This window comes from Procambarus clarkii, chromosome 5 (genome assembly GCF_040958095.1).
Source record: "Procambarus clarkii isolate CNS0578487 chromosome 5, FALCON_Pclarkii_2.0, whole genome shotgun sequence".
In the NCBI taxonomy this organism is placed as follows: Eukaryota; Metazoa; Arthropoda; class Malacostraca; order Decapoda; family Cambaridae; genus Procambarus; species Procambarus clarkii.
Window position 1 is genome coordinate 26,727,519 of NC_091154.1, and position 72,089 is coordinate 26,799,607.

Below are 72,089 nucleotides of genomic sequence, written 5' to 3' on the forward strand. Positions count from 1 at the left end.
TTTAAGAAGCGTCAAGCACCAAACTAATCCTGAGTGACATGTAACTTTCTCGATGAACGAGTAGGGACATCCTGTCTAAACACTGATTCAAATGACACGTTGCACTCTGCGGCTCCCAACACTGCTGCAAGTACAAAGGTAGTTCAGGAGTGCCAGTGGGGTGATGCTCGGCTATCAGTTTACATACACAGACCTTCATTATCTCCTACACCTCGTACAGGTACACGTGAGGGGTAATTATCCCCCCCAACAAGTCCCCTGTACCCGTGGTGAGACTCGCCACACAGTGCTGGACACACCAGATTGGAGTTTAGAACATCGCCAGTCTCTCAGATTCCTCCAGCACGTGTCCACGGGCTTCCAGGCACGGCAGACTGCGCTCTCCTCCTGGGCCAATCACGAGTGCGTAAGCGTGTACGTGTAAAATCAATATTACGTACTAAAGTCTATTATTGGCAACACACGACTTGCTCACCCTCACTTGCCTCCAACGTGGCCGAAGATGGCTGACCACTGTGGTAGTTAGCATCTCCTTTCGATTGCCTGAGGTTGTCGTACGACAAACAGGAGGAAATTAATGATCTTCTTGAGGTTATATTGAGATGATTTCGGGGCTTAGCGGCCCGGTCCTCGACCAGGCCTCCTTTTTGTTACACACACCCCTCCCCCGGGAAGCAGCCCGTAGCAGCTGACTAACTCCCTGGTACCTATTTACTGCTAGGTAACAGGGGCATCAGGGTGGAAGAAAGTCTACCCATTTGTTTCCGCCGCCTCCGGGGATTGAACCCGGAACCTCAGGACAACGACTGTCGACTCAGCTGGTGGTAGTGATGGACCTGATGAGGGTGTATGCGATCCAACAGTGAGATAGTGAGGCCGGGGACACAGTCGAGGGTGACGGGTTAGCGATGGTGACGGGTTGTGCAACGATGGCTACCGTCACAGTTGTCACGATTGACCTGCGTCCTTATTCTCTCCCGGTACGGGGGGTCAGGGGTTAGATATGACCCTGGCTTCCCACACAATTGTTCTCAATAATACGTCCTCGTATTATTAATTATTAACCCTATGAGTAATTATGAGTAGGTGGTGATATTAGTGATGACGCGGGCAGTGTTGCTCGAGTCAGTCAGCTCCACCACCAACCTGCTCCCTGTGTCCTGGCTGAGGTCAGCACACACCCACATCTCTCTCTCTGGCAGCTGACCTGCTCGGAGTGATGCTCATTCAGCATACCTTGCCATGATTTCGGGGCACGATGTCCCCTCGGCCCGGTCCACGGGGATCAGGCCTCCACATGAGTCATCCCCTAGAGTTTGCATGACATCACTAGGGATGAGTTGATCCTGAATTGCAGCAAAGTACAGATGTTCAAGTTAGGGTCATCTCATTCAAGTATCAGTAGTTGCATTCGTATCCTCCTGCACCTTAAGTGAACAGGTCACCTTGCATCTTGGGTGTGTACACTTTATTTGAGAAATACCCCCCCCCCCACAGTCTCAGTCATGGTGATGATGAGGGAGATAATGAGGGTGAAGGGTGTACTCTTCTACTTGTGCTACTGGGAGCTGAACGTGGGCTGTTTGGTCCCGCCTCTCAACTGTCAATCAACTACTGTAAAGATCCAGAGCCAATTCGGGGGTTCTATTAATCTACGGTTAAAGCTGTGCGCGTGGAGGCTGCCTCCACTGTGTCACTGTATCCAGTTTCCTCACTTCTGTAACTGATTATTTTTTTGCTAGTCTCTATGGCTCATTTGGGTACTTAGCTTCCACCTGTGTCCCCCCTTGTTCATGTGCCACCCATGCTATATAATGTGTCCTTGTCGGCCCCCGTCATTATCCTTGAGAATTGTTTATGTAGTAATCATGTCTCCCCCTAACTCTTCTGTCTTCTAATGAGTGTCTTCTAATTCCCGTAGCTTTTCTTCATAGCTTATACCTTTTAGTTCTGGGACTAGTCTGGTGATATACCTCTGAACTTTCTCCACCTTTGTGTTGTTTGACTAAATAAGAATTTTACGCCGGGGCTGCATATTCCAGGATTGGTCTGACGTATGTCGTATATGGCTTTCTGACGGTAGTACTTATAATAATTATTTTTCTCAGGAACAGGAAGCCTGTGTTTATATATACTTTAGGCATGTATCGAAGTGGCGCAGGTGTAGGAGACGAGGAGCACGACGCAGGTGTAGCAGGCGCAGGTGTAGCAGGTGCAGGTGTAGCAGGCGCAGGTGTAGAAGTAGAAAGTGTTGTTCAGCAGTAGGTGTAGACGGCAGCAGGCCAGTGACCCCGACATGAGAGGAGCGCCCCCAGCGGTGGGGGAAAGGGAGGGAGAGAGAGGGAGGCGGTGATGATTGGTGGGGGAGACTTTGGGGGAAGGGATGGAGGGGTACTTACCTGTCAATACAAGTGTGGTATAACTCTTTAGGCCTCCCCCCCCCTCCCACCCTCTCCTTCCGTTCACCGCCCACACGAGCCTTGTTATAGCGTAACTATGTTGACGTTCAAATTCTTTGTTGCATTTGGCCTTAAAGTTGTGGGTGGAGGTGGCTTCCATAACTTCATATTTCAGTGTATCTAACGTTTTAAGAACGCATTTTCCTGCGGGGGGGGGGGGGGGCTTCAAGCCACTGGCTGGCCCACTGAGTGTCACTCATTTCAGCGGTGGAAGAATGTCTGAATGTTGAGCTGAGTAAGATTATGTTGAACTTGTGTTCAGTAGAACTTCGGTTTCAACCCTTTTAACCCTGTCGTAGCTCAGTAGATTAAGGCTGTGTCTGGGATGCTCCCGGACGCAGGTTCGAATCCTCGTCACGGCCCTTGTGGATTTGTTCATTATGTTAAACTTGTGTTGTTAAATCTCAGCGGTGCGGCACGTGTTGACCAGCCGTACAAGGTACGAGTGTTTCCTCACAGTCCTGGTGGAATAGGAGGGGGAAGAGGTGGTGAGGGGAAGAGGGGGGGGGAGGGGGGAAGAGGTGGTGAGGGGAAGAGGGGGGGGGGAGGGGGGAAGAGGTGGTGAGGGGAAGAGGGGGGGGAGGGGGGAAGAGGTGGTGAGGGGAAGAGGGGGGAAGAGGTGGTGAGGGGAAGAGGGGGGGGAAGGGGGAAAGAGGCTCTGGGGAAGAGAGGATTGGTGGGGAATTGGGGAAGGATGGATGAGAGCTATGGGAGGGAAAGGTGATGTTTGGCAACCTTAGGGCAGGGTGTTCTTTGGTGGGGGGGGGGGGTGGGGAAGTGTGGGAGTTAGTAAGGAAAAGGGGTGTGGGAAAGGGGTGAGGTTGGTGAGAGAAGGGTTGGGGTTCTGTAGGAGTTGAGGCGATAGAAAAGGGGAGGGGGGAAACGACAGGGAGGAGTTGGGGGGTTAGTGAGGGGTAGGTGGGGAGGGGGGGAGGGTAAGGGAGGATGATAATAGGGTAAGCAACGTGTTGAAAGCGAGGATATACTCTACATCCCGCTGAGGGCGCCAGACACCCACTCCCCCCCCCCCCCCAAGTCTGGTATACTTTGGTATGCTGAAGGGTCCAGACCCCCCCCCCCCAACCTTTCCATAGTATGCTGACGGGTCCAGGCACTCCTCTCTCCTGCTGTCTGGGATGCTGCAGTATGCTGAATGAACCAGACACACCTTTTCCTATATGTGGTATACTCTGGTATACTGAATGATTAGAAACAATTAGATCAATGATTCTAGCACGAGAATCTTCTCACTATCTCTTATGTTCTTTTCCACTCGAGAAGAGCAAATTTAACTCTCCCAAGTCAGTTTTTACAATTAGTCCCGACGGTAAGAAAAAGTGTTTCGTTGAGCCTGTCAACATTTTCAAAGGCAGAGGTAGAGTGGATACAAGTTCGAACAACAGAATATGCGACCAAGATGGAGGAGTTCAGTAAGGTGTTACCCAGACTATGATGACTAGGGATTGATTGATTCATGAAGATTAAGCCACCCAAAAGGTGGCACGGGCATGAATAGCCCGTAAGTGGTGGCCCTTTTGAGCCATTACCAGTATCAAGAGCTGATACTGGAGATCTGTGGAGGCGCAACTGCACCCTGCGTGACGGGAGATGTCTCCCGGACCAAATGGTGACCAGATGGTGAAGACTGGGTTGTTGTTGTTATAGATTCAGCTACTCGGAACAAGTTCCAAGTAGCAGGGGCTAAGGTGAGCCCGTAACTTAACTGGCACAGGAGCGGGGCAAGTAGCACTGGCTATGGTGAGCCCGTAGTGAACTTACCTGGCACAGGAGCGGTGCTGAATGTGCTGTGTGAGCTTCTGGAAGACTGGGGCAGTGTGTGCTGCATATAGTCTTGATTGATAAAGATTAAGCCACCCAAGAGGTGGCACGGGCATGAATAGCCCGTAAATATATAGTCTTGGTATTGAGGATGTAGAATGCACCGAGTGTGAACTAGCGGCTGATGATAGGTTGAGATTGTTTGATGTGTAGTGCATTGATGATGTGTAGTGCATTGATGATGTGTAGTGAATTGATGATGTGTAGTGCATTGATGACGTGTAGTGCATTGATGATGTGTAGTGCATTGCGGATGTCTGGTCTTGGAATATAGTTGTATCTCTCGATTATTTCAGAGTTATTGGTCAGGATTTCTCTGGTAATGGTCCGGTTATGTATATAAATTGTGACCATGTCGTAGCTCAGTTGATTAAGGCAGCGTCTGGGATGCTCTCGGACGTAGGTTCGAATCTTCGTCACGGCCCTTGTGGATTTGTTCATTTATATAAATTGTGTTCTTTGATGGAGACCTTGTTTCTGCATTGTCAGGCGCCTCGAAAGAAATCGTTGGGGGTTGACAGTCCCCCAAGTGACTATTTAAAGGCATAGATGACATTAGTCTTTTCGACGGGAGACATCTCCCGTCACGCAGGGTGCAGTCGCACCTCCACAGATCTCCCGTATCATCTATTGATACTGGTAATGGCTCAAATGGGCCACCACTTACGGGCTATTCATGCCCGTGCCACCTTTTGGGTGGCTTAATCTTCATCAATCATTAGTCTTTTCAATGGCGTTTCACTAGTGGGGAGAGTTGTTCATGAGCAAATTGGATGTCTCCTTGTTCTTGTAGTTAACTGTAAGCTTTATTTATATTTTAGTGTTGGTAGAGGTCACATTCTTGTTAATGGTGTCTTTCAGGACTCTTTGATTTGTTTTGTGAGCGTGTTGAATAGTTTTATTGGTGGAACAGATTCTATAGTGTTGGCTGTTTGATCTGAAGTAGTATGGCAGACTTCAGCCTTAAGTCTCAGAAGAAATTTATCGACTTTCCGACTTGTCGCAGTCATCGGGATGATGATCTCAGGATGTCTTGCACCAACGTGATCGTGGATGAGACTACTGGAATGATGATGGACAGCAGTAGCGGGGTACAGTTTGTACGCCTCTTGACATCCCAAAATATACACAGTACTTAGGAAACTGTTCAAAACAGGTCCTTTTTCTAAGCCATGATGGTCTCAATGTACGAGCAAGCAAATGGTATCTCCATAGGTTCCTCCACCCGGTGTTCTACTTGCAGATTGTCACACGGGTGCTGTTGAGCAGAAAGTCCTTGTTGACCTGGACCTAAAAGCTTAAAGCGCACAGCATTTTTTCTTGAAATAGTTCATGACCAAAACACTTCTCGCCTCAGTATATATTACACATTCATTGAGGATGATAAATGATTAATATGGCCAAATCACTTTTGTGTCTACCGTTTGGGTGTTTTCAGAGTTCTCTGCAAGAGTTTACACTACGAAAGCTCTCCAGGCTTCTTGCCCCGCTGCTGCCTGGCTAAGCAAACCGTCCATTTACAAATTACGTCGCTTTCGCTCGTATGCGCACTCAGGTTAAAAAAAAAAGGACGTAATTTAAAATGGAATCGGCTCAAGAAAGTGATGTACTGTCCCGTTTTCTGTTTGGGTCCTGTGGCCTAGGCTGCTTTCATGACGTTTTGAAACCTTAGGAGAACTTCCTGCCTTCCTAACCTACCAGGGTTCCTTAACTTGCTGTTTTCGAAAAAAATCCACATTTTTTCAATTATTTTTCATTTTCAGATTACGGTCTATTTTTTGTTATAGTAATTTTACGTCGTTATAGTAATAACGACGTAATTTTTAAGAGGACGGATTGCGGTGAGAGGCAGCAGGCTTCAACAGTAACATGTATTTCGTTGCAGCTCCTTAAGGCTGCTTGATACTCACATCATTGCGGTAATTCCTCCCGTGTATAGTGACACCAAGTTCCACTAAGTGTATGTATTCTTTTGCCACCAAGGAGTGTATTTGTGGCGGCGCACTTTCAGTACAAGTGTAGACTGTGTTCTGTAGCTGCACAACACAGATCCTGATCCCAGTTCACCGTACTCACAAGAGCTGAATGACATGAAACACGGTAGAAATATTACAGATTACTCCACGTGACTTACCAGACACAAGTGATGATGACTCGTTGGTGAATCTAGGACGACAGTGTCTACATGATGACCACTGTCAAACAGGAAGTAACCAATTGTCAAGCACAAGCTTTCGACTGTCCATAGCACCAGTTACTTGTCATGGACAGAAACTTCTCGCCTGAGACCATCGCTGCTCAAAACTACGATTCAGAGCTGTGCACGGGTCTGACAGATGACTCGAAGTTGTGCTCCGGGAGTGAGTACCCTCACTGTGTCAGGGAACACAATGCTGATGTTCGGCTCAAGCAACAGTTGACATCAGAGGTCACCTCTTGGTAGCTATGACAGGTAACATAGCTTAGGGGGGGGAGGGGGAGGGGAAGGTAACAACTGAAATAACGTCAGAATGCTATTGAGTGCCATCATCTATATCCGTAAAAATACTTATGAAACACTGGGTGTTGGAGTTCTTGTGAGTAATGGCAGGTGACCAGATTCAGGATGTGTCTTCGGGGGACAGATCGAGTGCGGTAAGAGTCGAGTGTAGACCAGCGGACATATCAAGAGTAGTAGAATTTAAGTATAGGTTAGAGTAACATCCTGTACTTAACATCTCAGCTTATTAGTAAAGCACAATACGTCGTCGCGCCCTCTGTATGTGGACGCCTCGAACCAGAGGTTGGCGTGTGCGTAATGATATGGGATCATTTGATCTGTACCCGATGTGCTTATTGATTATAGTGAGGCTCTGTGTCTGTAGTGAGCCTGTGTGTGTACCCACCTAGTTGTGCTTGCGGGGGTTGAGTTCTGGTTCGTTGGTCCCGCCTCTCAACCGTCAATCAACTGGTGTACAGGTTCCTGAGCCTACTGGGCTCTGTCATATCTACATTTGAAACTGTGTATGGAGTCAGCCTCCACCACATCACTGCCTAGTGCATTTCATTTGTTAACTACTCTGACACTGAAAAAGTTCTTTTTAACGTCACTGTGGCTCATTTGGGTACTCAGCTTCCACCTGTGTCCCCTTGTTCGCGTACCATCCGTGTTAAACAGTTTATCTTTATCTACCCTGTCAATTCCTCTGTAGTATAGTGGGCTTGTGTACATGCTAGTATAGTGTAGTATTCCTCTATGTGTAGTGAGCCTCTGTGTTTGTAGAGAACCTGCATGTTTAATTGTAGTGAGCTAATGTTTATGTTTAGTGGGCCTGTACTTGTATTGAGATTGTGTTTGTGGTGAAAACGTCTTTGCCAGTTAAACAAATTCTCAAATATAAATTAATATTAAGGCATATTGTGTTAGGAGTTTTGTTTCTGTTGACAATAATTTGCATTTACAGTATGTGGGTGAAGCATTTGCAGACATGCGATTCGAACACAGGAACTGTGTGACGTTCAATAAACGTTCGAACGAAATAAGTTTTGAGTCGTGTGTAACAGCCCGTCCTCATCAACAAAGGCCAAATGCTCATTAATCCAGCCGCCAAAACTCTGTTTATGAATAAAAAACACACACGACTCAACTGATGATGTTCGAACATATATCGAACAGTGTTTCGCAGACGACCTCTGTTCGAAACGAACTCTGTAAATGCTTCACCCAAGTACTTCAAATACGAATAATCGTCAAATAAACATAAACACCTAACTTGACCGATGACTACCTATACCTATTTATTTATTTATTTTATTTATTTATTTATATATATACAAGAAGGTACATTGGGATTGTGAGGATACATAGTATAGTAATTACATTCTTGTAAAGCCTTGTAAAGCCATTCTTGTACGCGCAGCGTTTCGGGCAGGTCCTTAATCTAAGAAACTTATAAGTAGGTAAATACTTGCAAAATTTATAAAAATGATAACAGTTACATAGCATGAAAAAAAATAAAAGATGAGAGAAAAATTGTAGGTATATTAAAGCACATAGAACTTAACTTATAATAATATTATTTTGGCAATGAAAACAAACTTATTTTAATGCACAATACGTAAAAGAATGATAAGAGTCCTTGAGGGGGAGGGGGGACGCCCGCTGCTTTAACGAGCCTGGGCTGAGGACAGGGTGTGTATAAAGTGTTTTTCATTCATAAACCGGGGGTTTGATGGCTGGATTAACGCGCCTTTGGAGTTTAGTCAGCTCTTACAATCCTTAGTCTCTCACCTTGTCCCCCCCCCTGTTGGACGTCACCTCTTCCAGACACTCCTGGACCTAACGTTACCTCTCCAGGGGCGACATCTTCCTTTCAACAGGTTTTATACACCGAAAGACTTCACATTCACACCTTACAAAAAACAAAATTCGTTCCTCTGCCAATGTTTGTGTAGCTCCCCCATGTGGCCGAGGGGAGGGGAGGAGACGGGCTGGGAGAGGAGGGGTGTGGAGGGGACAGTGACCTCCACTTGGTGAAAGTTTCACCCCCTCCCATGCATCTCCACCATAAGTTGAGACATCCCCCCCTACCTACATCGTGCGGTGCCCCCACCTACCCAAACCCCACCCCCTTACCCTCTCGGTACCCCAAGGTCCCCATCACCAGAATACTCCCCGCCCCCCTCCCCATTATTTCAGTCACTCCTCTTTTCTCCTCCAGTCTCCTCTTTACCACCTTTACTTTCGGTCATTATATAATTCTCTTCCTTTTTTTTCTCCTTTGCCAGTTGAGAGGCGGGACCGAAGAGATGAAGCTCAACCCCCCACAAGCACATCTGAGTGAGTACCGCCACACTCCCACCTTACCAACACTCTCCCTCCCACCCTAATAACACCCACCTTACCAACACTCTCCCTCCCACCATAATAACACCCACCTTACCAACACTCTCCCTCCCACCATAATAACACCCACCTTACCAACACTCTCCCTCCCACCATAATAACACCCACCTTACCAACACTCTCCCTCCCACCCTAATAACACCCACCTTACCAACACTCTCCCTCCCACCATAATAACACCCACCTTACCAACACTCTCCCTCCCACCCTAATAACACCCACCTTACCAACACTCTCCCTCCCACCCTAATAACACCCACCTTACCAACACTCTCCCTCCCACCCTAATAACTCCCACCTTACCAACACTCTCCCTCCCACCCTAATAACACCCACCTTACCAACACTCTCCCTCCCACCCTAATAACTCCCACCTTACCAACACTCTCCCTCCCACCCTAATAACACCCACCTTACCAACACTCTCCCTTCCACCCTAATAACACCCACCTTACCAACACCCTCCCACCATAATAACACCCACCTTACCAACACTCTCCCTCCCACCCTAATAACACCCACCTTACCAACACTCTCCCTCCCACCATAATAACACCCACCTTACCAACACTCTCCCTCCCACCATAATAACACCCACCTTACCAACACTCTCCCTCCCACCCTAATAACACCCACCTTACCAACACTCTCCCTCCCACCATAATAACACCCACCTTACCAACACTCTCCCTCCCACCCTAATAACACCCACCTTACCAACACTCTCCCTCCCACCATAATAACACCCACCTTACCAACACTCTCCCTCCCACCATAATAACACCCACCTTACCAACACTCTCCCTCCCACCCTAATAACACCCACCTTACCAACACTCTCCCTCCCACCCTAATAACACCCACCTGACCAACACACTCCCACCCTAATAACACCCACCTTACCAACAATCTCCCACCCCAATAACACCCACCTTACCAACAATCTCCCACCCTAATAACACCCACCTTATCAACACACTCCCACCCTACTAACACCCACCTGACCAACACACTCCCACCCTAATAACACCCACCTTACCAACAATCTCCCACCCTAATAACACCCACCTTACCAACAATCTCCCACCCTAATAACACCCACCTTATCAACACACTCCCACCCTAATAACACCCACCTTACCAACAATCTCCCACCCTAATAACACCCACCTTATCAACACACTCCCACCCTACTAACACCCACCTTACCAACAATCTCCCACCCTAATAACACCCACCTTACCAACAATCTCCCACCCTAATAACACCCACCTTACCAACAATCTCCCACCATAATAACACCCACCTTACCAACACACGCCCACCCTAATAACACCCACCTTACCAACAATCTCCCACCCTAATAACACCCACCTTACCAACACCCTCCCACCCTACTAACACCCACCTTACCAACACCCTCCCACCCTAATAACACCCACCTGACCAACACTCTCCCACCCTAATAACACCCACCTTACCAACAATCTCCCACCCTAATAACACCCACCTTACCAACACACTCCCACCCTAATAACACCCACCTTACCAACACTCCCACCCACCCTAATAACACCCACCTGACCAACACTCTCCCACCCTAATAACACCCACCTTACCAACACCCTCCCACCCTAATAACACCCACCTGACCAACACCCTCCCACCCTACTAACACCCACCTTACCAACACCCTCCCACCCTAATAACACCCACCTGACCAACACCCTCCCACCCTAATAACACCCACCTTACCAACACCCTCCCACCCTAATAACACCCACCTGACCAACACCCTCCCACCCTAATAACACCCACCTGACCAACTCCCTCCCACCCTACTAACACCCACCTTACCAACACCCTCCCACCCTAATAACACCCACCTTTCCAGCCACCTGACCAACACTCTCCCACCCTAATAACACCCACCTGACCAACTCCCTCCCACCCTACTAACACCCACCTTACCAACACCCTCCCACCCTAATAACACCCACCTTTCCAGCCACCTGACCAACACTCTCCCACCCTAATAACACCCACCTGACCAACTCCCTCCCACCCTAATAACACCCACCTTACCAACACCCTCCCACCCTACTAACACCCACCTTACCAACACCCTCCCACCCTAATAACACCCACCTTACCAACACCCTCCCACCCTAATAACACCCACCTTACCAACACCCTCCCACCCTAATAACACCCACCTTACCAACACACGCCCACCCTAATAACACCCACCTTACCAACACTCTCCCACCCTGCTAACACCCACCTGACCAACACCCTCCCACCCTAATAACACCCACCTGACCAACACCCTCCCACCCTAATAACACCCACCTTACCAACACACTCCCACCCTAATAACACCCCTCCCACCCTAATAACACCCACCTTACCAACAATCTCCCACCCTAATAACACCCACCTTACCAACACCCTCCCACCCTACTAACACCCACCTTACCAACACCCTCCCACCCTACTAACACCCTCCCACCCTACTAACACCCACCTTACCAACACCCTCCCACCCTACTAACACCCACCTTACCAACACCCTCCCACCCTACTAACACCCACCTTACCAACACCCTCCCACCCTAATAACACCCACCTTACCAACACCCTCCCACCCTACTAACACCCACCTTTCCAACACCCTCCCACCCTACTAACACCCACCTTACCAACACACTCCCACCCTACTAACACACTCCCACCCTACTAACACCCACCTTACCAACACACTCCCACCCTACTAACACCCACCTTACCAACACACTCCCACCCTAATAACACCCACCTTACCAACAATCTCCCACCCTAATAACACCCTCCCACCCTACTAACACCCACCTTACCAACACCCTCCCACCCTAATAACACCCACCTTAATGCAAGGAGAAACTAGGAATGCAGTGGCCACAACTGTAGAACTAATCCTCTCCAGCTGTTTGAAGTGTACAATATGTAATTGAAAATCACATGAAGTTGAAATAAAATGCTTGTTCAAGGTTCAGTTGAACAAATTATGGAAATGTTCAATTGAACAAATTGTGAAAATGTTCAATTGAACAAATTCTGGAAGTGTTCAATTGAACAAATTCTGGAAAGGTTCAATTAAACAAATTCCGGAAAGGATCAATTGAAAAAATTCAAAGCTTAATTTGACAAATTATAGAAATGTTCAATTGAACAAATTATAGAAATGTCCAATTGAACAAATTCTGGAAATGTTCAATTGAACAAATTCCGAAAATGTTCAATTGAACAAATTATGAAAATGTTCAATTGAACAAACTTATGAAAATGTTCAATTGAACAAACTATGAAAATGTTCAATTGAACAAACTATGAAAATGTTCAATTGAACAAATTCCGAAAATGTTCAATTGAACAAATTCCGAAAATGTTCAATTGAACAAATTATGAAAATGTTCAATTGAACAAACTGTGAAAATGTTCAATTGAACAAACTATGAAAATATTCAATTGAACAAACTATGAAAATGTTCAATTGAACAAATTATGAAAATGTTCAATTGAACAAATTATGAAAATGTTCAATTGAACAAATTCTGGAAATGTTATATTCAAATTATGTAACCAATTATTAAATCAAATGCAATCTGTTGAAATGTTTTATTTATGCTATACATTACAATAACACCATAAACGTTTTATATATCCAAATTGCAGGAAAATGAAGAAAGTCGATACATAATCTAAATCTACATACGGTATCATCAATTAAGGAAATATTTCGGATGTTTATAATGAAAGCTTAAGTTTTTCTAATAACCCGCTTCCATTGGGGGGGGGGGGGGGGGGAAAGAGTGGAATCTTGATATTTTATTAACAGATTTTTCTCCCCTCGATACAATATCAGCAGGATTTTCCCCCCTTTCCCCCAGGAAGGTGTGTTCCTACAAAAATTTAAGCTTTCATTGAAAACATCCTAAATATTTCATTAATATTACTGACGATACAGTAACAACTTGCTTTTGAATGCATAACTAAATGGATATCTCTATGTACTTTATGACAAGTTCCTATCATTCTTAACCTTAGTATCAATGTATTCTGCATCTGTTAATAATTACCAGTCAACATCTAACCAAATGCATCTATACAATCTTAATTTTCTAGTAAAATACCTGTAATTTTGAAGTAATTACTGTCTGAATGCTTAAAATGGCACATTCTGTAGGGTATATACTAACAAGTACAAATAGTGTCTAGGTTTCACAACTCTCTCACACACACACAATGAGTAATTACAGCAAGTAATTATCAAAAGAAATCAAGTCAGGGAGGCTGTGTAGCACCGTCAAAACTGTGGGATATTCAAAAGTCGGGACATTCAGCAAGGATATGCACAACCGTAAGAGGGACAATGCAGTTCAGACAATAAAGAGCAGGGCGGCACTCCATTAAGTGCCCCGAATTAAACTGGACTATAACAAATTAAATGCCCTTTTTTGCAATTATTAACAATCATACTGTATTTTTGTTTCCAGGTTACTCTCGCTGACATGAGATGTCTCGCTCACCGATCACACCTCAAACACTGGTGTCGACATTCTCACAGGAAAATGTCGAATGACAACACTCTTGGAGTAATATGACAAGTTACCATAACTACAGGAGTTAAACATTTTCATCTAATCCAATCTCAGATAAAGTGAACAGCTCAACTGCATGCCCATTTTACTGATGTTTGAAGTAATTACACTCTCTAGAGTACTAGACCAGTACAAGAATACTAATTATTACTAACGTCACAAATCAAGCATTTAACCAATGAAATGCCCTATTTTGGTGGGGTACTTGGTAGCTCTCAAACTGCTGAAGAGGCCCTCCCAGAAAATAAAAAAAATCTTGCACATTACTGTACATAGAATGCCTATACATGAGCACAAAATTGCATCTATATTGAAGGATTAAGAATCAGACAGTATCTTTATCGTGATAATTGGGGGGGATACAGTTGTCTATCACAAATACAGTATACATGTAAGCACAATGAGTTAAGCCAATATGTAACTAGGACAAAAATTTTTTTTATATAGGGGTAAAAAAAAAAAAAGAAAATGAAAAAAGCCATGGAGATATACATACAATGTGATTGTTCTGGGGATCATATGTCTGCCAGTCATCTATCCAAAGTTAGCAGAGAACAATATAAAATACAATATCCAAATCAGAGATGGAACACAAATACTGTACCTGCCTTAGCTCTCCCAAGTGATAGGTTAATCTATTGCTGGAAGAAGACAGTTCTCATGACCAGATTAAAAACTGTTCTGTTTTGCCATCTAGAAATAAGCAATACACACAACAAAGACAGCATGTTTATGTTCATGGAAATTCAGGAATTACCAAAGAAGCCACACTTACATGTATACAAAAATGGACTCATCAGATTAATGATTATTAAAAATGATCATATAAAATTATTCAAAAAGCCCACCTTTCTTTCTGTGCAAGGAATTTTGTTTCTTTGCAGTTTGACATGCTAATTGCAGTCAAACTGCTGGTGTCATTTTGGAAACAAAGTTTGCTACTGTAAATTGAAAAATCCTATACCGTACTCTCACAAGGCATAACAAAAAGTATACAGTACTGTAGTTTACAAACTGACAATCTACCAAAAAGTTTAATTTTTTGAACAAATAAATCCATTTCTATAGTAGAGTTCTAATGAAAACTCTTCTACCCTTGCAACAAGTAATTATCCATACCTGCTCTTGGAATCTATCCAACATTCATTGGCTCCACAAATATATTCTATATTCTTGCTGCAATATCTTAAATCAATTTCAATAAAACCTTGATTTTATGGACCAATATACTGCACTTTGCTCATTAGTCAATCCCATTTATCTGACATATTTATTATCAGCGAACCTACATAGTGAATGGACAAAGACAGGGACACACAATAGGTGTGTCCCAAGTAAACACAACTGGGTAAAGTATGCCATTTAGAGATAAAGCTAAGCTCACACAGCATGAAATGGCAAACCATCCTATTACAAAATGATAATATATATGGATACAATGCAAGAATTTCAGATTTCACTTCAGTAAATACATAAATGCTGCAATGCAAAAGTTTATACTTAGCTGTCATTTTAATTACAAGGTGTGTTATATGTAATTGTTAATATAAAGAACTCTGTCAAGGTTTGATTAAGACTGTCCTAAGTAATTCTCTTCTGCACTACCGCCCACAGGATGAGTATGGGTGTGTAAAATAAAGTAGCTGCCTGCAGCAGCAACAATAAAAAATATTAGCATTCACTTTGCATTTAAATTGTCCTTGGTTGAAGCTCCAGTACCTCCATCTATACCAGTAAAATTCCATGTCATGACATGTATTTATACATCAGTATATCAGTACAGTAACTCCATATCTGTATTACATCAAAACAACCTTAATAACCTAACCTACTGTAGGTTTTACAATTGTACAAAAATATAAAATATAAATTATGGGAAAAACACATTTCAGGCGAGTATTTTACTGGTTCACCAGTTAAAAGATGCACATCGTGTAATAAGAAAAGGCACATTTATCATGTAGGAACTCTCCCATGCTGAGAAGTTTAAAGATAATACTCGGTCATCTCATAATTTCATAGCGCTAAATAATAGAATATTTAAGAAGGTTCGAACATACTGTACATTTTCCTACAGTACTGTAATCTGAATTAGTTCCAGTCCTGTTGTCACTGCTGTGTCTTCTTGGAACGAGGCTTGGGCTTGAACTGTGTCCTAATAGCGTCATTCAGTCCCTCCCTGTTGCGAGCAATTTCTATACAGAAAAACTGTATCCGAGTAACAAGGATTGTATTCGATTCAGAATATTCATCATTGGTGTCTATGCGCACAAGGGTGGCAAAACTATAGTCTTCAATTTCCTTCTCAAAGGCGATACAAAATGGTCTCCATTTCTGGAAAAAAAAAAAAACATATGACGTGAGATACCTTTACAAATACAGTAATAGCATATCAATGTTACATTGCCTACCTTTACAACTGAAGTTGATATTTCTTAGCACCAAAGACCAAGGTGATGCACCCACTTGGTATAATACAAGGCAAGACAAAGGCCAGCCTGATCTTCATGATACAGTACAGCCAGATCTTGATTCTACACGGAAATATTTTGTACTATCTAATTCTGAGCAGTAAAATGACAATATAGGATGGGAATAAATAATGTAAAGACATTTAGAATATCCAAAAATGTGTACAATTGAGTATGAGTTGACCTCTTACCTTACAATCTATTAGTTTTTTGTTTGTTTTTAAACTCTTGTAGCCTAGCCTGAGGTCAGGCTACCCTGGTAACTGATTAGTCTATGTGGCTGTTCGGCTTTGTAGCCCTCATCCCCACATAGCTATCAAGCAATTATAAAAAGAAGGTACCTAGCCAGGGAGACTATGTAGCACCATCATTGTTGCTGGATATTCAAAATGTGCTAAATACTGGTATCACTGAGGATGCCAATACAAGAACAAAAGCACGAGGTGATTAATATTGAATGTATCATTCAATAAGAATTCTATTGAGAAACAAATGGCCATGAGGGACATTTAGAAAGCAAGACACATGAAAGTCCTGAAAATTAAAACATTTTACAAGGAGGTAAACGACTAAGAGGGACTACAACAATTCGACAAGCTGTCACAATTTATATCTCCGCAAACCACTGCCACAATTTAAGTCCTTTAAAAACTAACTTAAAACCTTCTTGATACTGCCACCACCTTTGTCTCTGGTGAATCTTTGTACTTCTTAAGGTGACTGACGGCAAAGGATACATGTCACAGGAGAGTTAAAGATGTTTCCTCTTAGTGGTGGACACCATCTAGACCCGGCAAAACCGAGGGTCATATGGGTCACATTTGTGTTGTCATGAGGGCCACACACCACAACTTATTGAAAAAATAATAAAAATCATTACAGAATATTTGTACTATATAGAAACATACAATGTGCATACAAATGGTTTAGCAGCTGGCCACATTCATGAATGCAATGTAATGAAGTACAGGTACTGTAGTTTAATTTAACAAAAGAATTCTTTTTTTTAAACAGCAACATAGACTTCTATGCTATAGCAACAAATACATTATACAAAAATTACAACAGTTCAAAATGAACATTTATTTACAACTATTCAAAAAAATTTTTGTGTTTTGTCCTGAGGCTTGACACCTTTTTAATGAAATGTCTGGTGAAATGTCTGTGCAGTTCCCACTTTGATCAGAAATCACAAGTGTTGATCAGCCAGCCTTATTCTCCGAGAAGTTTTTGTTGATTTCACAAAGGAAAATAACTGTTCACACATAGGTAGAACAGAACATTGCCATAATCCTAGTGGCAAACTTTCTGAAGTTTTTAAACTTTTCAGATAGGTATGAAAAGAAACCAGCTAACCGCTGACAGCTGAGTGGACAACGCTCGGGATTCATAGTCCTAAGGTTCTGGGTTCGATCCCGGTGGAGGTGGAAACAAATGGGCAGTTTCTTTCACTCTGAAGCCCTTGTTACCTAGCAGTAAATAGATACCTGGGAGTTAGACAGCTGCTACGGGCTGCTTCCTGGGGGTGTGTAACAAAAAGGAGGCCTGGTCGAGGACTGAGCTGTGGGAGCACTAAGCCCCGAACTCGTCTTAAGATAACCTGGTTGATGGGGTTCTGAGAGTTCTTCTACTCCCCAAGCCTGCCATGAGGCCAGGTTTGACTCGTGAGAGCTTGGTCCACCAGGCTGTTGCTTGCAGCAGCCCACAGGCCTACATATCCACCACAGCCCGGTTGGTCCGGCACTCCTTGGAGAAAATGATTAGTTTCTCTTGAAGATGTCCACAGTCGTTCCAGCAATATTTCTTATGCTCGCTGAGAGGATGTTGAATAACCGTGGACTTCTGATCTTTATACAATGTTCTCTGATTGTGCCAATGGCACCCCTGCTCTTCATTGGTTCTATTCTGCATTTTCTTCCATATCGTTCACTCCAGTACAGTATGTTATTTTACCGTGTAGATTTGGTACTTGGCCCTCCGGTATCTTCCATGTGTATATTATTTGATCTCTCTCTCGTCTTCTTTCTAGCGAGTACATTTGGAGAGCTTTGAGACGATCCCAATAATTTAGGTGCTTTATTGCGTCTATGTATGCCGTATATGTTCTCTGTATTCCCTCTATTTCAGCAATCTCTCCTGCTCTGAAGGGGGCAGCAAGTACGGAGCAATACTCAAGACGCGACAGTACAAGTGATTTGTAAAATACAACCATTGTGATGGGATCCCTGGATTTGAAAGTTCTCATAATCCATCCGATCATTTTTCTGGCTGACGCAATATTTGCTTCGTTATGCTCCCTAAACGTTAGGTCGTCAGACCCCACTTCAAGACACTGTCCGACTAAATTTCTAATAGTTCTATCTGCAGGCTTTCGTCTGCCTTGGCAGAAGCATGCGAGTTTACTCAAATCCAAACCATAACCAAATGACCACATTACAGTATCCTTTATGCAGACTGTAGATGTGCTTGCAAAGGGTCGCATGTTTGACATGCCTGATCTAGACAGTCACTTTCTGTGACCTGTTCCAAAATACTGTAATCTACACTTTCACAGGGTAAAGCAGTACATTGGAATCTCACTATCACTGACATTCAGGCAATTCTTACCTTTCATTACATTAAACATTTCTGATAATTACATCTTACAGCTGGGAGGGAGACAGCCACAGCACACACCGAATCAATCAACTTTATCTCCGTCTTGTGTCACTCAATCCCTCCTGTTTTCGTGTGATTAACAGACCTGAAGCTGGTACATAACTTCTCAGGAAAGGGATTAGCCTGCCAACCTTTTAAACTATCCGAGCTGAGGTTTATGTAACCCTACATCACTCCCTGGGTCAGAGTGGTAGGTTAGGTCATCCTAACCTTACCTTTCCATCGCAAGATCAGCTGACAATGATACCGAGATTTGAGGAGAGGCAAGAACGAACACGGAAAAGGAAACTGTGGCAGGATAGACACCACCTTACTCGCAGGGGAGAAGAGGGAATGTAATTAGGTTTCCACTTCTGACAGAGACAGGAATGCCAGTAGGGATGTACAGTGTGTATATATATGTATACTGCATATCAGTACCTGTACATGCATAACACATTCAACAGTTCCTAGATGTCATGCCAGATGCCAGTATGAAAGCAGAAACCCAAGCATTGACTAATGAATTGCCTCTACCTTGTGGGTGACTTGGTAGCTCTTGTACCTGGACCTGGATGGGATTCTGAGAGTTCTTCTTCTCCCTTTGGACTTGCGAGACCTTTGTCCAGCAGGTTATTACTCGGAGCGGCTCGCAGGCCCACATATCTATTACAGTCCAGTTGGTCTGGCACTTCTTGAAGAAAACTATCTAGTTTTCTCTTGAAGGTGTCTATATTTGTTCCGGCAATGTTTCTTATACTCGCTGGGAGTATGTTGAACAACCGTGGACCTCTGATGTTCATACAGTGTTCTCCGATTGTTCCTATGGCTCCCTTGCTCTTCACGGGTTCTATTCTGCATTTTCTTCAATAGTGTTCACTCCAGTACTGTATGTTGTTATTATACTGTGTAGATTTGGGACTTGGCCCTCCAGTATTTTCCATGTGTATATTATTTGATATTTCTCTCATCTCCTTTCTACGGAGTACATTTGGAAGTGCTTTGAGGCGATCCCAATAATTTAGGTGCTTTATTGTGTCTATATATGCTGTATATGTTCTCTATATTCCCTCTATTTTAGCAACCTCTCCTGCTTTGAACGAGGAAGCGAGTATCAAGTCGTTCTCAAGATGGTACAACACAAGACGAGTACACACACACAGGCATGTTGAGGATTTCCCTGTTCTGGATGGATCTTTGAAGAAACCTAAATGTTAATTAGACCAGGCACAAATATCTTGGGATCTTCAACCCCCGACATTTGATGTACCTAACCTATTTACTTCGTGACCTGATGGGAAGTCACAGATAGATTGTCACAAGACGAATTCTGTAGCCAAATAATATCCATATACTGCTTTAGTATATGGATATTATTATCCATATACTAAATATATATCCATATATGGATATTATTATCCATATACTGCTTTAGCCCACGAAGTAAATAGGTTAGGTACATCAAATGTGGGGGTTGAAGATCCCAAGATATTTGTGCCTGGTCTAATCAACATTTAGGTTTCTTCAAAGATCCATTCAGAACAACAGGGAAATCCTCAACATGCCTGTGTGTGTACTCAAGGACTCTGCTTGGCCCTCTTTTAAGGGAAAGGGAACCAAAGAAATGGAACCGAATAACATTTCCTCCCTTCAGTTCACAAAGGACAGGTATCCCCAACCAAAATTAGGGCTCTGCCAAAGTTCTCATTGGTGGCTAATACTGTAAATCTTAAAACGGCAACCGAGATCGCTAACTCCTATAAGTGTTAGCACTTGCTATCTTTGTGGCTTTATAGGCAAATTACCTAGACAGAATTAAAAAGTATTAACACCCAATTGTCTACATATTTCACAAGCATTAGGGTGAAATCGACATTTGAACATGGTGAGTATGTAAGATAAATAAAATGCCCTTTTTATTAAGGTATGTCCTGTCAACACCCTTAGAAGTGACACAAAGAAAATTCTTATCCGTTAATGCTTTAATAAGTCCAGAGGTAACAGCTATAAGATCAAGGTCAAAATGACAGCAAGGGAGAAAACTACTGAACCCTGAACCAACCACTTCCTTCAGCCAGAGTGGCATAAATCTCTAAACTATTTCTGAAAACATAAGCAACAATGCTGTCCATACAAATGATGTCAGGAACAGACATGTGGGCCAACAAACACCAAAGTAACTATGAAAGGACATATAGACAGCAGCAATACAACCAGCACATCAGAGCAAGGTCCCAGCCTAACTATAAATTGTGATATGCCAAAGACCACTGGTGGAACAGGCTTGTACAGTACTTTGAGGACACGTTTGCTGAACCTAAGCCCTAAAGAGAAGTGAAGCAATTTGGGGTAAGACTGTACAATTGTACGTGTTGAACCACCCAAACACCACAGAAACCCATCAGACAACACTGCCAAGGAGCCTAGGCACCAGACTAAGTCTCAAGGTTGAAAACTGTCCACTAATGGCCACCTTTCACCATGATGCTCAGGTGATGAATTATAGATCTGCCCAAGAAAATTCAAGGACACTGAGCACAAACGACACGAATCCCACACACAAGCTCAGACCCCTAGACATTATCAGAACCACAAGCTCATTTGGTAAACCCTTAAGAGCACCAAAACTTCAAAATTAGAGAGAGCTTTCAGCTGTTCCATATGGGTACTGTCATTTACATCCACAAATTGTATACACTGTACAGTATTCCTATCGCTTCTCAGCCTTTTGGCCAAGATCAAAGCGATTGTGGATTTAAACAGGGAGATTGAAGAAATCGAACAGACTGAAGCATTCCTATCAGACTGAAGAAAGGCAACTAGAACAGAAAGCAATTCAAGAAAAAGAAAAACCCAAAATATTTCTTCACATATGCTAAATCAAAAGCGAAAACCACTGCCAGTATTGGACCTATTCGTATTAGTAAAGGTTCATACACTGAGGAAATTAATTAAAATTAATTAGTTTAAAAATTAATTTCACAAAGAAATTAGTGAAATCCTAAAAAAGCAGTATGAGGACATGTTTAGCTCTCCGATATTCAGCATGAAAGTGGAAGATTCGGACAATTTCTTTATGAATGATACTCAAACACCTGTAAATATAACTGATATCAGCACGAGCGTGGCAGATTTTGAAAAAGAAATTGACAATATGCCCATGCACTCAGCCCCGGGTCCAGACTCATGGAATTCAATATTTATAAAGAAATGCAAAGTGCCAGTAGCACAGGCACTCAGTATAGTGTGGAGGGAGAGCTTGGACACAGGGGAGATACCAGATGCAAGCGTGGTAGCAAAGCATTGGCAAAGAATTATAGACCAGTTGCACTAACGTCCCACATAATAAAAGTATTTGAGAAAGTGATCAGGAGTCAGGTAACTAGATTCATGGAAACCAATGACCTCCACAATCCAGGCCAACATGGATTTAGAGCAGGGAGATCATGCCTCTCACAGCTACTTGACCACTATGATAAAATAACTGAGGCATTAGAGGAAAAACATAATGCAGATGTCATATACTGTACACAGATTTTGCAAAGGCATTCGACAAATGTGACCATGGAGTGATTGCACACACAATGAGGTCAATGGGTATAACTGGTAAAGTAGGATGCTGTATATTCAATTTCCTGTCGAACAAAACACAAAGAGTAACAGTCAGTCAAGTAAAATCGAGTCCGAGCGCAGTTAAAAACTCTACCTCAAGGTACAGTCCTTGCACCACTGCTGTTCCTTATTCTCATATCAGACAGACAAAAACACAAGTCACAGCTTCGTGTCATCCTTTGCAGATGACACAAAAATCAGCATGAAAATTACCTCTGCTGAAGACATTGATAAACTACAAACAGATATTAACAAAGTTTTCGATTGGGCAGCAGAAAATAACATGATGTTTAACGGTGATAAATTCCAGGTACTCAAATACGGCAAAAATGAGGATCTTAAACATAATACAGGGTACAAAACACAATCGAATCTGCCCATAGTAGGAAAACAGCATGTCAAGGATTTGGGAATAATGATGTCCGACAACCTAACGTTTAGGGAGCATAACCAAGCAAATATTGCGTCAGCCAGAAAAATGATAGGATGGATTACGAGAACCTTCAAGTCCAGAGATCCCATCACAATGGTTGTAATCTTCAAATCACTTGTGTTGTCCCATCTTGAGTACTGCTCAGTACTCACTTCCCCCTTCAGAGCAGGAGAGATTGCTGAAATTGAGGGAATACAGAGAAATATACGGCACGCATAGACGAGATAAAGCACCTAAATTATTGGGATCGTCTCAAAGCTCTCCAAATGTACTCACTAGAAAGGAGACGAGAGAGATACCAAATAATATACACATGGAAAATACTGGAGGGACAGGTCCCAAATCTGCACAGTAAAATAACAACGTACTGGAGTACTGCGACATGGAAGAAAATGCAGAATAGAACCAGTGAAGAGCAGAGGTGCCATGGGCACAATCAGAGAACACTGTATGAACATCAGAGGTCCACGGTTGTTCAACGTCCTACTAGAAATATTACAGGAACAACCGTGGACATCTTCAAGAGGAAACTAGATTGTTTCCTTCAAGGAGTGCCGGACCAATCGGGCTGTGGTGGGTATGTGGGCCTGCGGGTCGCTCCAAGCAACAACCTGGTGGACCAAACTCTCACAAGTCAAGTCTGACCTCGGGCCGGGCTTGGGGAGTAGAACAACTCCCAGAACCCCATCAACCAGGTAGTGTACAGCATTCCACTTATTCCTATCATACAAAAGGATCAATACCTTTGCTGTTCTTAATGTGGTACATATACATTATTTATACGTATAGAGGAAAATAAATGATATGAATGAAATGATACACTGACCTCCTTTGCTTCTGAACTTTTGAGATCTTTTTCCTCCAACTTTGCAACATTAAAATCTGGAAATTCTTTTCTGAAGGCACTATAGATGACATCATCCTTTGGGGTAAGCCTCAGCAGTTTAGGATCAACTGCACACAGGAGCTATTGGAAAAAAAGTCAATTTTAATTATAATGGTCAATAAATTTTGGGTAAACTCACCACTCTTTGCGGTGCCAATGTTCAAAGAAAGTAATAGTGCCTATTAAAAGAAATCACAAAAATGCCAAGAATTGTTCAAGTACACTAAAAATGTAATGAAACATTAACAGCATTTAATAGAAACCAGGTAGAATAAATATTAAAACAATATTTTTTCAATTATTCAGTACATACTTCTTACAAAGATCAACATTTTTTCTATTGGCAAATTTAAGAGATTACATTAAAATTTTTTTTAAGACAGATGTACAGTCCTTAAAATGCAGGATGACCTGGGTAGATACCTAGAATGGTGCATTATGGGTAATAAATGGTGTTCAGAGATGGTACCAAAATCAGCCCACTTTCCAGTCTCTGGATATCAAAATTAAGTACTATATTGCATCTCTAAATAAATTTAAAATGCCACCAACGAATGCCAACACACCATATTATCTTGCACATTAATATCAAACCATAACGGCCAATGGTTCTTGTAGAACAAGTCATTGAACATGGGTGACCAGATCCTAGTGTCCGGACACATGGAAAGAAAATACCATTAAGAGTACTCAAACCCTGCTACCACATCTAATAATGTCAGATTGCAACACTCAGTGGTTCCCGAGAAATAAGCTACCGAACACCGAGATGCCTGGTGAATATCTGACTTTGGATTTTGACCCTCAGAATCCTAGTCTGCGGACACCCACAGGGCCAAGTATCAAGGAATTGGGTATGCTATACTGGTTGTTTTGGAAATGAGTGGAGGCTAGGGGCCTAACAGCTGAGTGGACAGTGCTTCGGATTCATAGTCCTGAGGTTCCGGGTTCGATCCCCAGTGGAGGCGGAAACAAAATGGGCAGCGTTTCTTTCACCCTGATGCCCGTTACCTAGCAGTAAATAGGTACCTGGGAGTTAGACAACTGCTACGGGCTGCTTCCTGGGGGTGTGCAACAAAAAGGAGGCCTGGTCGAGGACACTAAGCCCCGAAATCAATAATGCAAAGAAGGATATAACAGCTCTCTGTAGATGTAATGGAGCGTACCTTGACCCATGAAAAAATCCTGCTATCTTTTCATGGTTACATTATCATGTGAATGCAGTATTCATCATGAATTACTAAGTGAATGCAGTCATTGTTTAAAATTCGATCATAATTACACATGTATACCAATGATGTTCATATGGTTTTCAGAACTCCATATGGTTGCAATGAGGTATACCAGGTATACCAATCAAGTGAACCATTATCAGGCATTATGTGCACTAGGCGCCTGCTGTCATCTTCGGATGGCACACTGTTGGCTAATGCCTTTTGTTTCAATCTTATACTCTCACTTATATGGTGCCAATCAGACCATATGTCATCGCTCAGAGCCCAACACCATTGTTCATTATATATATGCTTTTCACTACTCTGAATGGTTGTAATGAAGAATACCAGGTAAACCAATCATCAATTGAAACATTATCATGTAATTACCTCAGTGTAGTCACAGGAAACATTAACTAAAAACATTAAAGCTATGCTAGTGGTGTCCCATCTTCCAAACACTCTGTCATATAACGCTTTGAAATTATTGATGGTTTTGGCCTCCACCACCTTATCACCTAACTTGTTCCAACTGTCTACCACTCTGTGAAAGTGAATTTTCTTATATTTCTTCAACAGCTTTGTTTAGTTAGTTTAAATATATGACCTCTTGTTCTTGAAGTTCCAAGTCTCAGGAATTCTTCCCTATCAATTTTTTCAATTCTTGTTACTATTTTGCTCAGTGATCATATCTCTTTCTTCTATCATTCATTTGTGCATTCTATCTTCTAGTTTTGGAATATTCAGTGCCTCTGACCTCTCTTCGTAGCCCTTGTCCTTCAGTTCTGGGAGCCATTTGGTTGCATGTCTTTGCACCTTTTTCAGTTTGTTTATGTGCTTAAGATATGGGCACCATACAACCCCTGCATATTCCAGCTTTGGTTTAACAAAAGTCGAGAACAATTTCTTTGTTATTTCATCATCTGTGTATTTAAAAGCAATTCTGAAGTTAGTAAGTGTAGCATAGGCTCCTCGCACAATGTTCTTTATGTGGTCCTTAGGTGATAGTTTTCTATCTAGAACCCCCTAGATCTCTCTCTATCAGAATTCTTTAAAGATTTCTCACATAATTTATAGGTTGTGTGGGGTCTATGTTCTCCTATTCCACATTCCATAACATTGCATTTATTCGCATTAATTCCATTTGCCAAGTGGTGCACCATACACTTTGTCCAGGTCTTCTTGAAGGGCATGACAATCGTCTAAGTTTCTTATCTTCCATATTATCTTAGCATCATCAGCAAACATGTTCATAATTCTGTTTGCCATCTGGTAGATCGTTTATGTAGACAACGAACATTAGCGGTGCAAGAACTGAACCCTGTGGTACTTCACTTGTGACATTTCTCCGATACATTGCCTCTGATTACTGCCCTCAATTTTCTGTCGGTTAGAAAATTTTTCATCCGTGTCAGAAGCCTACCTGTCACTCCTCCAATACGTTCCAGTTTCCACAACAACCTCACATATGGAACTCTGTCAAAAGCCTTTTTCAGATTCAGATAGATGTGTACACACTTTCAGAACCCATGGTGAAACTCCATCCAGGCTAACTGCTTTGTTCTTAACTAGTTCCTTGAGCATTTTTTCCCACTTCATCTCTAGATACCTCTATGTAGTTCTCTGAAATTCTTATGGTGTCTGGTTCTCCGAAGATTTCATTTTGTACATAAGTACCTGGTTGTTAAACGATTTGGCGGGGTCGTATTCCGGGGAACATAGGATTGAGGACTTGCCTGAAATGTTACGTGAGCAAGTGGCTGTACAAGAATGTAAGAACTCCTGTATATATTAAAAAAAAACATTTCCTTTCCATTTTCCATGACTCTGTTTCCCATTTTCAACCTCTGAATATTATCCTTTACCTGCAATTTTTTGTTATTGAATTTATTGAATAGACCTGGTTCTGTTTTACATTTGTCCGCTATTCCTTTCTCAAAATTTCTTTCCGCCTTTCCCCTCACTGCCGTGTAGTTGTTTCTTGCATCTTTGTATTGCTGGTATGTTTGGGGTTTGGCCTCTTCCTAGATTGATTCCATTTCCAACTCTTTTTGGTCTCGGGTCCTCTTGCAATTTCTGTTGAACCAATCCTGTTTCCTAGTTCTACATCTCTGCTTTGATGTAACAAAAATTTTTGCCTATATCATATATATAAAAAAACTTGACATACATCTCATTTACTTTTTTGCCTAACAATAAGTCTTTCCAGTCAAATTCCTTAAGAAAAATTCTAAGTACTGAGTACCCTATAATGTTACACACACAAATCACAATAGGGTGATGCATCAAATGAACAAATGATTAAAGCAGCGTCTGGGATCTTCTTGGACATAGGTTCGAACCCTTGTCACGGCCCGTGTGGATTTGTTCACCCCATAATGTCCTCTCCTGAAATCAGTTTTTTCAACTGTTCCAACTTCCTCATTTTCCTCCAGATTAAAACACATTCCATACTTTATTCCCAAAAAGTCATGGTCACTTTTACCCAAGGGAGGAAGGTACTGAATGTTAAATCTCTCTTCCTCTGTGTTATATATCTCTTCCTCTATGTGTTATGTGAATTATATGACTTATCAAGTTTTTCAACCAATACTCTAGTAAATAGAGAAACAAGTGATAAACAATCAGTGAAACATCCGAGAAGACGGATGACAAATTTTCACTCAACTTGCAGATATCGGAGCCAACTAGAAACAAAAATATTCTAGATCTGGTATTCACAAACAATGAAGACATAATCAGGAACATTAAGATTTCAGATACCACATACTCCAATCACAAGCTCATTGAAGTGCAAACTACCATCAATACTCAGAATAGACCTGAATCAATGATCAAGCATGAGGGGTTATTCAGTAAATTCAATTTCAATAATAAAAGAATAGACTGGGAGAAAATAAAAAGAACTTGAACATTCCATGGGAAACTGTTCTAAGTAATAAAAATCCTACAGAAGGAATAGAAAAACTGACTTCAGAAGCATATAAAGTTGTCTGAAACATGTTTCTTTGAGGACAGCCAAAAAGAGGTCCAACATAGGAAGAGAATGCAGAAGACACTATAAAAGAAGGAAAAAATAATGGAAATGCTTAGGCAGACACGACTTTCACAGTACAAAGAAGGAGTAATTTAAACAGGGAGGTTGAAGAAACAGAGCAGAAACTGAAACACTCATATCAGATTGAAGAAAGGCAACTAGAACAGAAAACAATTCAAGAAATTAAGAAAACCCCAAAATATTTCTTCACATATGCAAAATCAAACGCAAAAACCACTGCCAGTAACGGACCTATTTGAACGAGTGAAGATTCATACACTGTGGATGACAAAGAAATTAGTGAAATATTATGTTGTATATTTTCTCTTATACACATCAATACAACTTTCAACTACTCTACGTAAATCATTATCACTCTGTTAAAAGGACATCATCTGCATACCAAAAATCTGACTCAGGACTACTCCAGTTACTGCTTTCGTATGTTAGCTTCACAACATTTTCCACTTTGACCTCCCTCGTGACCACATCCATATACTGTACACTACTATATGTATTTATACACAGAAATTAACATAGCGTGATATATAAAATGAACAAATCCACAAGGGCCTTGGTGAGGGTAACTATCTTCTTGAGGTTATCTTGAGATGATTTCGGGGCTTAGCGTCCCCGCGGCCTGGTCCTCGACCAGGCCTCCTTTTTGTTACACACCCCCAGGAAGCAGCTACAGTAATCATAAGCAATGAAGGTAATTCACCCTCATCACGGTCCTTGTGGATTTGTTCATTTGATATATCACCTTATTGTAATTTCTGTGTACAGTATAGTAAAGTAGTCAATTGTATTGTATTGTATTCAAGTGTATTGAAGTAGTCAATGAAGCCCCCATCAGAGGTAGAACTATTTGGTTGACAGAGCCCAAGTGCATGGGGGAACTGTGTGAAACCCCAGTTAGGCTTCAGTGGAAGCCTCGGGACCCTTGTGGGGGCAGAAGCACTCAAGGTTGCAATTCTTATACCATGTCATGGCACAGTTGACTAGAGCGTGTCTGGGAACATCCAGCGCATAGGTTAGCACCCTCATCAAGGCCCTTGTGGATTTGTTCATTATGTGTATTTATCTACCAAGGGTACATGATAACCCTAGTAAGCACCTACATCAATATCAAACCATTCTCTCATTACACCAATATTAACAACACCTTTTAAAGCATGTTTACTTACATTAAAATGAATTTCTGAATGTTCCATTGCCTTCATGGCCCAGAGCTCCTCCATGGTGGACTGAAAGAAAGTTAAATATCAGATAACCACATGTTAAAGTTATCAAATATTGCTACTGTAGTAATATTCTTAAACATAAATATATATATTTAATATTTGTAACTTGTATGCTGGAAATCTTTAGCAGCTTTCTACATTTATTAAGAACTTCTGAATATTTCAATATTGTCAATAAATCTAGCTTCATATTTGTTTTAAATAAAAATAATTAGAAACATTATATACTTTTAATTTACAAAGAATAAATGAAAACAGGAATAACACTGAAAATGAGCTCTATCTCAACTCTGGTCAACGCCACATACAGTACCATACTTACATCATTTCCAAGCTCCTCGGCATTAATAGCTGCCCCTCCACCCACACCAGCCGAAGCCTCCACCCCTCCAGGGATACCCTGAGAAGAAAAAGATAAATATTAATGCTGCCTGCAATTTATAAATTGTATATGAAACTGTGATACATCTATTGAATAAATTCTTTGGTAGCTTGTCCAATCAATCAATCAGTCAATAAATAAATACGCACACACACAAACTGTACATACACTTCATGCAAGAAAAATTCTTATGATATAATTTTTAAGACATTACAGTTATTATCCATTGGTGTCAGTACATGTGGAAATCTTTTTGAACAGCTATAGAGTACTGGACTCGTTTACTTGTAAATCTGCCACTAAGGAGCTACATGACTACAGCATGAATTGTCTTACACTGCCATAGACATCCTGAATGTTTAAAACCGAAATACAAATGCTAAAAAAAAAAAAGTGAAAACTATAAAGTATTCGTATATGGAATACCCAGTAAAACTAAGCTAAAGTAATCTTACCAGCTCTGCAAAAATCTCTGCTTGGGTAGGCATCTTTTTGAGCAAAACCTCAGATGTCTGAAAAATAAATATGCATCAAATGAGTTAACATTAATTCATCTTGTCAGGGAGAGGACGTCTATGTACACAGTACATATATGTACTTTAGGCTTGTTTTGAGGTTCTCCCAAGGTTGAACTACTGTACTGATCTTCCCCAGGAAGCAACTCCCCATAACAGCTGCCCAAATCTCCAGAACCTACAGTATTTACTGCTAGTGTACAGGGGCATTTGGTGAAAGGAAACGTGATCAATCATTTATGTCCTCGGTTCAATTACTGACAGAAGTGTTTGGGCAGCAAGTCCTTTCACCTGTTGCCTCTATTCACCTAGCAGTAAATGGGTACAGTACCTGAGAGTTAGTTAACCATTACAAGTTGCATTCTTAAGGTCAGAGCCTGGTGGGAGCTCAAAAAGTCTTACAAGGTTCCTCTCTTAAGTTATACGACATTAGATATTGGCAACTTTTATAATTTGCTCAATAAACTCTTAAAATCCTCCACAAATTTCCATTATATTAGTGATGCCATATTCAAAATGTTTAACTTTTTTAACGTGATTATATATGTTACTGCCCTTCTTAAGACATGTCTAACACTACACAATTAACCAACACTACACCATATACTGCACATAAATAATATATATGGGTATGTTAGTGTATTATTACCTTCCCTAAGGAGTTTCTCGATTGATTCCTTTTTTCTGGTAAGGTTTTTTTTAGTGAAATTATATCACTTCAACTAAGTTTGCATCCTAATTGATAAAACCCATATAATATATATAAATATATTATATTATATTAATATACATATATTATATATATATTATATTAATATAAATATATTATATATTATATTAATATATTATATATATTATATTAATACAAATATATTATATATATTATATTAATACAATTATACATATTATATTACATTAATACAAATATATTATACATATTATATTATATTAATACAAATATATTATATATATTATATTATATTATACAAATATATTATATATATTATATTATATTAATATAAATATTAATATAAATATATTATATATATTATATTAATATAAATATTAATATAAATATATTATATTATAATATTATATATATATATATATATATATATGTCGTACCTAGTAGCCAGAACGCACTTCTCAGCCTACTATGCAAGGCCCGATTTGCCTAATAAGCCAAGTTTTCATGAATTAATTGTTTTTCAACTACCTAACCTACCTAATCAAACCTAACCTAACTTTTTTGGCTACCTAACCTATAAAGATAGGTTAGGTTAGGTAGGGTTGGTTAGGTTCGGTCCATTTGGCATAGCCATTTGGCATATGTGCCAAGTATTCCATTTGCACCTACTTTTGCACAAGTTTGTTGCAATTTAGATTTATACTATTTAATTTTCTGTGTGACCTCACTCACCAACTTATTACTTCTTTCCTTCCCTTGGTGTAATTCCTGGTCTTCCTTCCCACCCGAGGAACCCTCCACAGTCGACTCAACACTCACAAGTGTATCTGGTATAACCTGGGGGCATTGCTCACAACTCTTCACTTTACTCTCAACAAACTCGCTCTCCTCCTGTAAATCCCCAATATTCTTCCGCCGCTGCGACTGAATTAGTACCAACTTATTCAGTCTATCCATTAACTCCCTCAAATCGACAGAGTCCGAGGGAAAGCCTTCAAAGCTGGCGTCGGCCGAGTCATTCATGGAAACAGCAGCGCGCGCCTCTGCCATGTTCAAACCTCCCGCTCCTGCCTCGCCCAATTTGTCTCGCGAATGTCTTTCTAATTAAACCTTCTTGAATATTTTCGCTTCACTTGTACGACCTGAGACTTGGGGGGCCAGCTTGAGGTGTAGCCCGAAACGCTACGCGTGCTAAGTGGCTTTACAAGAATGTAAGAAACTCTAAGAACTCTTGGTTGATGTCTTTGTGATGATAGAGCACGCTCTGTCAGCAGGGGACGCCTGACGTCGGCTAATTTGTACAGGATATCACGCCAATTGGTCTCAATTCAGCGGTCTTTTCTTTATGTAACTGTTTCACGGAGCATTCGTGCATGTTGTGACAGACGAGGCTTACATCATCTGCTTTGCCATAGCCTTCGTCAGAATGAATAAACACAGTTGGTGGTGGTGGTGGTGTTGACCTCCATAGATAAAGTGTCAGATTCTACAATGTTCTGCGAATGCCGTCGCCCAATGATAATTTGTCTCTCGAAATGTCAGAGCATTTCATTGCTCTGGGTATTGACGTTTGCTGACCCACCACTCACTACACTGTCAAGGAGCCAACTACACCCTAAACAACCCCAGCAGCTGTTCCATGGGGAAGGGGAAGGGTTGGGTGATGGGGGGGGGTCTTGATGTGGAAGGGTTCTTTCTTCCTGGAGGGTGGAGGAAGGGGTAGTCATCCCTGGGTCCAATGGTTGTCTTCTGGGGGGGGGGGGGGAAGGGGTAGTCATCCCTGGGTCCAATGGTTGTCTTCTGGGGGGGGGGGGAGGGAGGGGAGGGGAAGTTGGCGTTTTTCGGAGGATGTCTTCGATGGACAATGGGAGGGGAGGGGCGAACTAGCGTTAGGGTTGCTTTCTAAGGGGGAAGTTGGAGGCTGTTGTCTAAGGGGGGAGTTGTGGCTGTTGTCTAGGGGGGAAGTTGGGGGCTGTTGTCTAGGGGGGAAGTTGGGGGCTGTTGTCTAGGGGGGAAGTTGGGGGCTGTTGTCTAAGGGGGGAGTTGGGGCTGTTGTCTAAGGGGGGGAGTTGGGGCTGTTGTCTAAGGGGGGGAGTTGGGGCTGTTGTCTAAGGGGGGAGTTGGGGCTGTTGTCTATGAGGAGAGTTGTGGCTGTTGTCTAAGGGGGGAGTTGTGGCTGTTGTCTAAGGGGGGGGAGTTGGGGGCTGTTGTCAAAGGGGGAGTTGAGGCTGTTGTCTAAGGGAGATGGGGCATTTATCTAAGGAGGGGAGTAGGTGCTGTGTCTTTGGGTAACTGCACCTTCGTGGGTGCTACATCTTCAAGGGTGGGGGAGGGGGTGTATCTTTAGGGAGGTTGCATCTTTGGGGGGGTGGGGGGTGGGAAGGGACATGCATGTTCCCGGGGTCTGGGAGGGCTGCGCGTTCCCGGGGTCTGGGAGGGCTGCGCGTTCCCGGGGTCTGGGAGGGCTGCGCGTTCCCGGGGTCTGGGAGGGCTGCGCGTTCCCGGGGTCTGGGAGGGCTGCGCGTTCCCGGGGTCTGGGAGGGCTGCGCGTTCCCGGGGTCTGGGAGGGCTGCGCGTTCCCGGGGTCTGGGAGGGCTGCGCGTTCCCGGGGTCTGGGAGGGCTGCGCGTTCCCGGGGTCTGGGAGGGCTGCGCGTTCCCGGGGTCAGGGAGGGCTGCGCGTTCCCGGGGTCAGGGAGGGCTGCGCGTTCCCGGGGTCTGGGAGGGCTGCGCGTTCCCGGGGTCAGGGAGGGCGGCGCGTTCCCGGGGTCTGGGAGGGCGGCGCGTTCCCGGGGTCTGGGAGGGCGGCGCGTTCCCGGGGTCTGGGAGAGCGGCGCGTTCCCGGGGTCTGGGAGGGCGGCGCGTTCCCGGGGTCTGGGAGGGCGGCGCGTTCCCGGGGTCTGGGAGGGCGGCGCGTTCCCGGGGTCTGGGAGGGCGGCGCGTTCCCGGGGTCTGGGAGGGCGGCGCGTTCCCGGGTCTGGGAGGGCGGCGCGTTCCCGGGGTCTGGGAGGGCGGCGCGTTCCCGGGGTCTGGGAGGGCGGCGCGTTCCCGGGGTCTGGGAGGGCGGCGCGTTCCCGGGGTCTGGGAGGGCGGCGCGTTCCCGGGGTCTGGGAGGGCGGCGCGTTCCCGGGGTCTGGGAGGGCGGCGCGTTCCCGGGGTCTGGGAGGGCGGCGCGTTCCCGGGGTCTGGGAGGGCGGCGCGTTCCCGGGGTCTGGGAGGGCGGCGCGTTCCCGGGGTCTGGGAGGGCGGCGCGTTCCCGGGGTCTGGGAGGGCGGCGCGTTCCCGGGGTCTGGGAGGGCGGCGCGTTCCCGGGGTCTGGGAGGGCGGCGCGTTCCCGGGGTCAGGGAGGGCGGCGCGTTCCCCGGGTCTGGGAGGGCGGCGCGTTCCCCGGGTCTGGGAGGGCGGCGCGTTCCCGGGGTCAGGGAGGGGCTGTGCGTTACCTAGGATAGAGAGAACTGTGTCTTCCCAGGGAGTGGGTGGGAGAGCATTTTTCCAGGTGGTTGGGAAGGCTGTGTTTTCCTGGGGCTTTGGGGGTGTGTGCCTGGGGAGAGGGGCGTCTCTGGAGAAGGGCACTGTGACTCCCTAGGGTGTGAGGGGCTATCTTTTCAGGTATTTGTAATCTGTTCCAAGGAACTGAGGAGCTGTCTCCCCTTGAAATTGGGGGCTGCCTCTTCCCCCAGGGGTTGGGAGGCCATTTCCACTAGGGGGTCATGAGATATTTATCTCCAAGAGGGTGGGGGTGGCAGGTTGTCATTCCTCAGGAGATGGGAGGGAGGTCGTGTCTTCATAACAGGTTGGGGGGGGTTACATCTCCCCAGGGTTATGGATTCTGCATGTTTACAATGTTTACATGAAAGACTGCTACCAAAATATACTAATTATAGAGTATATATATATTATATATATATATATTATTTATATATATATATATTAATTATATATATATTATTTATATATATATTATAATAATATTTATATATATATATATATTATTTATATATATTTATATATTTTATATATTTATATATTTATTATATAATTTATTATATATATTTAAAATTATTATATTTATATATTTTATATATATATATATATATATATATATATATATATATCATTGAATATGACTTGACTGCATATTCTGTGTAGATTATTTTCTTGTTAAAGTCTTCTACACCTCTGACTAATGCTCTTGCATCTTGGTTTAATTTAAATAAGATTTCTTTATATATCATTTTTGTTCAAGGTTGACTAAAAGAATAAGATTTAACTGTAGAATGTATTATACTTATTATAATTATAATAATAGAATACTGTATTATTATAATTATAAGAATGAAGCAACAGTCTCGCTTCATGCAGGTCACCGTTCAATCCCTCACCGTCCAAGTGGTTGGGCACCATTCCTTCCCCCATCCTATCCCAAATCCTTATCCTGCTCCTCTTCCAAGTTCTACATAGTTGTGATTGCTTGGCACTTTCTCCTGGTAGTTCTCTCTCTCTTGCATATTTTCCATGCCCAAGCCTCGAAATTTAATTTTCAAAGTCAAAAGGGCCCATAGCTTACTGAACAGAAACCTCTGCAACTTGAAAACAAAAGAACCATAAAATTTGGTTTTAAATGTGTTCAGTAGCTTTCCCAATATATATGCATATACTGTACTGTATAGGGCTTCTATATATGCATATATAGAAGCAAACTACTGCTAATTATGTTGCCTCCATCTGCAAACTCGCTCCCAATATCCTAAGCAAATCTACACATTTCCTGCTTCAGTGAACTCCTGTTCGACAATTTGTTAATTCAAGGTTTCACTGTACTTGCAATTAGGCATTTGTGATGGTGGTATTATTTCCCCACTGTTTACTACCGATAGTGCACCTTTCTAGTGTCTTTCACTGTCCTAACCTACAGTTTAAGGATTACATTAGCCTAGAAACAAAGAGAACAAAACAAGAAAAATTTAACTTGAATTTGATACAAAATTTATTATTACCATTTTTGTAAGAAACATGCACAGCGTTGTGCTACCAAAAGCGATTTTTTTAACACCTTCTATACAGTACACTGTATTTGCAAATATAACACAATACCTGTACAGTACTAATATATTTAATTTGGGATATTTTTTGGTGGCACCTAATTTTATACCACGTCTTAAGTGGTTTCATTTTGGAAGAGGGGGAGGGGAATTGGGGGTGGGGAGTAGCCAATTACCATCTTGAACTCATAAGTACTTACATAAAAGATAAAAGCAAAATATAACTACTGTATCACAAATAACTTGCACTTTCATGTCTTTACACATCCTCTAGAGCCCCCCAAAAAAGGCAGACAAAGTAAGGTTTATAACCCAGCCCCAAAACAAGCTGGCTCCTGGATTACCTGTACTTTAAGCCAATGTTATTGATAGGAATTCACAAAGATGCAATCCTTTATTTATTTAATTATTTATATACAAGAAGGTACATTGGGTTTGTGAGAATACATAGCATAGTATTTACAATCTTGTAAAGCCACTAGTACGTGCAGTTTTTCGGGCAGAATCCTAGACCTTACCCAACCTAAGGTTTGCAAGCTAGCTACGTTGAATACTAGGTCTGAAAGGAGTGACTCGCCCAGATAAAAATAAACATTTCCCTGCAGGTCATAAGTACACCAACACATGTTACAAGGCAGGATATATTTTGCTAGTCACTTTTGAAGCCTTTATTTCAGAATTTGCAATAATTTTTATATGAAGCCACATATGAATAAAATGACAAACCTGATTATTTCTTCTTCTTCTTCTTCTTTGTGATATGTGCAGTTGCATGAAGATTTTATAGTGGTGTTATAGGACTGCAGGATGTGACGGTAAGTAATTATCCAAAGAAAGCGCTAAGCCAGTATGGCTTTATACCACTTTGTCATTATGGTGTCACTGTTAACAGTTTGATACAAGTTTGGCATTGTTTCTTGAAGTTAGATGATACAAGAACTTTGATGATATGGATGGATGTTTTGTTAATGGTGTTAGTTGACTGCTCTGGTGTCATTGAACTGTTTAATATTTCTGTGGCTGGTTGGCTGGTAGTCTGGCAAACTTCATCAGCATGTATATTGAAGATAATTAGCAATACTTTATCATTGAAAACTTGTTTTATATGTAGGGTAAATTAGAAACTCACCGGACGGTCATCTAAAACAATTTAACGCATGCAGCAGTACATAGAACAAAACCAGAAAATTACCGGGAACTTGTCAAATATAGTCCACAAGTGTATTGAAATTACAATATAAGTAAATACAATGTATTATTGATGATAATGTGAAATATGGAATTCGAAAACTGTTTCAGTGTGCCTGCGAATTTTGTTTACAGAAAATCAAATTCTTCAAAGTTTTTCAGCATACACATTTTATATTGTAATCCAATGATTTCTATTACATTAAAATTATAACTTGAGAATAGTCTCTGCTTATGACAAAGGTTCCTTTGCCAGTTTACATGAAGACTATTACTGGAACCATAATATTCTTTCAGACCATCACAAATATCTAAATAATTTTCCAAATGGTTGGGGGGGGGGGGGATTCTCATGGTAATGGATTTGAACTGAGGACAGGCTGGATTCAATGCAAAGTTCTTATGAAAAAGTTTGAAGCTCTTTTCAATATTGTCTATTTGAAGTGTTTATATTAATTCATTTTTTTCTTTTTGTCCCTAAATATATAAAATCCCAAAACTGCAAGATGACACCAGGAAAGACACTTATAAGATGCAGTATGGGTAATAAAAGGTGTCCTAAGATTGGCCCTGGTTTCACTTTCTGGATACTAAAATTTTTAAATACTGTCTGTATACTGAAATAAATTGCAAATGCCACTGACATGCCAAACACACCATGCCACCTTGCATATGAATACCACACTAATATCAGACCTTAACATTAAGTGATTCCTGAGAAATGAGTCAGTGACTATGGGTGTCTGGTACAAGCCTCTAGATGTATGGGAGGGGGGGGGGGGAAGCAAAACCAAAAATATCACCAAACAATATGAAAATGCCACTAAAGAGTACTGACATACCCTGCAATTATGTCTCATAACATCCGATCATAATGCTCAGCGGTTCCCAAGGTGCTGCTACCAAAATATTGGGATACCAAGAGCCTGTCAACAACATCCCTGAGTACAGTATATGTACAATATACATAATTATACTAGCAAAATTCCCTAATAATTGGATGATATGTTTCACCATCTGAATACCAGTGTTAGGGTGTCCATGGAAAATGGACACCCTAAAATTTCATTATGAATCTCTGGATGCTACCTTTTTTTTTTTTGTTAATACCTCCAACGGTTATGCGTGTAATTTTATAGAACATCAACTCTTTCAAAATAAAAATATTGCAATAAACCTTATATGATTTGTTAGTCCACCAAGAGCATAAATAACTCTCTTAGTATCTGGAGATCAGCAACTTTGTAATATTGCGAGGTCTCATAATATGGGGTATGATCAAAATTATACAAGCATCTCATAATTAGAACATTTTCTAATTGTTAAAACTGTATACTGTACATTGTTAGTTTAGGCTAGATTATCTCATACTAGGTAAGATTGAGTTTAATTAGGTAAGGTAGGATTAGAAAAAAGCCATTGACTAACAACATGATTAGCAAATGTGTAACCGACTCACCACAGATGTAAATGGCTCGGGTTAAGAGACTGTTGTAACCAACTTCTTGAATCAATTGCGCTATATAAGACCATTGATATCGTACATTAAACTTTTTTTTATTTATTTTTATTTATTTATTTTTATTTATTTATATATACAAGAGTTCTTACATTCTTGTATAGCCACTAGTATGCGTAGCATTTCGGGCAGGTCCTTAATCCTATGTTTCCCGGAATACAACCCTGCGAAAATTGTTCAACAACCAGGTACCCATTTTACTATTGGGTTAAACAGAGGCAACAATTAAGGATTTGCACCCAGTAAATCCTCCCCGGCCAGGATACGAACCTAGGACAAAGTGCTCACGAAATGCCAGACGAGCATCTTAACCACTACACCACAGGGGGTGTAATTAGCTTATCAAGATTGTTACTTAGTTAGTTAAATAGTACTAGTGTTAAGTACTAAGTACTAGTACTAAGTACTAGTACTTAGTTAAATAGCCACTAGTACTTACTATTACTAAATAGTAAGTACTAGTGGCTTTACAAGACTGTAATTACCATATTATGTATCCTCACATTCCCAATGTACCTTCTTGTATATGCATAAATAAATAAATAAAATAAATAAATAAATGAACTTGAGGTTCAGCTCCTGAGCCCATTATATGCCTCTAACTTTTCCCACTATTGCCCATGAGATTGGTGTGGGGGTGTATAATAAATGAACAAAATGTAACAAAAAAAAAAAAAAATAAACAATCCTTAAACAGGAAAACTCAAAACCAAAGAACAATTTTGTGTAGTGTAGTCAAAATCAAAGAGCTTTTTTTTTCTTTTTTTTTTTTTTTTGAGATATATACAAGAGTTGTTACATTCTTGTACAGCCACTAGTACGCGTAGCGTTTCGGGCAAGTCCTTAATCCTATGGTCCCTGGAATACGATCCCCGCCGCGAAGAATCGTTTTTTCATCCAAGTACACATTTTACTGTTGCGTTAAACAGAGGCTACAGTTAAGGAATTGCGCCCATTAAATCCTCCCCGGCCAGGATACGAACCCATGACATAGCGCTCGCGGAACGCCAGGCGAGTGTCTTACCACTACACCACGGAGACTGCTAAAAGTTTTGTTATGTTCCAGCCCCAAGCAGGAAATGGACTGGATGACATTCCGTTTTAAAGATACTAGAGAATGAGGAGGCCTATCATCAAGTATTAGTGCTGGAAGAGTACAAATTATTTTGATTCCCGGTGAAGGAGGAAGTAGAGCCACAAGTCAACCCAGCTTCCAATCTTTTATTTGTGTGCTTTTCAAAAGTACACCATCAATTATTTTCGTAGATCTTGTTATTTACTTATTCCGGGCTATTCATATGCTTATTCCATGGGATTTGGGGTCAGTAGTTGCACAATCTTTGGCTGCCTCTGCCAGTGATAAATGGCGGAGCCTTACCTGCTGGAGCTTTGTACTGTTGAGGGAGTGTCTAGCTGGCCTTATCAGAGCGTGGCAGTGGTGTTATGAGCCCTATGGTTACTCCAGTATGGTTGACACCGGGGGACTGACACCCTGGGATGATACCTCGGGGGTTGTTGTTGTGGGTTGACACCGGAGGTTGACACACGTGCAGACCTAACAGCGTCCAGGGCTTAATTCAGGGTTATAAAACACACAACTTCTCTCTCTCTCTCACGCGCAAATACTTATTTATGTTCGTAATAGGAATTTAAATATAACTTATATATTAATAATTTCAGTGCATAGTAATAACATAAACATTAGCACGACATGTTTTTAAAATCATTCATAAAATTCAACGTTATGTAGTAATCACGGCATATTGACGTAAATATGTGACGTCACATGGTCGGTGCTTACCTAGTTGTGCTTAACTAATTCAAGTTAAATTTTAAATTTTTAAATTTTGCCCCGAGTTCAAGTACGTTTACTGGGACAATAATATACATCTCAGAGGGATAGAGTAGCTTAGGCTATTTCTACCCACCTCAACTTCGAGTTCCTCAAGGGGCGCACAAATCCAGTGAGTACAAATCCACAAATCACAGTACAAGAATCCCATTTAACATTTGCAGGTTAATATAGTAAGCACAGCACATAAGTGTTACACTCTTCGGGCAAAGTGCTTGTAGCTCCTAAGTATTCTGCCTATCATACCATTATCACACATCCAAACAATTTCATGTGGTACACTACATATTTCCATATTTCTATAGTTATCAATAAGTTGACACTCTAAGACATAATGATCTAAGGCGTTGGGCGTGCGGCATATTACATAATTTACACTCCTTATCTTTTTCACTGACATCAACACCGTATTTTAACAAATTGTGTCAACAAAGAGCGAGGTCCAGCTCTAGAGCCCTGCTTCATAGCTACTAAATGTTGTTGTTATAGATTCAGCTACTCGGAACAATTTCCTAGTAGCACGGGCTATGGTGAGCCCGTAGTGGACTTACCTGGCACAGGAGCGGTGCCGATGAGTTACTAAAGGTTTCCTGGGGGCATTCATAAGATCGCACAGCACCTTGACGCTGAAGCTCTAACCCCAATAACTAGCAGCAATACTCTAATTCCTCAAAAAGATCAACACTCCTGAATTCATACCTGAATTTACCTGAATTTTTATACCTGAAATGTAAGGCAGGCCTTACCTGCCCTTTACACTCTAGTGGCCTCGACGAGGACAGGATGCCGGCAGTTTGTCGAAGGTCCCCACCCCCCCCGCCCACCAATTGTTTTGGTGATTTTTCCAAGCTGGATATTAAAAAATCAACAGAGTTATGGCCTCTGGGGCTTCAGCAGGTAGGCGGTTCCATATTTTTAGAACCCTGTGGGTGAGAAAGCATCTCTTATTTTCAGTCTTACATTGGGCTTGTTGAGCCTGAAACCGTTGTTCCTTGTTTGTGTTACATCTGACCTATTGAAGAAGTTATCTGGATCAACATCCTCCAAATTGTTCAGTTACAGCCCCTCTCCAGTGCCAGGTAAGTCTACTACGGGCTCACCATAGCCCGTGCTATTTGGAACTTTTTGTTCCAAGTAGCGTATCTTAAACAACAACAACAACATCCAAATTGTTCCAGTGAAAGTTCCAAGTAGCACGGACTATAGTGAGCCCGTAGTGGACTTTCCCTGGCATAGGAGCGGGGCTGTAACTGCGAGATTATTCAATTGATTGACTGATGAAAATTAAGCCACCCAATAGGTGGCACGGGCAATAAGAGCCCGTAAAAGCTTATTAGCTAATCGAGTGATTATATAATTGGTCCACAGCTCACCATCCTCTAGCAGGAAGGGAAGAAGTGTTAAATGTAATTAGGGAAGAGGTATGAATTCGTAATTAGTGGACTAAGTAGAATTAATAAACCCATCTCATTATCTGTACATAAGCTAATGAGAGTTTGGAGCAAGTATATTACTGATATAATATGCTTGGTACAATCTCTTCACAGGCTATTCATGCCCGTGCCACCTCTTGGGTGGTAATCTTCATCAATCAATCAATCTTGCTACATCATTTTTGCAAAAGTCACAGCCTGGATCCAATTAGCTACTCATTTAGAACAAGGTAACAGACACCTCTTAGCTTGTATTCCCTACAAATCATTTCTCACAACGCGCTTCCAACCATCTTTCTTAGGATCAATCATAGCTTCACAAATGTTCAAATTCCTCCAGAATCATACTCCACCAAATAATCCATCCTCCACAGTTTACCCCGGAAAAACATGCTCGTACCGATCCAGCCAACACAGAAAACGCACATGAAATTCTGTTAACCCCAAACTACAACAAACAGCAAGTGGCTTGATTTCACCTCTACCTTGTCGCCTAAAAAACTACCCCCGAATAGCCCTAAGCCCTAAAAATTACCCCGAATAGCCCTAAGCAGGACTACGGGGTAGGGGTTTTTACGGGCTCACCATAACCCGTACTACATCATCTGGGTATCACCATCAGGTATCAGGTATCATCTGGGAGGGGAAATCCTACAATAGTCAAATAGAGAGAAGGATCTGGGGGTTGATATCACACCGAACTTAGTACCCAGATGAGCCACAGAGACGTTAGAAAGAATTTTTTCAGTGTCAGAGTAGTTAATAAATGGAATGCACTAGGAAGTGATGTGGTGGAGGCTGACTCCATACACAGTTTCAAATGTAGATATGATAGAGCCCAGTAGGCTCAGGAATCTGTACACCAGTTGATTGACAGTTGAGAGGCGGGACCAAAGAGCCAAAGCTCAACCCCCGCAAGCACAATTAGGTGAGTACATAGACATTTCGTTCTGAGTAGCTAAATCTAAAACAACAAGAGCCCTAACACTCCTCAGACAGCCACACAGTTAGCACACCCATGCACTCAGAGAGGCCTACGGCTTTCTAGAAAATCTACATCGCCTACATCAGCATCATCATTTGAGGGTCCCCGTAGTACAGTCGTTTTTTTTTTTTTTGCACGGATATTCATATGCCCCCCCCCCCCTAAACCTCTGCCTGGCCCACTGTTACTTTTTTCTTGTTTCTGTTTTACTTAGGAGCTAGATGTATGAGTATTTAACATAAGAACATAAGAACAAAGGTAACTGCAGAAGGCCTATTGGCCCATACGAGGCAGCTCCTATTCTATAACCACCCAATCCCACTCATATACTTGTCCAACCCGTGCTTGAAACAATCGAGGGACCCCACCTCCACAATGTTACGCGGCAATTGGTTCCACAAATCAACAACCCTGTTACTGAACCAGTATTTACCCAAGTCTTTCCTAAATCTAAACTTATCCAATTTATATCCATTGTTTCGTGTTCTGTCCTGTGTTGATACTTTTAATACCCTATTAATATCCCCCCGGTTATGTCCATTCATCCACTTGTAAACCTCTATCATGTCACCCCTAACTCTTCGCCTTTCCAGTGAATGCAACTTAAGCTTTGTTAATCTTTCTTCATATGAAAGATTTCTAATTTGGGGAATTAACTTAGTCATCCTACGCTGGACACGTTCAAGTGAATTTATATCCATTCTATAATATGGCGACCAAAACTGAACTGCATAATCTAAATGGGGCCTAACTAGAGCAAGATATAGCTTGAGAACCACACCAGGTGTCTTGTTACTAACGCTGCGATTAATAAATCCAAGTGTCCGATTTGCCTTATTACGAACATTTATGCATTGATCCTTTTGTTTTAAATTCTTACTAATCATAACTCCCAGATCCCTTTCGCAATCCGACTTCGCAATCACAACACCATCTAGCTCGTATCTTGTAACTCTATCATCATTACCTAACCTCAGAACTTTACATTTATCAGCATTAAACTGCATCTGCCAATCCTTTGACCATTTCAAAACCCTATCTAGATCAACTTGAAGTGATAGTGAGTCCTCCTCCGAATTAATTTCCCTACCGATTTTCGTATCATCGGCAAATTTGCAAATGTTGCTACTCAAACCTGAATCTAAATCATTTATATATATTATAAACAACAGAGGTCCCAGGACAGAGCCTTGAGGCACTCCACTTACAACATTTTCCCACTCTGACTTGATTCCATTTATACTAACTCTCTGTTTCCTTTGGTATAGCCATGCCCTAATCCAGCTTAATATAGCACCCCCAATACCATGAGACTCTATTTTTTTAATCAGTCTTTCATGTGGCACTGTATCAAAAGCTTTGCTAAAGTCAAGGTATACAACATCGCAATCCTTACCACTATCAACTGCCTCAACAATGCTAGAATAAAAAGATAACAAATTTGTTAAACATGAACGGCCATTTATAAAACCATGTTGCGACTCAATTATTAATTTATGTTTTTCAAGATGAAGACGAATTTTATTTGCTATTATAGATTCGAGTAACTTTCCCACAATAGACGTTAGGCTAATTGGTCGATAGTTAGACGCAAGTGATCTATCTCCTTTCTTAAAAACTGGTATCACATTAGCAACTTTCCAAAACTCTGGCACTCTGCCTGACTCTATTGATTTATTAAATATGGTTGACAGTGGGTCACAAAGCTCCTCTTTGCATTCTTTAAGCACCCTAGCAAACACTTCATCCGGCCCTGGGGATTTGTTTGGTTTGAGTTTTACTATTTGTTTAAGAACATCATCCCTGGTAACTGCTAAACTCGTCAACCTGTCCTCGTCCCCACCCACATAGACTTGTTCGGCTGAAGGCATATTGTTAAGTTCCTCTTTAGTAAATACAGATACAAAATATTTATTAAAAATACTACTCATCTCTTCATCACTATCTGTTATTTGACCTGTCTCAGTTTTTAATGGACCTATCCTTTCCCTAGTCTTAGTACGATATAACTGAAAAAACCCTTTAGGATTTGTCTTTGCTTGCCCTGCTATGCGAACTTCATAGTTTCTTTTTGCTTTCCTTATCTCTTTTTTAACATTTCTAACCAGTTGTACGAATTCCTGTTCTAAAGTGACCTCCCCATTTTTAATCCTTTTGTACCAAGCTCTCTTTTTACCTATAAGGTTCTTCAAATTCTTTGTTATCCACTTTGGGTCATTAGTATACGATCTATTCAATTTGTATGGTATACTACGTTCCTGTGCTTTGTTTAGAATATTCTTAAATAAGTTATATATTGAATCCACATCGAAATCCCCATTTAAGTCACCTATCGCTGGGTTCATGTCTCGCTCCAAGACCGGCCCACACCCCATACCCAAGCCTTTCCAATCAATTTGACCCAAAAAATTTCTTAGGCTATTAAAATCAGCTTTTCGAAAATCTGGCACTTTAACAGAATTTTCTCCTACTGGTCTATTCCATTCTATGCTAAATCTGATTTCTTTGTGATCACTGCTCCCTAGCTCACTCCCTATTTCGATGTCATTAATTTGCGTTTCCCTGTTAGTTAACACTAAATCTAAAATATTATTTTCCCGTGTTGGTTCCTTAATGTGTTGCGTAAGAAAGCAATCGTCAATTAATTCTAGAAAATCTTCTGCTTCACTATTCCCTGTTTTGTTCAACCAGTTTATTCCGCTAAAATTAAAGTCACCCATGACATAAATACTGTTAGATCTAGATGCTCTAGATATTTCATCCCATAGATGCTTTGCTTCCATTCTGTCTAAATTTGGTGGCCTATATATTACTCCTATTATAATATTATTAGCTTTTTCGTTTAATTCAATCCAAATAGTTTCTGTGTGTGGCTCTGTTTTGATTCCCTCTTTGAGACTACATTTCAAATTGTCCCTAACATATATGGCTACTCCACCTCCTCGTCTAATATATCTATCTGTGTGAAATAGTTTAAATCCATATATTTGATATTCAGCTAATAGTTCTCTATTTTCTACATTCATCCACGTTTCGGTAAGTGCAATAATATCTATTTTTTCTGTGCAGACAAGAGCATTTAATTCGTTAATTTTATTTCTTAGACTTCTGCTGTTAGTGTAATATACCCTAAGTGAATTGTTATTTTGCGGACCTTCTCTTTCCCTGATCGTTTTGCCAATTCCTTTCTCCCACAAACACATACTTTTATTACCTCCTTCCTCCAAATCAATTCCCATACCTCTATCTACTAACAGTTTAAACCCAAACAAACACCTCTAACCACTTCTTCTAGCGAGTTCGCAACAGCAACAACCCCAGCTCTCGATAGATGCACCCCATCACGAGCATACATTTCATTTCTTCCATAGAAGTGTTCCCAGTTGTCTATGAAAGATATTGCATTTGATTTGCAATATCTTTCCAGCCGGCAATTGACACCAAGTGCCCTCGATATCCATTCATTTCCCACTCCCTTTCTTGGAAGAATGCCACATATGATCGGGATTCCTCCCTTGCTCCTAACTAACTCTATGGCTGTTTTATACCTCAGAATCAGTTCCTCACTCCTGACTCGACCAACATCATTTCCTCCCACGCTAATGCAAATAATGGGATTGTTCCCATTACCAGCCATAATATCATTCATGTTGTTTATAATATCACCAATGCCAGCTCCGGGATAGCAAACCCTTAACCTGTTCCCCCTATCTCTAGCACAAAACGTTCTATCCAAATACCTTATCTGGGAATCTCCCACAACTAATGTTTGCTTAGGTACTTCCTTTACTTTCTGAGGGGCCTGCGCTTCCTTTCTCTTCGTTGCTTTCCCTTTTGCGCGATCCACAGTCTCTCCACAGCACTCGTCCTCCAAAACGTCAAATGAATTTGAAGTTGCTATGGCGTTTGAAGGCGGCTTTATCAAAGTCTTCTTAAGGCCCCTGTCTTTCGCAACTCTCCAAGACGAGGTCCCTTTACTGCTGGTCTCCTCCTTCGTTACTTCTCGTTGTTTTTTAAGCTGACGCACCTCCTCCCGCAGAGAGTCCAACTCTGTCCTCAGGGCTCCCACTAGAGTCACCAGGTCCTTCACTACAACTTCCATATTGCTATGATAATGAATATTTATGTTTGCTTCAGTAAGATTATGCCCAATGTGTTTAAAAAATTTTTTTGCTCTGTTCAATCTTAGTTGAATTTTTTTTTTGGTTTGTAACTCTACACTGTGTTAAATAATGTGTCAGTGGTCTGTCGGGCATTTCTCCATAATGCTGACATTTCCTCTCATCTTCGGTTCGTTATCGACTCACAATCCAGAATTCCGGGTTCGAATCCCGGGCGGGACATAAATGGTTGGGCGCATTTCTTATCACCTATAATGCCCTGTTCACCTAGCAGTAAACAGGTACCCAGGAGTTAGTGAGCTTGTTATGGGGTTGCATCCTGGGGGAGGGTCAGTAATTCCACCTTGGGGGAGGAGGGTGTGAATCTCGATATAAGCCTAACGTCTATGAATACACTCTGGCTGCCTGTCCCCCGACCCAATGAATTATTATCATCATCATCATCTAAGTCCTTTCTTTCAAAGGACAGGCCTTACACAGAATCAGTCCTTTCACAAAATTTACATTTCCCATCACACATAAACAAACTCATAAGCAAACAGGGCATTTTTTAAATTATACAGTTTAATATGAGACATACTTTACCATTGGGCACTTGTGGGATATTTTATTGACACCGAGAGACCTAAACAGCGCCTATCTTGAGGTTATCTTGAGATGATTTCGGGGATTTTTAGTGTCCCCGCGGCCCGGTCCTCGACCAGGCCTCCACCCCCAGGAAGCAGCCCGTGACAGCTGACTAACTCCCAGGTACCTATTTACTGCTAGGTAACAGGGGCATTCAGGGTGAAAGAAACTTTGCCCATTTGTTTCTGCCTCGTGCGGGAATCGAACCCGCGCCACAGAATTACGCGCTATCCATGTGACGTCCATATGTGACGTCGCCTACGTCACAAACTCACATACAATCAGATTTCAATCAGACATTATGGCTACACCTCATACCAATCACTTGATTGGATTGTAATGCCTTTATTGAATGCCTACCAAACAAAATCCACACTTAAATATTAACATTTACAAGCACCTTGGTATCACCAGCTCTCCATGGGCACTGAGTGTTTGTGATATGACACAGGATAACTAATGAATGAATTACCAGCAAGACGGCCGGGTATTTCAACGTGTCCTCAGGCTAGGCTCGCCCAAGCGGCGGCTGAGTCCAAGGACGTATTCATCAATGTTAACACACTGCGTATCTAAAAATTATATTTTCTGAAACATATGGTAATATTATTCCGTACTAGAATGTGATGAATAGTTAGGCCTGACTTAGGTGATTAGGTTCTGTTGGCAATTATTCGTATTTTCAGTACGTACATGAAGGATTTATTGAGGTTTGATTCGAACACAAGGCAGAAAGCGAACACTGTTCGAGAAAGATTCGAATGTAATCTTTTGTGTGTGAAGTGTTTTTGAATGATAAAAAAATGATTGATGATATTGAATGATTGAATGATTGAAAAAAAATGATACAAAATTGCTGATGCGTCCTTGGGGTCGGCCGCCGCCTGGACGACCCTAGCCTGAAGACAGGTAACATAAACAGGTTCGTCGGCTAGATTAATAATTAATTGCGTCGGGAAGAGGCAGCTTGCGTGTGTGTGTATATATATATATATACGTTAGACATATATGGAGGTTCCCCCCAAGGTCGAACTACTGAGCTTCCGCAGGATGCAACCCCCACAACAGTCGTCTAACTCCCGTTTACTGCTGGGTGAACAGGGGCATTACGTGATGGGGGGGAAACGACCCCAAACTTTTTTTCTATTCCGTCCAGGATTCAAACCCGGGATTCCCGACTACGAGTCGAGAACGAACCCGATAGTACTACCGAGACGAGCCTTTGACATTTTCAGGAAGATTTTCATGAGGATGTTTTGATGATGAACTGCAAGGTCAAAGCCTGGACCAGCCATAGCCATGGCTCTGAAAGTTCTCAACATTCTTAAATCAAGTCATCTAACATTTGATAGTAAGAGTAACTTGGTCTTAGATACAAACAGATGCAGTCCTCATTGATAATAGTGAAGGGACGACGACGTTTCGGTCCGTCCTGGACCATTCTCAAATCGATTCTCAAGTCACACAATCGACTTGAGAATAGTCCAGGACGGACCGAAACGTCGCCCTCCCTTCACTTTCTAGTGTGTGGTTTGGTCAACATATTTCAGCCACGTTATTGTGACTCCTCGTCTGCACATTGATAAAAGGTCTGCATAGACCTCCTGCATCATTTGCCTGGAGGAGAAGCTCCTTGTCCCACGGAGAGGAGGAGGAGGGTCGCCGGTGTTGCTGCGGGCCACTTACCCTCTCCTGGAGAGATGGCGGTAGCGGTGCCGTGATCTACATACACAACCTCTCCTCTGCACGAAGGGGTACAAATATAGGCGCCCTCCCTCCTGTGTACGAATGAGTGAAACATACCTGTAAACAGCGAGTTAAAATTAAAACGCACCAGGAACAACCACCATGGTAACTCTCTCTTGTTATATTGGTGCGACCTGACCTGTGAACGGGTTGGTTCATGGTGTGTGGCGCAGGAGGAGGAGGAGGGATCGAGCAGGTGTAAGAAACAAGGAGGAGAAAACAGAATGGGAGAGAAGGAAGAGGAGGGAAGAGGACGAAGATGAGGGAGGTGGAAGAATTAAAAGTTAGAAAGGGAAAGAAAATGAAGAGGAGGGAGGAGGAGGAGAAAAGAGGTACCAGTGGCACAAGCAGAGAACACTGTCTGAACATCAGAGGTCCACGGCTGTTCAATACTCTCCAAGCAAGTATTAGAAATATTGCCGGAACAAAGGTGGACTTTTTCCAGAACCAGTTAGATAAATTTTTGCAAGAAGTACCGGACCAACTAGGCTGTAGTGGATATGGGGGCCTGCGGGCCGCTCCGAGCAACAGTCTGTTAGACAAAGTTGTCACAAGTCGAGCCTGGCCTCAGGCCGGGCTCGGGGAGTAGGCGAACTCCCTTGACCTTCTACAGGTAAGATCCAGGTAAGAGGTAGAATAAGAAATATTGAAAAAGGAAAGAAGAAAAGGTAAGAAGACGAAGAAGCTAGAAGGAATAGAAGAGAGAGAGAGAGGACGAGAAAGCAGAGAGAGAGGGGACGAGAAAGAAGAGAAAGAGGACGAGGAAAAAGATAAAGATAAGCATTATTATTATTATTATTAGTAGTAGTAGTAGTAGTATTATATACGTAAAACTGTGGAGGTGTGAGAGGAGACTTGGCACCATCGCGGTTGTGCAGAGGCAAGACTTGACACCAGTGTGAGAGCGGGGCGAGGGTCATGGCCACCTCACAGGAGTGGCTCACCGCTGCCACTCTCCCACATAAATGTCCCCCTCTCCTCACTAATAAAGCATCACACACTCTCTAACACACTCAAACCCCAGTAACACGTTCCCCTAAACGATTAACTCCGGTCCAGATCTCCAAGAGGTTGAGAACCTCAGAGAAAACGGGAACTTGGTTCTGGGTTGTAAGCGACGGTCGGCAACTGCAATGAATGGAGGGTTGGGCAGGGGAGGGCTGGCTGTTGAATGGCGCAGTGTGGGAAAGTTGCAGCCCGCCTCCTCCATGGGGCTCAATGAATTCAAGAGGGACGTATACGCTGTGTGATGACCACAAATTATATGGCAAGGGTCAAGACGTGAGGGATCGCCGCTGGAGACACCAACCAGCAGCAGCAGCAGCGGGCTACCGAGGCGAGACGCTCAGGTTAATGCTATTTGGCAGGTACGCCAGAGGTACCCAGCGTACCTCACCTTATAGAGGTACAGGTTAATGCTTTGCAACTGCGACGCTCAACCTTACGATGGGGAGGGGAACATGAGGGTACATCACAAGCTCCTGCTGGGACAGAAGTAAATCTCTGCTTAATACGAACAATTAAAAACAATAAAACAAAAATAATGCAAGAACAATGGTTCAGTGAACAAATACTTTCCTGGGCGAATTTTTTGTTTGGCCGACAAGTCCGTCTCAAGAATGATCAATGTGGTTTACAGTCACCATGTCCATCAGTATCAGAAAGGTCTTAAGTCCCTCAGTATCAGTCAGGCACCAAGTCCCTCAGTATCAGTCAGGCACCAAGTCCCTCAGTATCAGTCAGGCACCAAGTCCCTCAGTATCAGTCAGGCACCAAGTCCCTCAGTATCAGTCAGGCACCAAGTCCCTCAGTATCAGTCAGGCACCAAGTCCCTCAGTATCAGTCAGGCACCAAGTCCCTCAGTATCAGTCAGGCACCAAGTCCCTCAGTATCAGTCAGGCACCAAGTCCCTCAGTATCAGTCAGGCACCAAGTCCCTCAGTATCAGTCAGGCACCAAGTCCCTCAGTATCAGTCAGGCACCAAGTCCCTCAGTATCAGTCAGGCACCAAGTCCCTCAGTATCAGTCAGGCACCAAGTCCCTCAGTATCAGTCAGGCACCAAGTCCCTCAGTATCAGTCAGGCACCAAGTCCCTCAGTATCAGTCAGGCACCAAGTCCCTCAGCATCAGTCAGGCACCAAGTCCCTCAGTATCAGTCAGGCACCAAGTCCCTCAGTATCAGTCAGGCACCAAGTCCCTCAGTATCAGTCAGGCACCAAGTCCCTCAGTATCAGTCAGGCACCAAGTCCCTCAGTATCAGTCAGGCACCAAGTCCCTCAGTATCAGTCAGGCACCAAGTCCCTCAGTATCAGTCAGGCACCAAGTCCCTCAGTATCAGTCAGGCACCAAGTCCCTCAGTATCAGTCAGGCACCAAGTCCCTCAGTATCAGTCAGGCACCAAGTCCCTCAGTATCAGTCAGGCACCAAGTCCCTCAGTATCAGTCAGGCACCAAGTCCCTCAGTATCAGTCAGGCACCAAGTCCCTCAGTATCAGTCAGGCACCAAGTCCCTCAGCATCAGTCAGGCACCAAGTCCCTCAGTATCAGTCAGGCACCAAGTCCCTCAGTATCAGTCAGGCACCAAGTCCCTCAGTATCATTTTAGCTTCGTGCTTATCACCATCTCACCAAGTCCGTCCCATCTCACCAATCTCTAAATGCAAGACCATCTGAGAGAATTATTCCAAGATCGTTGACTTAGTCATTCTTTTCAACACAGGACCCGACATTGGTTGCCCAATTTGATCGTGAAAACGCAATTCGTTGGCACAGCTGAGGTGTAGAGGCTACAGAGGTCCCAAGCAGCCAGCGGTGTGCATAGGCTACAAAGGTCCCAAGCAGCCAGCGGTGTGCATAGGCTACAAAGGCTACTGTATATTCAATACATTACCCATGGGGGAAGAGAGGGTATGCGGCACGATATGAATAAACTGTAAAGAGGAGGATTACGGGCTCACCATAGCCCGTGCTACATGGACACTTCGTTCTGAGTAGCTAAACATAAAACAACAAAAAAACATGTAAAGAGGAGGAATTCAAGTCGTCTTCTCCAGTAGTACGTCACATTTTGACCTATGAATCCCCCTTAAGCCGAAAAATTGATGTACTAAAAATCATAGCAAGTTGGTCAATTGACGTGTGATGTCCCGTTTTCCATGCGTGTGTCCTCGGTTAGGTTAGGTTCGGGTAACTTAAAGTCAATCGGTTTAGTGAATGCTTGAGAGGACGGGATACGTCATTCAAAGAAAATACGTCATTCAAAGAAAATACGTCATTCAAAGAAAATAAGTCATTCAAAGAAAATACGTCATTCAAAGAAAATACGTCATTCAAAGAAAATACGTCATTCAAAGAAAATACGTCATTCAAAGAAAATACGTCATTCAAAGAAAATACGTCATTCAAAGAAAATACGTCATTCAAAGAAAATACGTCATTCAAAGAAAATACGTCATTCAAAGAAAATACGTCATTCAAAGAAAATACGCCATTCAAAGAAAATACGTCATTCAAAGAAAATACGTCATTCAATACGTCATTCAAAGAAAATACGTCATTCAAAGAAAATACGTCATTCAATACGTCATTCAAAGAAAAATATGGCGTCACTTGGTAACCCATGTCCAGACAGGGCTTTGTTTGAGTTGGTTTGTGGTGTCCTGGTTTGTGTGAGGTTGTGTTAGTGAGTGTTGGGTGTACATAGGTGCCTGTTGTGGTCCGAGCAGTGTGCATCGTTTAAGTTTAACGTTTTGCCTCGAGGGACGAGTTTATTGGGCAGCGCCACTCATCTTGTGAGTGGACACACCGCCATAGTGACAGTATTGGGCAGCGTCACTCATCCTGTGAGTGGACACACCGCCATAGTGACAGTATTGGGCAGCGCCACTCATCTTGTGAGTGGACACACCGCCATAGTGACAGTATTGGGCAGCGCCACTCATCCTGTGAGTGGACACACCGCCATAGTGACAGTATTGGGCAGCGCCACTCATCCTGTGAGTGGACACACCGCCATAGTGACAGTATTGGGCAGCGCCACTCTTCTTGTGAGTGGACACACCGCCATAGTGACAGTATTGGGCAGCGCCACTCATCTTGTGAGTGGACACACCGCCATAGTGACAGCATTGGGCAGCGTCACTCATCCTGTGAGTGGACACACCGCCATAGTGACAGTATTGGGCAGCGTCACTCATCTTGTGAGTGGACACACCGCCATAGTGACAGTATTGGGCAGCGCTACTCATCCTGTGAGTGGACACACCGCCATAGTGACAGTATTGGGCAGCGTCACTCATCCTGCGAGTGGACACACCGCCATAGTGACAGTATTGGGCAGCGCTACTCATCCTGTGAGTGGACACACCACCATAGTGACAGTATTGGGCAGCGTCACTCATCCTGTGAGTGAACACACCGCCATAGTGACAGTATTGGGCAGCGCCACTCATCCTGTGAGTGGACACACCGCCATAGTGACAGTATTGGGCAGCGCTACTCATCCTGTGAGTGGACACACCACCATAGTGACAGTATTGGGCAGCGTCACTCATCCTGTGAGTGAACACACCGCCATAGTGACAGTATTGGGCAGCGCCACTCATCCTGTGAGTGGACACACCGCCATAGTGACAGTATTGGGCAGCGCCACTCATCCTGTGAATGAACACACCGCCATAGTGACAGTATTGGGCAGCGTCACTCATCCTGTGAGTGAACACACCGCCATAGTGACAGTATTGGGCAGCGCCACTCATCCTGTGAGTAGGCACACTGCCATAGTGACAGTATTGGGCAGCGTCACTCATCCTGTGAGTGGACACACCGCCATAGTGACAGTATTGGACAGCGTCACTCATCTTGTGAGTGGACACACCGCCGTAGTGACAGTATTGGGCAGCGCCACTCATCCTGTGAGTGGACACACCACCATAGTGACAGTATTGGGCAGCGTCACTCATCCTGTGAGTGGACACACCGCCATAGTGACAGTATTGAGCAGCGCCACTCATCCTGTGAGTGGACACACCACCATAGTGACAGTATTGGGCAGCGTCACTCATCTTGTGAGTGGACACACCGCCATAGTGACAGTATTGGGCAGCGTCACTCATCCTGTGAGTGGACACACCGCCATAGTGACAGTATTGGGCAGCGCCACTCATCCTGTGAGTGAACACACCGCCATAGTGATAGTATTGGGCAGCGCCACTCATCCTGTGAGTGGACACACCGCCATAGTGACAGTATTGGGCAGCGCCACTCATCCTGTGAGTGGACACACCGCCATAGTGACAGTATTGGGCAGCGTCACTCATCCTGTGAGTGAACACACCGCCATAGTGACAGTATTGGGCAGCGCCACTCATCCTGTGAGTGGACACACCGCCATAGTGACGGTATTGGGCAGCGCCACTCATCCTGTGAGTGAACACACCGCCATAGTGACAGTATTGGGCAGCGCCACTCATCCTGTGAGTGGACACACCGCCATAGCAGCATGGACAACACTCCCCAATAGGAAGAAAACCCGCTGGGTTGTATATCCTGTAGTAAACAGGATGAACAACCCAGCGGGTTTTCTTCCTATTGGGGAGTGTTGCACATGCTGTTATGGCGGTGCGTATGTTGTGTTTATGGGTTTGTTGTGTAGTATTGATGAGTGTGACGTGGGTGTCGTAGTGTACCATTCTGCTGTGTATTTGTTAGACAGCTGCTACGGGCTGCTGCCTGGGAGGTGTGTAAGAAAAAGGAGGCTTAGTCAAGGACCGGGCCGCGGGGATACTAAAAGCCCCGAAATCATCTCAAGATAACGTCTGGAGCGATACATACCCCGCAGGGTGCTTGGTTCTGGACTTGTTCAAACTTTATTTAGTTGGTCTTCACTACTTGAAAAGTTGTTCGTGGTGCATTTGTGGCGAGTGACGTGGTATTAGGATACTATGGTGCAACTGTGGGGACCTATGGCCTTGGAGAAAAGAATACGAGGCATTCAGATAAAATTTTGAATTATTCTTGAATATTTCGTATAGCACTTTCTTTTAACACTTTTTATTAGGATTTATTTAAAGTATAGCTTATAAAATGCATACAAACATGTCAGTCACCATTCAAAAACCTCTTCCAGCTTCTCAGACATGGAGTGACCACGATACAGCAAGCATTTCCTCTCTGAATCGCAACGCTGAGGCGCTGGAACAGGAAATTGGCTGCTCTTGGGTTTCTGGATTTCCTAACGAGTTCGTCTCTTTACTTATTGATTTTCGGGGTCTCCATTAAGGTGGCAGCCCCACCACCCGCTGAGATTAGTGTTAGACGATGTAGATGCACACGTGTAAACACAATCTGTTTACCAACCTGTTTACCTGAGAGGGAGCCGGTTGCCTGAGCGGACAGCACGCTGGACTTGTGATCCTGTGGTCCAGGGTTCGATCCCAGGAGCCGGCGAGAAACAATGGGCAGAGTTTCTTTCACCCTATGCCCCTGTTACCTAGCAGTAAAATAGGTATCTGGGTGTTAGTCATCTGTCACGGGCTGCTTCCTGGGGGTGGAGGCCTGGTCGATGACCGGGCCGCGGGGACACTAAAGCCCCGAAATCATCTCAAGATAACCTCAAGATCTCAAGATAACCATTCCTCCATGGTTACAGGGTGGCTCCATCTAGGCACTTGTGACCGTTGTCAGGTCAGCACATTTGAGGTTCTATTTGTGTTGGACACTTTACTAGCCAAATTTCTGTTAATAATGTCATCCATTGCTTCATGTCTAGCAATCTTTGCTTCAAACATACGACAGCTGAAATCATGGTACATGGCCGTATTGATCTGTCGATGCATTTCTGCATATATACGTGTGTTCAGCAGAGACAAGGGTGACAAGGCGAAGGGAAACATCAATACTAAGTGCCGAGCAGTTCAAGAGGAATTTGAAATAGCAAACAGGAGATCCCCAGCATGAGGAGCCTGCTCTCTCTCTCTCTCTCTCTCACCGTAAAAAATGCTGTGGTTTATAGTAACCAAAATCGTCAGAGCCTAGGCTACCCACCTACCTTACTAGAGTCAATAATCAGTAAATCCCACGGAGCGTCGATATTGCAGTAATTTTAATTTCCCTTAACCACCGCATTTTTTCCCACCGGGGTCGATTGCATAAAAAAAATGTAGAGCGTTCAGTAAGCGGACAGGTTGGCATGAGGGGCTTGCACAGTGAGAAGGCTTGCTTTCTCTTCCCGAGAGGCTGCCTTCAGCGTTGTTTAGTGTGTTCTAATATATAATAATTCACAAATTGAAAAGATATAATGTTATAACACCTGTTCATAACATTCTATGTTTCAACATAAAGTTTACTTTAATATATGCATGCCTGTTGAAACAAAGTGGAGTGAGTGTACGACTAGTGAGTAGTGGATGGTGTAGCGAGGGTGTAGTTGAGTAGCGGCGCTGCCAGAGGTCGCGAGGGTCGACGCGGTCACCCGGCACACCCACTTCCTGACTGTCGTGGGGGTGGTCGCTGCCCGCCCCGCCTGGAATGTTGACGTCGGTTACACCTCTAATTCGAAAAAAAAGGAAGGCGCGAAACCTGTTTACTCCGTGGAATCTTGTTTCTGCACATTCAAGTTCTTTCTTAAAATACACACAAAAAAACACCTAATATTTAAAACTAAATTTTGGTGATGCAAAAGACAGCCGTAGCTAATTTCTCACCATCAGTAATGAGATATTCAAAAATGTGTGTGTGGGTATGGCATGGTCGAGTGCGCAGCTTGGGGCGCGCGGGAAAGTGTAGAAATATCCGGTACACCCACTGGAACCTTCACAGGGGGATTTGATACTCAATCTTCTTTCGTTTCAGCGGACAGGAATGTCTCAGGGTACTTGTCTCAGCCTCGAGAACTATCGAGGTCTGCTTAACCGAACTGTTCAAATCTTTAAATACGTTTTTGAATATCAATATTTTTTAAATATAAAATACAAAAAAGTAACAAACACAAATGCTTCGTTGTATACAGTTTTTTTTAGATAATACCATAATTAAGACCTAATGATCTGTTATTAATTTTTACTCTGAATAATATTGACGCTAATGTTACACACAGGCCATACATACACAAATATACATATATATATACTATTCTTTGATGTATATTTACACTGGGTATATATTAGTTCTGAACTAAAGTATATGTATACTGGTTGGTCAGTTGATAGACCTTATGCCCAACACCAATATTACTGTTTCATTTGGAGGATGAGTTGGCAGGTGTGTGTAGGGAGAGGGGGGAGGAGGGGAGCACAGATGCTAGAGTACGTGGATAGGGAACCTAATCCTTGGGGCCGTGGGAACACCTCTCCAAACCTTCTTTATTGAAGGTCAGCACCCTTCAAAACGTGCCCCCTCCTAACACAACAACAGAACCCGTAGTGCATCAGAAACACACACAAGTCTTTACCAAGCGAGACAACAGTGGCACACGTCTTTGCACCGTAGGAGATTATCCTCCTCCTTACCACCCACGAAACAAGCAAGAGATGAGCCCAAACTTCGTCTGGAGACAAAGCACATTTTAGTAGTGTGTTACCTCACAGAGCGCTTCCTCCCCCGAACCTTACACACCGATGGGTCATCAGTGTATAAGGTTACCACCACTCAACTGTGGTGCTGAAAGTGTGTTAGAGTGGAAGGTCCGTGTTAACAGCTATATATATATACCCTTAAGGCTGTATTATTTGGAATACATTTTGCACTCAAATGTATGTATGTGTATGTCTCCGTCTTGTGATTCTTCAACATTCTTAATTTCGCTCAAATCTTTAAGATACAACTGTAATGTTTTCGTATCTGAAGCAAGACGTGAATACATGAAAATAGAAAACCTCTTATAATACCTCACAAACCCTGCCACAAACATCATCTTGCTTGGTGATTTCAACTTAAAGAGATCAGTCCACGGGAACAATACAAGTCCTTTCCCGTACCCCTGTAATACACAAAAGAATAAAATACAATATGGGTACCGTAAGGCTGTATTGGCAACCATAATACACAGTATGATGAAGGTGTATATATATACACGGCTCCTGAAGTTGTGGCAGAGCTCTCAAGGTGTGCACCCGAGGAGGGACAACGGAGAGAGAGAGAGAGAGAGAGAGAGAGAGAGAGAGAGAGAGAGAGAGAGAGAGAGAGAGAGAGAGAGAGAGAGAGAGAGAGAGAGAGAGAGACAGACAGACAGACAGACAGACAGACAGATCACACTCACACCCTTGCGAAAGCTCGGGGAGGATTGACTGGACACCAATCCCTACTTGTTCACCCAACACCAACCCGGGACCAGCGTGTAAACCAAATGACTGGTCGCATTTCAGGAGAATCTTGCCAGGCAAGACTTGCCATGAGTTATGGGAAGGAAACGCTCTAAGCCTGCAGACAGGTGTCGCAGCGTGTCTACTCCTCTACCCATCTAGACAACATTTTGGTTTATTAACATCCTTGGTGGGACCGGGCCGGGGGGACACTAAAGCCCCGAAATCATCTCAAGATAACCTCAAGATTGGTACATCTGCATGTATTCATCTAGCGCTAGACTTTGTCAAGGGTTGCATAGTTTGTGTCAAGAGCAAGTTACGCGATGCTAGGAAGGTCCCCATCTCACAGGATGATTAATCATACAGATGTGAAAAGGTAGTCTGCACTGGCAGACTCTGAGTGCATTATGAGGATATCATCGTGAACACAGGAGTGAATAAGAAAGCAGTACAAATTCTGGGGGCATAAGAGTGGGCGCACACTCTACGGTTTGAGCACTCCCAATTTCACTTTATCCTTCGCTTGAAAATAGTTATTCCTTACCACATATTCTAAGTGGTTTAGAGCACAGAACGACCAGTCTTAGTGAATGGTTAGACCAAACAAGAATGTGTCTCACTATCTCCTGCCGTCTCCCATCAAGGGATATCCTTAACCTGCTATCTTCAGCAAGAGATATCCTCCCTCTACTACCCCAGCAAGAGACATCCTCACTCTCCTACCCCAGTGGAACATATCTTCGGTTTCTTATCCTACTAACAGGTGCTGCAGGGCTCCTGGCGGTAGGCCGGGAGGTAGGCTGGGTTTCCCGTTTCTGCAACATAGCCCAACATACATGCCCAAACGTTGCAGTATTTAAATCCTTTGGGAGAGCCTCCCCAAACGCAGCTCTGCTTTCAGAACATGCGCTTCGTACGTCACCTGAATCCCGTAGAATTAGTAACATATGATAAATATTTACATAAGGCAACCCACTTATTTGATAAAAATGCATTTCTTGCATGCGAACTACTTCCCACACACTTAGAAACAAAATGTCACAACCAGATTAATCCCCCAAGCCAGGTAAATCACCAACACATGCAGGAAATTACAGGATTTCACTCGAGATTCCAGGTAAAACATATGAAAAACATCGTCGACCAGGTAAAACACATGAAAAACACCGTCGACCACAGACCTGGTGTGAAGTACATGGAATAGAAACAAGAGTATGACACCAGACAACATGGATTCAGAAACCACAGTGAAACCCGTGCACCTGAAGCCCTGACCGGGGGTGGAGGCCTGGTCAAGGACCGGGCCGCGGGGACACTAAGCCCCGAAATCATCTCAAGATAACCTCTCAAGATATATAGTCAATGCCGTAACGAAGAGAGAGAGAGAGAGAGAGAGAGAGAGAGAGAGAGAGAGAGAGAGAGAGAGAGAGAGAGAGAGAGAGAGAGAGAGAGAGAGAGAGAGAGAGAGAGAGAGCAGTGCAAGATTCCGAGACGTCTCGAAAGCTTTCGACAAAGTCTGGCACACACAGGTCTAAATTGCAAAGATATCCGGACACAAAGATTTACTGCCACACTCAGCAGCTTCATTCGCAACAGAACAGCTTAGCGGTTCTGTTATTTATGTTCTGTTGAGGTTATCTTGAGATGATTTCGGGGCGTAGTGTCCCCGCTGTATTGGCAGCCACTTGGGTGACGTAAATGAGCTGAAAAGTGGAGCACCGCAGGGAAAGTGCATGTCACTCGCTCTGTTTTTAATATATATATACTGCTAACCTGCCACATTCAGTGGATGATTCAAATCATACACCAGCCAGAGTCGCGTCAAATCTTCGTAAATCCAAATCACAGGTATCCTGACCCCCCCCCCCTGGATTATTGGCCTATTATACTTAATTAAAGCTGATGAACAGTATTCAATTATATAGTCAGAGGGAGACGGAGTCCCACCTGATGTCTTACAATGTAATATGTGTTGGGCTTAACATGATTCAAAACATTAATCATGTGAGGTGTACAAAAAAAACGAACATTAATCTCATTTAATGTTTTGAATACAGACTGTACAGAGTATAGAACACTAAACAGTCTTGTGTAGAGACTGTACACTCTCTTGTTGAATCACTTGTATAATAATAAAGCATAAGAAAGTGCATAATAAAGAAATAAAATAAAAATATAAAAATAATGAGGTAGAGATGCATACTTTCCTCAGGTGTTAGCCCCAATTCCAACATGGCGGCGTCAGCACCCCTCTTCAGGAGCACTCGATCTCTGACTCCTGTTAGCAGGCCTAGAGTTTCTCCTTCCGTAAGTATTATCTCCGTAGGTGGTACATCTTAAATATTATCTCCGTAGGTAGTACATCTTAAGTACTTTCTCCGTAGGTAGTACATCTTAAGTATTATCTCCGTAGGTAGTACATCTTAAGTATTATCTTTGTAGGTAGTACATCTTATCTCCGTAGGTAGTACATCTTATGTATTATCTCCGCAGGTAGTACATCTTAAGTATTATCACCATAGGTAGTACATCTTATATATTATATCCGTAGGTAGTACATCTTAAGGATTGCTCTATTTGTTTTTAATTCTTCCTGGTTAACAACCTGATCCTCAATAAATGCCGGGCAAACAGGTGGCGAGCAGCTAAAGATCGGTGCCCAGTCGACTGAGTCGAGTCTCCCAAGCGAAGGCTCGAACCCAGCTGAAATCGCAAAGCGCGTGGGGGGGCAAGCATGCTACCCTGGAGCCATAGAGACTCGTTCTCTCCTGTCCGGTACCTCACCTCCCTCCCATACCATGGAGACACACGCTGGAAAAGAAACATTTGAAAATAAATCACACGAAAAGGTAAAAAACGAGACAATCGCCCTTGCAGGGGAAACAGGCTCTGCCTTGCGTCTCTGGGCGGGAAGGCGCCATGGTACTTGCAGCGGTGCTTCAAGTTACTAGAGTCATCCTTTAAAATTTAATTCTACAGAAAATGTAACTGTATATTTGGTAGTTACAGAAGATGGGAAATTTCATGGCCAAAATGCTATCAGTATTGGCGCTGTTAATGTATTATTTTATTAACATTGACTAACATTAGCTAGCAATACTGTAATGTTAGTCAATCCGGAGAGCCTTGAAGGTGTCCTCCTCATTGCCTAAGTGCATCGTTTTCCGCCTCCAAGTTCCCTTTCTTGACACCAGATGACACTGGCGGTCAGGGGTCGCCCGCGAATGGCGCTAAAATGTCCGCTTCCTCACTGTCGGGGTAAAATAATTGGCCAACTGTATCCCAGCAGGTCGAGTCCGGGGTCTGAACCGCTGGAAAATCATTCACATTCATCATCACTAACACAGGGCCACAGTTAAACAGGCCGCGACGAAGGGCTCAACGCCCCCTGCCCTACCCGAACACCGGCACCGCCTTCTCCTCGGCGGCCCCCACTACTGAACCACGGGTCCTAGGGTTGCCAATGTCTGGGATGCTCTCGGACGCTGGTTCGAATCCTCGTCACGGCCCTTGTGGATTTGTTCGTTGCCAAACCTAAATTGCTGAAAGTAGCGAGCTGAAGGACTAAAAGTAGCGAATTTGTAATAAAAGTAGCCCAATATTTTGTTTAGTGACTGATATGGTTTTCCAAGGTAATATATTTTAATACATAGAGTAACACTACACGATTTGATTGGTTTTATTAATATTTTCACTGCATGTATTTAATACAAAAATGCGATAATGGGATAACTTAGCAATATTGGCCACATGAAACAGTTAATTATGGGTGTGAAGTCCGTCTAAGTCTTCACAGTTTGGACAATGTTTATCATTATTATTATCAAGAAGTTATCCTTCATCCACAACCTCATTCTTGTATACTGCAGAATCATATTTTAGCAAAGACAAAAGTGGTTGAAGTGACGAGCAACCATGTTGACCAGACCACACACTAGAAGGTGAAGGGACGACAACGTTTAGGTCCGTCCTGGACTATTCTCAAGTCGATTGTGAATGGTCCAGGACGGACCGAAACGTCGTCGTCCCTTCACCTTCTAATGTGTGGTCTGGTCAGCATTCTTCAGCCACGTTATTGTGACTCCTCGCCTGCAGATGAGCAACAAGTACCGTTTGTGTATTGATGTATATGTTCTTGTTCTCAGGATTGACGTCAAAAGGTCCATTCGATTTCTCAGTTTAGTTTTCACAGACGTTGTTCTCGAAAACCTCCCACATTAAGATCAGTAGCCCGAACACAAGTTCCCAAATGGAACATGAAATTCCTTAAGAATGGGGATAGAGATCGATCTGGAGTTTGATATTACACGGAATCTGTCTCACAAGGCCCACATCGAATATAGCATCAGCTACATATGCAAGTTTCATCATCTCGAAGATACCCGTTCAACCAGGGCAGTACTGATTGGTAAGCTGTATATTTTCAGTACAAACTCAGCGAGTTCAGTCAGCCAGCTGGGCTCCAGTCAGTTATTTTTGCTCTGGTCCAAAATGACGATCCAGATGCTTGAATTGTTTCCCTCACAAATGTTGTATCAGTCAGTGGGTTAACAGTAGACGCCACTGGTTCTCAATTTCACTAAGCTTAGAGTGGTCAGCTAGAAGCAATGGAAGTTCTGAAAATGGTGGCCGTGTGTCAAAATCAGCAACCAGATTCACGAAGCAGTTACGCAAGCACTTAAGAACCTGTACATCTTTTCTCAATCTTTGGCGGCGTTGTTTACAATTATTAAACAGTTAATGAGCTCCGAAGCACCAGGAGGCTGTTTATAACAATAACAACAGTCGATTGGCAAGTTTTCATGCTTGTAAACTGTTAAATAAATGCAACCAAAGGCGTCAAAGATTGAGGAAAGATGTACACGCTCGTAAGTACTTGCGTAACTGCTTCGTGAATCTGGCCCCAGGTCCGTATCGAGCCTGGCCTCAGGCCGGGCTCAGGGAGTAGGAGAACTCCTGAAACCCTCTCCAGGTATGCTCGATACGGACCTGGGGCCAGATTCACGAAGCAGTTACGCAAGTACTTACGAGCGTGTACATCTTTCCTCAATCTTTGACGCCTATGGTTGCATTTATTTAACAGTTTACAAGCATGAAAACTTGCCAATCGACTGTTGTTATTGTTATAAACAGCCTCCTGGTGCTTCGGAGCTCATTACCTGTTTAATAATTGTAAACAAAGCCGCCAAAGATTGAGAAAAGATGTACAGGTTGGTAAGTGCTTGCGTAGCCAAGGCTGCGTATACTAATGACCAGTTCTTCACCCGTTTGAAAGTTTCTGCAGTTCTTCACCCGTTTGAAAGTTTCTGCAGTTCTTCACCCGTTTGAAAGTTTCTGCAGTTCTTCACCCGTTTGAAAGTTTCTGCAGTTCTTCACCCGTTTGAAAGTTTCTGCAGTTCTTCACCCGTTTGAAAGTTTCTGCAGTTCTTCACCCGTTTGAAAGTTTCTGCAGTTCTTCACCCGTTTGAAAGTTTCTGCAGTTCTTCACCCGTTTGAAAGTTTCTGCAGTTCTTCACCCGTTTGAAAGTTTCTGCAGTTCTTCACCCGTTTGAAAGTTTCTGCAGTTCTTCACCCGTTTGAAAGTTTCTGCAGTTCTTCACCCGTTTGAAAGTTTCTGCAGTTCTTCACCCGTTTGAAAGTTTCTGCAGTTCTTCACCCGTTTGAAAGTTTCTGCAGTTCTTCACCCGTTTGAAAGTTTCTGCAGTTCTTCACCCGTTTGAAAGTTTCTGCAATACTAGGAATGCAATATAGAAGCGCCTTGCAAACTACTAAACATTTATAACATCTCTATAGGCCACTTTCAAGGTTGAGAAGTCAATCGTCCCCGGGGGAGGATTACCTTACCTTGTGGGTTACTTTGTTTTTCTAAGGTTTCGAGGATCAACGTCCCCAGGGGGCCCAGTCTCTGACCAGTTCTTGTATTTACCCAGGACGTTTTCTGTATCTAAAGTTAATTTATATTAGTTTATTCCGTATTGTATGTTGTGTTGATACATATTAAACCTTATTGTTGGATGAGGGAAGGTGTTGGCTCTCCTCCACGGACACGCCCCCCTCACCACTACTACAGACACGCCCCCTCACCACTACTACAGACACGCCCCCTCACCACTACTACAGACACGCCCCCTCACCACTACTACAGACACGCCCCCTCACCACTACTACAGACACGCCCCCTCACCACTACAGACACGCCCCCTCACCACTACTACAGACACGCCCCCTCACCACTACTACAGACACGCCCCCTCACCACTACTACAGACACGCCCCCTCACCACTACAGACACGCCCCCTCCTCACTACTACAGACACGCCCCCTCACCACTACTACAGACACGCCCCCTCACCACTACAGACACGCCCCCCCATCACCACTTCAGACACGCCCCCCCATCACCACTACAGACACGCCCCCCCCATCACCACTTCAGACACGCCCCCCCATCACCACTTCAGACACGCCCCCTCACCACTACAGACACGCCCCCTCACCACTTCAGACACGCCCCCTCACCACTACAGACACGCCCCCTCACCACTACAGACACGCCCCCTCACCACTACAGACACGCCCCCTCACCACTACAGACACGCCCCCTCACCACTACAGACACGCCCCCTCACCACTACAGACACGCCCCATCACCACTACAGACACGCCCCCTCACCACTACAGACACGCCCCCTCACCACTACAGACACGCCCCCTCGCCACTACAGACACGCCCCCTCACCACTACAGACACGCCCCCTCACCACTACAGACACGCCCCCTCACCACTACAGACACGCCCCCTCACCACTACAGACACGCCCCCTCACCACTACTACAGACACGCCCCCTCACCACTACAGACACGCCCCCCCATCACCACTTCAGACACGCCCCCCCATCACCACTACAGACACGCCCCCCCCATCACCACTTCAGACACGCCCCCCCATCACCACTTCAGACACGCCCCCTCACCACTACAGACACGCCCCCTCACCACTTCAGACACGCCCCCTCACCACTACAGACACGCCCCCTCACCACTACAGACACGCCCCCATCACCACTACAGACACGCCCCCCCATCACCACTACAGACACGCCCCATCACCACTACAGACACGCCCCCTCATCACCACTACAGACACGCCCCGTCACCACTACAGACACGCCCCCATCACCACTACAGACACGCCCCCATCACCACTACAGACACGCCCCCCATCACCACTTCAGACACGCCCCCCCATCACCACTACAGACACGCCCCCATCACCACTACAGACACGCCCCCTCACCACTACAGACACGCCCCCTCACCACTACAGACACGCCCCCCTCACCACTACAGACACGCCCCCTCACCACTACAGACACGCCCCCATCACCACTACAGACACGCCCCCTCACCACTACAGACACGCCCCCCCATCACAACTACAGACACGCCCCATCACCACTACAGACACGCCCCATCACCACTACAGACACGCCCCCATCACCACTACAGACACGCCCCCTCACCACTACAGACACGCCCCCCCATCACAACTACAGACACGCCCCATCACCACTACAGACACGCCCCCCATCACCACAACGATACCTTCCACCCGATCTATTATTTGTATAAAATAGGAACTGTGATGGTACAATGCTGGAAACCAGGTAATGGGGGGCTCTGCCTCACCAAACTATGAAGGGTGACTGATGGGTGTATGGGTAATGGTCATAGGGAGGTCAATGGGTCGACCTTCCCCCCCCCCCCCCCGGCCCAACCACTAGGGCTGGACGGTAGAGGGACGGTCTCGCTTCATGCAGGTCGGTGTTCAATCCCCGACCGTCCAAGTGGTTGGGTACCATTCCTTTCCCCCGTTCCATCCCCAAATCCTTATCCTGACCCTTTCCCAGTGCTATATAGTCGTAATGGCTTGGCGCTTCCTCCTCATAGTTCCCTTCCCTCCCCCCCCCAACCCCGAACTTGATACCATATTCCAGCCTCGCTAAATACCAGATCCTCCATCCTCACCAGATTCATCCACTGTGAAAACGACGTAGAAGCGAGTGTCAGTGGCGCTCTCTCATACACAACTACGGGCTCACCATAGCCCGTGCTACTTGGAACATTTTGTTCTGGGTAGCGAATCTTAAGCAACAACATCTCTCACACAACTGAAGCCAGCGACGTGTTGATAGTGTATAGTGATGGGGGGGGGGAGGGGACAGTGTAGTGAAGGTGCTCACAGTAGCGAGGATACCGTGGGGGGGGGGGTGAGCCTTGGGGTTACAGTGACGAAGATGTTGTGTGAAAATGAAAATGGTTACAGTGATGAAGGAGAAGGGGAGAAAATGGTGAAGGATGATGATGATGATGCTGGAGATAATGAAAGATGAAAGAGAGGGATGGATAGTGACGTAGATAGTTGTAGATGAGGGGTCACCCAGCGGGTGACAGCGAAGCTAGTTGTTTCAGTGATGAAGATTGTGTGTGTGTACTCACCTAGTTGTACTCACCTAGTTGTGTTTGCGGGGGTTGAGCTCTGGCTCTTTGGTCCCGCCTCTCAACCGTCAATCAACAGGTGTACAGATTCCTGAGCTTATCGGGCTCTGTCATATCTACACTTGAAACTGTGTATGGAGTCAGCCTCCACCACATCACTTCCTAATGCATTCCATTTGTCAACCACTCTGACACTAAAAAAGTTCTTTCTAATATCTCTGTGGCTCATTTGGGCACTCAGTTTCCACCTGTGTCCCCTTGTGCGTGTTCCCCTTGTGTTAAATAGACTGTCTTTATCTACCCTATCAATCCCCTTCAGAATCTTGAATGTGGTGATCATGTCCCCCCTAACTCTTCTGTCTTCCAGCGAAGTGAGGTTTAATTCCCGTAGTCTCTCCTCGTAGCTCATACCTCTCAGCTCGGGTACTAGTCTGGTGGCAAACCTTTGAACCTTTTCCAGTTTAGTCTTATCCTTGACTAGATATGGACTCCATGCTGGGGCTGCATACTCCAGGATTGGCCTGACATATGTGGTATACAAAGTTCTGAATGTGTGTGTGTGTGTGTGTGTGTGTGTGTGTGTGTGTGTGTGTGTGTGTGTGTGTGTGTGTGTGTGTGTGTGTGTGTGTGTGTGTGTGTGTGTGTGTATAGTGCAGCTGTGGCCTTCGTGACCCGAGCACCGCCGGGTAACCGCCGCTAATGAACACATGTGTCATCCCATTGTTCATGTGTTCACCCCCTCTCCCCCTCCCCTCCCCCCCCCTCCTCCCCCAAACACACCATCGTCATGGGCATGGTGGAGGTGCATACTCTCCAACACCGCCTCACCGGATGAAATGTTAAAAAACCATAGATAGAAACAGTAGCAGCTGCCTACAGGCCAATAGGCCTTCTACAGTTCCCTCTAGGCCTAGGGAGGCCTCTGTGAGACCTGTTCCTGAACATCTGTAGGCAGTTCAGCAAATAGGGCGGAGGAAAACTGCACTGCGCTGACAGGTGATACATTGTGACACTTGTCGCTATGTATTATGCGACTTCCCGTGGACAATATGTAGTGAGGACACGTGTTACTATGTATCCTGTGTCTGTGGAGAACGGAGAGGTGGACACGGCTGTTCCGGGATTACTACAACAGCTGTGGATAAATTCGGGGACACCTGTTTTGTGAGGAGGGGGGGAGGGGGAACTGGGTGGGCAGTGGAGGGTCAAGTGGAATTGGCCAGTTCCCAGAGGGTTGTAACCTAGTCAGGTGTAACTACCGACACGCTGCGGGTCACGCCGAGAGGTCACGCTATAGGCGGGGTCACGCTGAGGGGGGGGGGGTCACGCTGCTGCCCCAACTCTGACCTTCTTGGCCAAATGTCTCAAGACGTCAATTCCCTTTTTATTATTCTTTTTTTTCCAGTTGGTAATTGTGGTGGAGAAAAGACAGGAAGGAGACCAAGGAGGGTGTGGGGGAGGGGGGAGGGGGAAGGGGGAGGGTGTGGGGGAGGGGGGAGGGGGGAGGGGGGTGGGGAAGGTTGATTGGCTGGGGAGGAAGGTGGGAATATATACTTCCTATGACAGGTATTTCCAAACCGGTAGTTCCCCTGGGGTAACCCCAGGGACGCCCCCCCCCCCAACCCTAGCCATCATACCCCCCTTCTTCACGAACCAACAGCCACCAGGGGGGGGGGGAGGGGGGTAGTGTTGTGGGGAGGGATACAGCTGTAGCCATGATCTACGAGCACATAGCCTATGACATGTCGAAAAATGATCTATGCAATATTGTGCTCAGAGATGTTTCGAGAGCTTTTGACAAAGTCTGGCACTATAGGCCTAAAATACAAGATGTCGGAGATAAGGCTTCCACTAATTGCTGCCAAAGTCTGCAGCTTTATAGACAACAGAACTGCTAGGCTCAATATCGGCAGCTACTTGGCCGACATAATAGAACTAAAAAGTGGAGTACCACAAGGAAGCTGCCTCTCCCCCACTCTATTCAACACATATACAGCTGACCTACCCCCCCCAACATGGAGAATACATCACATACGCTGACGATGTCACCCAAATAATATGCCAACCGGGACCATCAAAGCCGCTACTAGCCGACGAGACCAAGGCAGCAAGTGAATTCAGAAACAACTTGAGAAAATAAGTACAGATAAACTAAAGTTCCAGATAATACACATTGCAAAAATATTCTCAGACCACATTAACCTTGACAACCGCCCATCCAATATGCGAATGTAGGCAGAATACTGGAACATAAAATAGAACAATAAAATAGAAAATTAACGTCAATAATAGAGTTAACGAAACAACGAAAGCCTTAGGAAAACTGAGATTCCGAAGCCTCAGTACAAACATTCAGATCCACCTATATAAGGCTCTAGTTCGGCCGCATCTAGAGTATCCCCCAGTACCACTACACACCATAAAGAAAACTAACATGCAGAAACTGCAAGCAGTGCAAAATAAGGCGCTAAGGAGAGCAGCAAAACACCGTCCACCATATGATCAGACAATCCAGGAGCTCCATGAACTCCTGAACATACAGCCACTAAACATCAGACTGCAGCACCAAGCCATCAGGGTGTGGAACACCATCGACATGTTAGAGGACCCAATGTTAGAAAGATTACTCCAAGATGAGACGCCCAGCTCCCACAGCTGGTGGCCCAAGATGAGACGCCCCGCTCCCACAGCTGGTGGCCCAAGATGAGACGCCCCACTCCCACAGCTGGTGGCCCAAGATGAGACGCCCCACTCCCACAGCTGGTGGCCCAAGATGAGACGCCCCACTCCCACAGCTGGTGGCCCAAGATGAGACGCCCACTCCCACAGCTGGTGGCCCAAGATGAGACGCCCCGCTCCCTCAGCTGGTGGCCCAAGATGAGACGCATATATATGAATGCTACACAGTATTCGTCTATAGACATCCATATATATGCTGAAACACATGTGAAGAACCTCTCACACACTCACAGCTCCCTGACAAGAGGGAGCCAGCTTAGCTTAGCTGCCAACACCCACACATCGTGTCAGCAAGGCGGACAGCCCGCCTCCTGTCATAACTCTTACTATATATCCCATTTCTAAACATTTCTCTTCACATGTGCCTCTCCATCCTCCTTACTCTCCCTCCCCCCCACTCTTCCTAAAGACAAAAAGTGGGAGTGTAGTGGGGAAGAGCTTCCTTTCCTGGGCTCCTGGGTCTCACCTCTGGGTCACGCTTCTCAGCCCCAGTGTGCTGTACTGTTTGTTTCCTGCTACACACACACACACACACACACACACACACACACACACACACACACACACACACACACACACACACACACACACACACACACACACACACGCACATTTAAGACGTAGTCACCTCACCCTAATTGTAAACAACATCTCACTGAACAAAATATAGTTAAGTAGAACATGCTCTGTTATTTACCCTGGGCCCTGTCAACCTGAGGAGCAGTCTTTGTCTGCTCTCTCTCTCTCTCTCTCTCTCTCTCTCTCTCTCTCTCTCTCTCTCTCTCTCTCTCTCTCTCTCTCTCTCTCTCTCTCTCTCTCTCTCTCTCTCTCTTTCTTTCTTTCTTTCTCACTCACTCACTCACTCACTCACTCACTCACTCACTCACTCACTCACTCACTCACTCACTCACTCACTCACTCACTCACTCACTCACTCATTCACTCTTTCTCTCTCTCTCTCACTCACTCACTCTCTCTCTCTCTCTCTCTCTCTCACTCACTCACTCACTCATCACTCACTCACACTCTCTCTCTCTCTGGTGAGGCAGCCGAGGACGACACATAATCGTTTCGTACAAACAATGTGGTAATAAAGGGGGTTGGTGACTGACGCGGGGCCCCCACTACCCGACGGTATTCCAAGGATCTTTATTGAGATTATAAAATATATTCCAAAACAAAAGAGAGGCCTATAGGCCGTTTCTATCTCACCTCCCCCCCCCCGCCCCCAACCTTCCCTTACGCCGCCGGTAGCTGACTTGGGGAAGGTTAGGTTAGGTTATAAGGTAAATCTTTGTATACCACATACGTCAGACTAATCCTGGAGTATGCAGCTCCAGAATGGAGTCCATATCTAGTCAAGCATAAGACTAATCTGGAAAAAGGTTCAAAGATTTGCCACTAGACTAGTACCCGAACTGAAGGGTATGAGGTACGAGGAATTAAACCTCATGTCCCTGGAAGACAGAAGAGTTAAGGGCGACATGATAACCACATACAAGATTCTCAAAGGAATTCAGAGGATAGATAAAGACAGGCTATTTAACACAAGGGGACACAGGTGGAAACTGAGTGCCCAAATGAGCCACAGAGATATTAGAAAGAACTTTTTTAGTGTCAGAGTAGATGACAAATGGAATGCATTAGGGAGTGATGTGGCGGAGGCTGACTCCATACACAGTTTCAAGTGTAGATATGATAGAGGCCAGTAGGCTCAGGAATCTGTACACCTGTTGATTGACAGTTGAGAGGCGGGACCAAAGAGCCAGAGCTCAACCCCTGCAAGCACAACTAGGTGAGTAATATGAATATGAACATATTGAAGGGGTGACAGGTAGGCTTCTAACACGGATGAAAAATTTTCTGACAGAAAAATGCGGGCAGTAATCAGAGGAAATGTATCGGACTGGAGAAATGTTACAGTTCTTGCACCAGTGATGTTTATTGTCTACATAAACAATCTACCAGTTGGTATACAGAATTATATGAACATGTTTGCTAATGATGCTAAGATAATAGGGAAGATAAGTAACTTAGATGATTGTCATGCCCTTCAAGATGACCTGGACAAAATAAGTATTTGGAGAACCAATTGGC

The 72,089-nt window shown here is 43.8% G+C and overlaps 2 protein-coding genes across 2 annotated transcripts; one reads left to right on the forward strand and one right to left on the reverse strand.

Moving 5' to 3' along the window:
• Positions 1 to 12,828: 12,828 nt before the first annotated feature.
• Positions 12,829 to 32,578, reverse strand: LOC123762296 (protein PBDC1). Its single transcript, XM_045748729.2, has 6 exons — positions 31,675 to 32,578; positions 30,195 to 30,251; positions 29,680 to 29,757; positions 29,301 to 29,360; positions 23,803 to 23,943; positions 12,829 to 16,157 (listed from the first exon to the last, which is right to left on the reverse strand). Exons 1-6 carry the CDS (start codon positions 31,990 to 31,992, stop codon positions 15,933 to 15,935), a joined length of 879 nt encoding a protein of 292 aa, XP_045604685.2. The 5' UTR covers positions 31,993 to 32,578; the 3' UTR covers positions 12,829 to 15,932.
• Positions 32,579 to 51,097: 18,519 nt separating this feature from the next.
• Positions 51,098 to 52,123, forward strand: LOC138351440 (mucin-1-like). The gene has a single exon (XM_069303267.1). The coding sequence runs from the start codon at positions 51,098 to 51,100 to the stop codon at positions 52,121 to 52,123; it is 1,026 nt and encodes a 341-aa protein (XP_069159368.1).
• The last annotated feature ends 19,966 nt before the right edge of the window (positions 52,124 to 72,089 follow it).

Bases quoted from the DNA above. Each gene is read 5' to 3' on its own strand.
- LOC123762296 (XM_045748729.2), bottom strand. From the start codon at position 31,992: ATGGCAGAGGCGCGCGCTGCTGTTTCCATGAATGACTCGGCCGACGCC. The intron at 30,252-31,674 runs GTGAGTGAGGTC...TTTATTTTTCAG, and splicing joins AGGAAAGAAGTAATAAGTTG to ACATCTGAGGTTTTGCTCAA. The intron at 23,944-29,300 runs GTAAGTAAACAT...TTTTTCCAATAG, and splicing joins ATTCAGAAATTCATTTTAAT to CTCCTGTGTGCAGTTGATCC.
- LOC138351440 (XM_069303267.1), top strand. From the start codon at position 51,098: ATGTCCATCAGTATCAGAAAGGTCTTAAGTCCCTCAGTATCAGTCAGG.